The sequence below is a fragment of the Triticum urartu genome, chromosome 6A (assembly GCF_056163025.1).
Source record: "Triticum urartu cultivar PI428250 chromosome 6A, HENAU_Tu73, whole genome shotgun sequence".
NCBI lineage: Eukaryota > Viridiplantae > Streptophyta > Magnoliopsida > Poales > Poaceae > Triticum > Triticum urartu.
This window is the reverse complement of record NC_141878.1, coordinates 461,054,251-461,126,339: the sequence shown is the minus strand read 5'-3', so window position 1 is coordinate 461,126,339 and position 72,089 is coordinate 461,054,251.

Below are 72,089 nucleotides of genomic sequence, written 5' to 3'. Positions count from 1 at the left end.
TGCCCATCTTCTGCTATATGGGGTCTTTCGTTGAGAAAAAAATCATAAGCAAGCTTTCGAGACGAGACTCCGCCGGCACGAGGCGGAACCTTGGCGGAACCAATCTAGGGCTCCGGCGGAGCTGTTCTGCCGGGGAAACTTCCCTCCGGGAGGGGTAAATCATCACCATCGTCATCACCAACGCTCCTCTCATCGGGAGGGGGCCAATCTCCATCAACATCTTCACCAGCACCATCTCCTCTCAAACCCTAGTTCATCTCTTGTATCCAATTCTTGCCTCTAAGTCTGGGATTGGTACCTGTAGGTTGCTAGTAGTGTTGATTACTCCTTGTAGTTGATGGTAGTTGGTTTATTTGGTGGAAGATCATATGTTCAGATCCTATATGCATATTAATACCCCTCTGATTATGAACTTGAATATGCTTTGTGAGTACTTACGTTTGTTCCTGAGCACATGGGAGAAGTCTTGCTATTAGTAGTCATTTGAATTTGGTATTCGTTTGATACTTTGATGAGATGTATGTTGTCTCTCCTCTAGTGGTGTTATGTGAACGTCGACTACATGACACTTCACCATTATTTGGGCCTAGAGGAAGGCATTGGGAAGTAATAAGTAGATGATGGGTTGCTAGAGTGGCAGAAGCTTAAACCCTAGTTTATGCGTTGCTTCGTAAGGGCCTGATTTGGATCCATATGTTTCATGCTATGGTTAGGTTTACCTTAATACTTTTGTTGTAGTTGCGGATGCTTGCAATAGAGGTTAATCATAAGTGGGATGCTTTTCCAAGTAAGGACAGTACCCAAGCACTGGTCCACCCACATACCAAATTATGAAAGTACTGAACACGAATCATATGAATGTGATGAAAACTAGCTTGACGATAATTCCCATGTGTCCTCGGGAGCGCTTTTCTCTATATAAGAGTTTTTCCAGGCTTGTCCTTTGCTACAGAAAGGATTGGGCCACCTTGCTGCACTTTATTTACTTTTGCTACTTGTTGCTCGTTACAAATTATCTTATCATAAAACTATCTATTACCTATAATTTCAGTGCTTGCAGAGAATACCTTGCTGAAAACCGCTTATCATTTCCTTCTGCTCCTCGTTGGGTTCGACACTCTTACTTATCGAAAGGACTACGATAGATCCCCTATACTTGTGGGTCATCAGGCGCAACAATGTTATCAAAAAATAAACAAAGGCTGAGCATTTTGTTATATATATATTTAAATAATAAGTGATTTATTATTACATTGGTCCCTAAATCTTACCAAGCTTTTGTACACAATCACGAGGATTTTTGTTGCCAAAAAAATCCAGGATTTTATTGTTAAGAAATTATTTTTATAAGTTAATAGGATGTGGGATATTGTTTTCTTACATATGTAAGTATCTGTTAAATATATGATGACAATAACAATAATATATAATAACATATAAAATAATTTAAATATATATAATATAGTTAGAAGGGAAACATAAGTTGGACCAGGCGTTCCTATTCTTATATAGAAAAATAGAACATACCTCTATGTTTTCTTGAAAAAAAATACATAAATTTGGCTGCCGATGTTTCAGGAAAAATAAAACCTCGGATTGGAGGTTCATAGGCCGGTCGATACATGACGGCCCTCAAGAAAATACAAACAGGCCTATGGACCTCCCATCCGAGGTTGTGGGCTGCGCATGTTAAAAAAGAAAGCCTAGACGGGGCAGCCCAAAACCCAGCTAATACTTGCTGCCCCAGTGATAATAAATGATACCTGCCAGCTCCTCGGCTTCGTTGTGAATTTATCTCCTATAGTAACTACGTTGAAGCACCTAAAAAATGTAACTATGTTGACAAACCCGTGGGCCCCAACGTCAGTATAGCATTAGGAGGAAGTATTTTTTCGATGAGGCACTTGCTTGCGTACGGCCATAGACCTGGTGGGTCCCGACTGCCCGCCTCTCCACGCACAGTCCTCTCCAGATTCCTCTCGTTTTTTAGCATGTTCACAACGGTAGACAACGGCGTCGCGATGAGCGCACAAAGGCGCAGGAGATGATCCGACCACCTGAGGAAGTGCCTTATTAGTAACGAAACAACTGAACTAGCCTAGTGGCCGAGTGACACTACCCGACAGCTGTTCCGCCCGGGTTCGATTCCGCCTGTGCAGAGAAAATATCTCCAAAATTTTTGCCTCTGCCTTTATTGACATGTGGGTCCCAATTGTCATCTACGCACACCACGTCCAACACTTGCCAAAACTACGTCCCTCGTTTTCTTTGTTTTTCGCACACTCGACATTGTGTGGGCATCTTGAAAATATCATATCTTTTTGACTGTGCATCATATGAAGATGTGCTATGCATGAATGTTGATCAGCATGATGTTAACTGGCTGGTAGTTCCAGTTTCAACGATGAATAAAACTTCCAGCATGATGTTAATACTGTTTGAAAAGGCCATGTTAATATAAATGCTCTGTCTCTGAAAGTTGCAGTTTCTCATCTGAAATTGAACTTGGAGTTTCTTATCTGAAACTGAAACTTGCAGTTTCTGCTCTAAGAATCACATTGTCTGCACTTTTATACTCCTATGAAACTACATTTTTTAAGTGCTAAAAATAGATCTCTAGAATTCATAAAATACTTCATATGCTCAATACTTCAAATCTGAAATTCAAAAGACATTCATATCTGAAAGTACTCTCAAAATACACAACACAAAACACAATTCACAACCTGCAAATACTAACAACCCTAAGCTCCTCCTGACAATTCACAACCTGCCCGACTATTGGTCTTGGGGGGGGGCAATCCCTCCTATTCCTCGGCGGCAGACAGCCGCCCTGTGAGACGCTGTGAACGGCGAGGGAGAGGATGGCGGGGAAGCATCGTCGGGCCAACTGTTTTTATCCTCTTGTAGTTGGGTTCGGTCGACGAAGACTCCACCAGCTCGCTCTGGCACGACACCCTTACAAACGGCACCCTGTAGATGCTAGATCCTTCAATCTTTGGCGGATGCTCCATCTGGGATCAATACTCCCACCACCGCTCCCTCACGATCGGATTCAGTGAATCTGTTCGCTCCATGGCCCAGAGGAGCACCTCTATGTACACCCGCGCGACTCCCTCCGGGAGTATTGCCGCCTTTCGCTCTGTTATAGATATTTGGCCATGGATGTCGCCGTTGCTGCTAGTTGGTCCTTGTTGTCAAACCAAGACTGTATCTCCAACATCCTAGCTAGCTTCACAGGGTCATGGTCTGCGATCCTCACGTATCGGTTGTACTCCTCCAAAGATCTACTTCTCCACAACACCTTCACTCGCCGGCGGTTGTTTTTGAATGGAAGAGGAGAGGAGCAGCGTTGGTTTTGGTTTAGAATGGGAGAGGAGTGATACTGGTTTTGGATTGGAACAGGAGCGGAGGGGCGGTGGTTTTGAAATGAAGAGGAGAGGAGCGGCGCTCGATTTAGATTGGAATAGGAGAGGAGAGGCCGTGGTTTAAGAAGAGAAGAGCGGAAGAGCGGCGCTGGTCTTGGATGTATTTTTTTTTGTTTTGCGTATTTTGGGTCAAAGTTTGACCACGTACTATATTTGACAAGCAAAATGTGAATGCATGTCACCAAAAATTGTATCGTTTGGTTCGTATCTGAATGTACTTTCAAATCATATTATTTTTGCAATGTATAACATATATTTTATTTGCGAAAATCACGGTCAATTATGACCCAGAATGAAAGGGAGACTAGTTAATGTGGGGTCGCTTTCTTAATTGAAGGGTAAATTGATTTTGATTTTGATCCAGTCACAGCGCGTCGGCCCTCTCGTCCAATCCTAAATCGCCGCCGCACGCTCCTCTCCCTCTTCTCCATTGCAAAACCACCTCCTCTCCTCTCCATCATCTCCATTCCAAAACCATCGTCTCGCCTCTCCCTCTTCTCCATTGCAAAACCACCTCCTCTCTCCTTGGACGAGGATCCCTCGACATAGCACAATCTGCCATTGAGACACTGACACATTGGTCCCACCAAGTGCGGGGCCCACCTATTAGCGACCGAATGGTAGGGGAACCTCTCCTCTCCATCATCTCCATTCCAAAACCACCGTCTCGCCTCTCCCTCTTCTCCATTTCAAAACCACCCCTCTCCTCTCCATCATCTCCATTCCAAAACCACCGTATCGCCTCTCCCTCTTCTCTATTGCAAGACCACCGTCTCTCCTCCCATCTTCCAATGCTAGCACCGGACCACTTAGAAGGACATCTATGGAGGGGATGCAGCAACGAATCAGGCAGATCGCTGATGGCGACCAAGCAAAGTTAGCCAGGTTGAAGGAGATCCTTACATGGTTTGACAATGAGTGGAAGATTTCGAGGATGGCTAGGGCCATGTGGCAATGTATGCGAAAGAGCGAGACGACGGCGATGAGGGCGGCGATGTACTCCTCAGAGGCAGTCATTCCGCAGTCCTTCGAGTTCATCGAGTATCTCCTCTGGGCGATGGAGCAGATAGATTCGCCCGAGGAGAAAGTCAGGCAGAGGTGGTGGGCGTACGAGTCGAAGGTCGAGCACCCAGAGGATAACGAATCGATCGAGTACGATGTGCCGTTCGTGAGGGTGCAGAGCCAGCCGTGGCCACAGGATTATTCGTTCTCCCACCACAAGAGGAGGCCGGATGGCGCGACGTCGCTTCCCCGCCATTCTCCATGGTTCCCTCGACGCTCGCCTCGTTTCAATGGCATCGGTAGGGTTTAAGGTAAGCTTCGCACTAACCTAATCTTCCATCTGCTCATACTTACAATCAGTGTGACAACTAATAAAAATCATGCTTACAATCAGTGTCCGAGTACTACGCCAATCACCCTAAAATAGCTCTGGACCTTTGGGTCAAAGTTGTGACACTGTGTACAAATAAAGAAAAATAGATTGGTGCTTCTTTCAGAAAAGAGTACACCCCTAGAAAACTACCAATATAAGCTACTAGTATTTTTTTAAGTCTAAGCTACTAGTATTTGGTTAGAGGATTTGCTGCCGAGAAAGATCCGTCCACAGTGAGCGCCACACATCCCACTGATGGTGGTGGATGCCAATGCTTAGATGGAGCAGGGTTGACGTCGGTAATTTTTACTTGGCACCTCGCACTCTGCATATATGACGGTTCCATCCATACATTTGTGCAGTTCCACCAAAATGCAGCTGAATAACCCTGTTTGCACAGATAATGAAAAGGCGTGATTATATTATAGTGGCACTAGTTGATGAAACATACATTAATAAACAGAAGAAAATATTACATCATACTGGAAATTGACTCAAGTCTCCCCGATACACCTTCTACCAGTGATGAAAATCAGTGTACAACGGTAGTACAAGGAGAGGCCTTCAGACATTCAAATCTCTATTTTTGTGTAGATCAACTAAAATTAAGCACCCCAGTTTGCAGAAACGCTTAAACATTAACAATGGGACTAGTTGATGAAACATACATTAACAAAGAGAAGCACTTTCTTTACCTACATTGGAAATGAAATGATAGAGAGGACACTCGCTCTATATTAACTATATCATTACTTCATTTTATCAGTGACACTAGGGTCGAGCAGGTGGCAAACGAGGTGTACCATGCATCGCAAGGATGAAGGCCGAGGGTGCTTAGACTGGGATGCTGAAGCTGGCTCTTTTAGTCCCTATGTTCCCCCTGATGTTTCTGTGGTAGCATTTGGGTTGTAATCCAAACTTGGTCGAGCTGGTGCTGCGTCCCCCTACCTGCCTAGCTTATGTGGAGAACTTGTCTCCTACTAGTACTTAGTCCGTTCTAGTAGTAGTTGCATAATTTCCCGTTTACACTGAGATGTTGTCGGATACTGGTTCTCTATGGTTGGGTTTCTTTAATGAAATCGGAGGGAACCCCCTCTTTCGATATATAAAAAAATAGTGGCACTAGCGGTGCCAAAACAATAGTGCCACTAGATTAAGGTGCAAAATAATAACATTATTGCTTTATCACGGCAGTGCCAAAACAGTAGCACAAGACCAGGACCAAAATGCAGGATCTTGGCAAATGGTCAGACCAAAAAGGAACATACCTCGTGATGGGAACCATATCTGCAGTCAACGCCATCGTAGAAGGGATGACACCAGTCACCAACATGGATGATTCAATACATGGGACCTTTTGGTGCAGTTCACCTAAAATGAAGCAATGTCCATGAGTTAGCAGCTTCTTCTTCTTCTTTTTTTAAGAAAAGGGCTCCAGCCTCGGTTCCATTTCCATCAGAAAACTAAACCCACAGAGCTTCTTCTTCATTAGTTGCAATAAAATTGAGCAACATCAAGGTTGTTCGTGAAGCTCTTGGAGAGTAGGCGGACCAGACAGTTGCATCTCTAACAAAAAGAAGCAACTTATCTTAATGGGAAATTTAGCAGGACATGAAAAAAAGTGCCATTGATTCATATTACTGGAGGCATTACATTGAAAACAACATTGGTTTAACGCGTCCTTACTTTGAAAAGTGTGACTACTACATTTTACCAGTGGCATTACATAAGAGCGGTGCGGGGCAACAAACATCAGAAGAGGATATCTGGGTTGGTCCCATTTTTGTTCAGTATATAGCCACATTATACTGTGTGGCGCTAGCAAATCTAGTGTTGGACTTACTCTGTTCACTTGTCCCCCAGTCCCCACTTTCTTTCCTTTTTCAACCAATAGATCCGGTTTATATTGAGTTTGTACTGCATTCCCTTTATTTCCCAATTAGACCTAGAGACCAGTTGGATAGCCAGTCTCTACTACTTTCGCCCCCATTATTTCCTCTTTCGACCAAGTCCTAGATTCAGGTAACAAATCTGAAGGAAATATGCCCTAGAGGCAATAATAGTGTTATTATTTTATTTCCTTATATCATGATAAATGTTTATTATTCATGCTAGAATTGTATTATCCGGAAACATAATACTTGTGTGAATACATAGACAAACCAAACGTCACTAGTATGCCTCTACTTGACTAGCTCATTAATCAAAGATGGTTATGTTTCCTAACCATAGACATGTGTTGTCATTTGATTAACGGGATCACATTATTAGGAGAATGATGTGATTGACATGACCCATTCTATTAGCTTAGCACCCGATCGTTTAGTATGTTGCTATTGCTTTCTTCATGACTTATACATGTTCCTATGACTATGAGATTATGCAACTCCCGTTTGCCGGAGGAACACTTTGTGTGCTACCAAACGTCACAACATAACTGGGTGATTATAAAGGAGCTCTACAGGTGTCTCCAAAGGTACATGTTGGGTTGGCGTATTTCGAGATTAGGATTTGTCACTCCGATTGTCGGAGAGGTATCTCTGGGCCCTCTCGGTAATGCACATCACATAAGCCTTGCAAGCATTTCAACTAATGAGTTAGTTGCGAGATGATGTATTACGAAATGAGTAAAGAGACTTGCCGGTAACGAGATTGAACTAGGTATTGAGATACCGACGATGGAATCTCGGGCAAGTAAAATACCGATGACAAAGGGAACAACGTATGTTGTTATGCGGTCTGACCGATTAAGATCTTCGTAGAATATGTAGGAGCCAACATGAGCATCCAGGTTCCACTATTGGTTATTGACCGAAGACGTGTCTCGGTCATGTCTACATTGTTCTCGAACCCGTAGGGTCCGCACGCTTAAGGTTTCGATGACAGTAATATTATGAGTTTATGAGTTTTGATGTACCGAAGCTAGTTCGGAGTCCCGGATGGGATCACGGACATAACGAGGAGTCTCGAAATGGTCGAGACATAAAGATTGATATATTAGACGGCTATATTCGGACACGGGAAGTGTTCCGGGTGATTTCGGAGAAAACCGAAGAGCCGGAGAGTTACCGGAACCCTACCGGGAGAAGTAATGGGCCATATGGGCCTTAGTGGAGAGAGAGATGGGCAGCCAGGGTGGGCCGCGCGCCTCCTCCCCCCCTAGTCCGAATTGGACTAGGAGAGGGGGGCGCCGCCCCCCCTTTCCTTCTCCCTCCCCACTTCCTTCCTACTCCTACTAGGAGGAGGACTCCTCCTGGCGCGCCAATAGGGGCCGGCTGGCCTCCTCCCCTTGCTCCTTTATATACGGGGGCAGGGGGCACCCCTAGACACAAGTTGATCCACGTGATCATATTCTTAGCCGTGTGCGGTGCCCCCTTCCACCATAATTCTCGATAATATTGTAGCGGTGCTTAGGCGAAGCCCTGCGACAGTAGTACATCAAGATCGTCACCACGCCGTCGTGCTAACGGAACTCTACCCCGACACTTTGCTGGATCGGAGTCCGGGGATCGTCATCGAGCTGAACGTGTGCTAAAACTCGGAGGTGCCGTAGTTTCGGTGCTTGATCGGTCGGGCCGTGAAGACGTACGACTACATCAACCGCGTTGTGCTAACGCTTCCGCTGTCGGTCTACAAGGGTACGTAGATCACGCTCTCCCTTCTCATTGCTATGCATCACCATGATCTTGCGTGTGCGTAGGAAAATTTTGAAATTACTACGTAACCCAACAGTGGCATCCGAGCCTAGGTTTTATGTGTTGATGTTATATGCACGAGTAGAACACAAGTGGGTTGTGGGCGATATAAGTTATACTGCTTACCAGCATGTCATACTTTGGTTCGGCGGTATTGTTGGACGAACCGGCCCAGACCGACATTACGCGTACGCTTACGCGAGACCGGTTCTCCCGACGTGCTTTGCACAAAGGTGGCTAGCGGGTGACAGTTTCTCCAACTTTAGTTGAACCGAGTGTGGCTACGCCCGGTCCTTGCGAAGGTTAAAACATCGCCAACTTGACAAACTATCGTTGTGGTTTTGATGCGTAGGTAAGATTGGTTCTTGCTTAAGCCCGTAGCAGCCACGTAAAACTTGCAACAACAAAGTAGAGGGCGTCTAACTTGTTTTTGCAGGGCATGTTGTGATGTGATATGGTCAAGACATGATGCTAAATTTTATTGTATGAAATGATCATGTTTTGTAACCAAGTTATCGGCAACTGGCAGGAGCCATATGGTTGTCGCTTTATTGTATGCAATGCAATTGCGATGTAATGCTTTACTTTATCACTAAGCGGTAGCGATAGTCGTGGAAGCATAAGATTGGCGAGACGACAACGATGCTACGATGGTGATCAAGGTGTCGCGCCGGTGACGATGGTGATCACGACGGTGCTTCGAAGATGGAGATCACAAGCACAAGATGATGATGGCCATATCATATCACTTATAATGATTGCATGTGATGTTTATCTTTTATACATCTTATCTTGCTTTGATTGACGGTAGCATTTTAAGATGATCTCTCACTAATTATCAAGAAGTGTTCTCCCTGAGTATGCACCGTTGCGAAAGTTCTTCGTGCTGAGACACCACGTGATGATCAGGTGTGATAGGCTCTACGTTCAAATACAACGGGTGCAAAACAGTTGCACACGCAGAATACTCAGGTTATACTTGACGAGCCAAGCATATACAGATATGGCCTCGGAACACGGAGACCGAAAGGTCGAGCGTGAATCATATAGTAGATATGATCAACATAGCGATGTTCACCAATGAAACTACTCCATCTCACGTGATGATCGGACATGGTTTAGTTGATTTGGATCACGTAATCACTTAGAGGATTAGAGGGATGTCTATCTAAGTGGGAGTTCTTTAGTAATATGATTAATTGAACCTAAATTTATCATGAACTTAGTACCTGATAGTATCTTGCTTGTTTATGTTTGATTGTAGATAGATGGCCCGTGCTATTGTTCCGTTGAATTTTAATGAGTTCCTTGAGAAAGCAAAGTTGAAAGATGATGGTAGAAATTACACGGACTGGGTCCGTAACTTGAGGATTATCCTCATTGCTGCACAGAAGAATTATGTCCTGGAAGCACCGCTGGGTGCCAGGCCTGCTGCTGGAGCAACACCAGATGTTATGAACATCTGGCAGAGCAAAGCTGATGACTACTCGATAGTTCAGTGTGCCATGCTTTACGGCTTAGAATCGGGACTTCAACGACGTTTTGAACGTCATGGAGCATATGAGATGTTCCAAGAGTTGAAGTTAATATTTCAAGCCAATGCCCGGATTGAGAGATATGAAGTCTCCAATAAGTTCTATAGCTGCAAGATGGAGGAGAACAGTTCTGTCAGTGAGCATATACTCAAAATGTCTGGGTATAATAATCACTTGATTAAATTGGGAGTTAATCTTCTAGATGATTGCGTCATTGACAGAATTCTCCAATCACTGCCACCAAGCTACAAGAGCTTCGTGATGAACTATAATATGCAAGGGATAAATAAGACTATTCCCGAGCTCTTCGCAATGCTGAAAGCTGCGGAGGTAGAAATCAAGAAGGAGCATCAAGTGTTGATGGTCAATAAGACCACTAGTTTCAAGAAAAAGGGCAAAGGGAAGAAGAAGGCGAACTTCAAAAAGAACAGCAAGCAAGTTGCTACTCAAGAGAAGAAACCCAAGCCTGGACCTAAGCCTGAAACTGAGTGCTTCTACTGCAAGCAGACTGGTCACTGGAAGCGGAACTGCCCCAAGTATTTGGCGGATAAGAAGGATGGCAAGGTGAACAAACGTATATGTGATATACATGTTATTGATGTGTACCTTACTAATGCTCGCAGTAGCACCTGGGTATTTGATACTGGTTCTGTTGCTAACATTTGCAACTCGAAACAGGGACTACAGATTAAGCGAAGATTGGCTAAGGACGAGGTGACGATGCGCGTGGGAAATGGTTCCAAAGTCGATGTGATCGCGGTCGGCACGCTACCTCTACATCTACCTTCGGGATTAGTATTAGACCTAAATAATTGTTATTTGGTGTCAGCGTTAAGCATGAACATTATATCTGGATCTTGTTTGATGCGAGACAGTTATTCATTTAAATCCGAGAATAATGGTTGTTCTATTTATATGAGTAATATCTTTTATGGTCATGCACCCTTAAAGAGTGGTCTATTCTTATTAAATCTCGATAGTAGTGACACACATATTCATAATGTTGAAACCAAAAGATGCAGAGTTGATAATGATAGTGCAACTTATTTGTGGCACTGCCGTTTGGGTCATATCGGGGTAAAGCGCATGAAGAAACTCCATACTGATGGGCTTTTGGAACCACTTGATAATGAATCACTTGGTACTTGCGAACCGTGCCTTATGGGTAAGATGACAAAAACACCGTTCTCCGGTAGTATGGAGAGAGCAACAGATTTGTTGGAAATCATACATACAGATGTATGTGGTCCGATGAATGTTGAGGCTCGTGGTGGATATCGTTATTTTCTCACCTTCACAGATGACTTAAGCAGATATGGGTATATCTACTTAATGAAACATAAGTCTGAAACATTTGAAAAGTTCAAAGAATTTTAGAGTGAAGTTGAAAATCATCGTAACAAGAAAATAAAATTCCTGTGATCTGATCGTGGAGGAGAATATTTGAGTTACGAGTTTGGTGTACATTTGAAACAATGCAGAATAGTTTCGCAAATCACGCCACCCGGAACACCACAGTGTAATGGTGTGTCCAAACATCGTAATCGTACTTTACTAGATATGGTGCGATCTATGATGTCTCTTACTGATTTACCGCTATCGTTTTGGGGTTATGCTCTAGAGACGGCCGCATTCACGTTAAATAGGGCACCATCAAAATCCGTTGATACGATGCCTTATGAACTATGGTTTGGCAAGAAACCAAAGTTGTCGTTTCTGAAAGTTTGGGGTTGCGATGCTTATGTGAAAAAGCTTCAACCTAATAAGCTCGAACCCAAATCAGAGAAATGTGTCTTCATAGGATATCCAAAGGAAACTATTGGATACACCTTCTATCACAGATCCGAAGGCAAAACTTTTGTTGCTAAATTCGGAAACTTTCTAGAGAAGGAGTTTCTCTCGAAAGAAGTGAGTGGGAGGAAAGTAGAACTTGATGAGGTAACTGTACCTGCTCCATTATTGGAAAGTAGTACATAACAGAAACCAGTTTCTGTGACACCTACACCAATTAGTGAGGAAGCTAATGATGATGATCATGAAGCTTCAGAACAAGATACTACTGAACCTCGTAGATCAACCAGAGTAAGATCCGCACCAGAGTGGTACGGTAATCCTGTTCTGGAAGTCATGCTACTAGATCATGATGAACCTACGAACTATGGAGAAGCGATGGTGAGCCCAGATTCCGCAAAATGGCTTGAAGCCATGAAATCTGAGATGGGATCCATGTATGAGAACAAAGTATGGACTTTGGTTGACTTGCCCAATGATCGGCAAGCAATTGAGAATAAATGGATCTTTAAGAAGAAGACTGACGCTGACGGTAATATTACTGTCTACAAAGCTCGACTTGTCGCAAAAGGTTTTCGACAAGTTCAAGGGATTGACTACGACGAGACCTTCTCACCCGTAGCGATGCTTAAGTCTGTCCGAATCATGTTAGCAATTGCCGCATTTTATGATTATGAAATTTGGCAGATGGATGTCAAAACTGCATTCCTGAATGGATTTCTGCAAGAAGAGTTGTATATGACGCAACCGGAAGGTTTTGTCGATCCAAATGGAGCTAACAAAGTGTGCAAGCTCCAGCGATCCATTTATGGACTGGTGCAAGCCTCTCGGAGTTGGAATAAACGCTTTGATAGTGTGATCAAAGCTTTTGGTTTTGTACAGACTTTTGGAGAAGCTTGTATTTACAAGAAAGTGAGTGGGAGCTCTGTAGCATTTCTGATATTATATGTAGATGACATATTACTAATCGGAAATGATATAGAATTTCTGGATAGCATAAAGGGATACTTGAATAAGAGTTTTTCAATGAAAGACCTCGGTGAAGCTGCTTACATATTGGGCATTAAGATCTATAGAGACAGATCAAGACGCTTAATTGGACTTTCACAAAGCACATACCTTGACAAAGTTTTGAAAAAGTTCAAAATGGATCAAGCAAAGAAAGGATTCTTGCCTGTGTTACAAGGTATGAAATTGAGTAAGACTCAATGCCCGACCAATGCAGAAGATCGAGAGAAAATGAAAGATGTTCCCTATGCTTCAGCCATAGGCTCTATCATGTATGCAATGCTGTGTACCAGACCTGATGTGTGTCTTGCTATAAGTCTAGCAGACATGTACCAAAGTAATCCAGGAGTGGATCACTGGACAGCGGTCAAGAACATCCTGAAATACCTGAAAAGGACTAAGGATATGTTTCTCATATATGGAGGTGACAAAGAGCTCATCGTAAATGGTTACGTTGATGCAAGCTTTGACACTGATCCGGACGATTCTAAATCGCAAACCGGATACGTGTTTACATTAAACGGTGGAGCTGTCAGTTGGTGCAGTTCTAAACAAAGCGTTGTGGCGGGATCTACATGTGAAGCGGAGTACATAGCTGCTTCGGAAGCAGCAAACGAAGGAGTCTGGATGAAGGAGTTCATATCCGATCTAGGAGTCATACCTAGTGCATCGGGTCCAATGAAAATCTTTTGTGACAATACTGGCGCAATTGCCTTGGCAAAGGAATCCAGATTTCACAAGAGAACCAAGCACATCAAGAGACGCTTCAATTCCATCCGGGATCTAGTCTAGGTGGGAGACATAGAGATTTGCAAGATACATACGGATCTGAATGTAGCAGACCCGTTGACTAAGCCTCTTCCACGAGCAAAACATGATCATCACCAAAGCTCCATGGGTGTTAGAATCATTACTATGTAATCTAGATTATTGACTCTAGTGCAAGTGGGAGACTGAAGGAAATATGCCCTAGAGGCAATAATAATGTTATTATTTTATTTCCTTATATCATGATAAATGTTTATTATTCATGCTAGAATTGTATTATCCGGAAACATAATACTTGTGTGAATACATAGACAAACCAAACGTCACTAGTATGCCTCTACTTGACTAGCTCATTAATCAAAGATGGTTATGTTTCCTAACCATAGACATGTGTTGTCATTTGATTAACGAGATCACATTATTAGGAGAATGATGTGATTGACATGACCCATTCCATTAGCTTAGCACCCGATCGTTTAGTATGTTGCTATTGCTTTCTTCATGACTTATACATGTTCCTATGACTATGAGATTATGCAACTCCCGTTTGCCGGAGGAACACTTTGTGTGCTACCAAATGTCACAACGTAACTGGGTGATTATAAAGGAGCTCTACAGGTGTCTCCAAAGGTACATGTTGGGTTGGCGTATTTCGAGATTAGGATTTGTCACTCCGATTGTCGGAGAGGTATCTGTGGGCCCTCTCGGTAATGCACATCACATAAGCCTTGCAAGCATTTCAACTAATGAGTTAGTTGCGAGATGATGTATTACGAAACGAGTAAAGAGACTTGCCGATAACGAGATTGAACTAGGTATTGAGATACCGACGATGGAATCTCGGGCAAGTAAAATACTGATGACAAAGGGAACAACGTATGTTGTTATGCGGTCTGACCGATAAAGATCTTCGTAGAATATGTAGGAGCCAACATGAGCATCCAGGTTCCGCTATTGGTTATTGACCGGAGACGTGTCTCGGTCATGTCTACATTGTTCTCGAACCCGTAGGGTCCGCACGCTTAAGGTTTCGATGATAGTTATATTATGAGTTTATGATTTTTGATGTACCGAAGTTAGTTCGGAGTCCCGGATGTGATCACGGACATAACAAGGAGTCTCGAAATGGTCGAGACATAAAGATTGATATATTAGACGGCTATATTCGGACATGGGAAGTGTTCGGGGTGATTTCGGAGAAAACCGGAGAGCCGGAGGGTTACCAGAACCCTACCGGGAGAAGTAATGGGCCATATGGGCCTTAGTGGAGAGAGAGAGGTGCAGCCAGGGTGGGCCGCGCGCCTCCTCCCCCCCTAGTCCGAATTGGACTAGGAGAGGGTGGCGGCGCCCCCCTTTCCTTCTCCCTCTCCACTTCCTTCCCCATCCTAGTAGGAGTCCTACTCCTACTAGGAGGAGGACTCCTCCTGGCGCGCCAATAGGGGCCGGCCGGCCTCCTCCCCTTGATCCTTCATATACGGGGGCAGGGGGCACCCCTAGACACAAGTTGATCCACGTGATCATATTCTTAGCCATGTGCGGTGCCCCCTTCCACCATAATTCTCGATAATATTGTAGCGGTGCTTAGGCGAAGCCCTGCGACGGTAGTACATCAAGATCGTCACCACGCCGTCGTGCTGACGGAACTCTACCCCGACACTTTGCTGGATCGGAGTCCGGGGATCGTCATCGAGCTGAACGTGTGCTAAAACTCGGAGGTGCCGTAGTTTCGGTGCTTGATCGGTCGGGCCATGAAGACGTACGACTACATCAACCGCGTTGTGCTAACGCTTCCGCTGTCGGTCTACAAGGGTACGTAGATCACACTCTCCCTTCTCGTTGCTATGCATCACCATGATCTTGCATGTGCGTAGGAAAATTTTGAAATTACTGCGTAACCCAACAAAATCTTCCCCCACCCCCACCCCCTTTCTTCCTTATTTGAACCAAGTACTACTAGATTCGAGTGCATGAACTAGTTTTACCTCTTAACAGTAAAACATTAGGTGGTTTTCGAATAGCCGATCGATCCTATCTACACGAGGGGGGCTGAGAAATAGTAAAAGATACAAATGCAGCGACGTTGGGAGCTCGGGAAGTAGAGCAAGGCCGGTTTCGAAGGAAGTTATACCTGAGGGTCGCCGGGATGTCGCTAGGTGGGCGGCGGGAGGCCGGATCTGCCCACACTACGGCAGCGAGGAAGAAGGGGTGGGAGGCCCTCCCTCGCCAGCGATGCTTGGGAGAGAACGGCAAGGCACGCTGATCGGGATGCGCCGGCAGTGGGTAAGAGCCGTCGCCGAGGATGACCGTGTGAACATTGCACCTTCTCACCTTCCACGATGGAGACGATCCGGCTGGATCTGTGACCAGCGGTGAGTAGAGAGAGAGTGTGTGTGTGGCCACCGCTGTCGTGTTTAGATCTGGAGAGGAAGAGACAATGTGAAGAGAGCAACACTAGCAAGCAAGCGTGGAGGCTCCTGCCTATATAGTGGAGTACTAGTTTTCTTTTGTCTACCGGCCAGAGCCGGCTTGACCTCGGCAATGACTGTCGAGAAGTCTTCATGCACGTGCCCCGAAGGCGCAGTTGTCGTCATTTTGATCTGAAGCATCATATTATAACATATAACACGAAAAAATGCCACATGATAAGAAATCATAACCTCACTGCCCAAAGGAGACTTGATGAATCCCAACGGACAAACTAGACGAGGATCAAAGCTCAAATTAAAGATAAACTCGTAGAAAAGGGGTCCGTCGATAGATGTCCTAATTAACATAGCCGGCTTGACCTAGATGGCAGCCGAGTAGTCTTCGTGCATGTGCTCCCAATGACTAGCCCAACTCAGTTGTCGCCGTTTAACCCTCGCAATGATCCGAAGCACATGACACCTAATTTTGCAAGATGATGAGAAACCTTTTTCTAGATTTCTCACCAGAACTACAACCCTGTACAACACAGCCTGCACGATATGTAGATGATAGACAATCTAGGCATGTCTGCTGGAGTCTGGTCACATGCATGGACGAACTGATCTTTCGTGTCTTACATGGATCGTCTAGGTACCAACATATGTACTTCTATTAACTCACCCGACTTGCGGGGCCGGGGAGTGTGCCTATGGTCGGTTCTCAATTGCAGTCCCACATGTGTGTGCAAACGCAATATGACGCGCGTTCCTTTCGGAGAGCGGCGTGCCAGACCAACTGACCGTCTGGGGTGCGACGCGAACGCGAGGGGTGTGCTGTATACTCTGTACACGTGTACCGCCGTTTTCTGGAGGCTTTGCTCCATGGAGCAATCCATGGATACAAAATTAGTATACTGTACTATTTAAAAGTTGAGGGCGAGGCTTTTCCCGCGCGGTAGGCGGGGCAGTTCCGCCTAGTCGGTTCGACAGAGACGCGAGAAGATGAGGGAGTAGGCTACTGCAAACGTAGGGCTATGTGATTTGACAGTGAGTTACTGCTGGACAGCTGGGGCCCGGTGATTTGACTTGCCATTATCATTTTAACTGCGGTGCTACGACCGGATTGAGTCTCCCGATTCCTGACCACCTCCATACAGGTGCCTCTCCCGCTGCTCCACCTTGTAGAGGCTGGCTCTTGCTTGAGAGCCACTCCTCCACTTTTTCCTTGCCTCTTTCCCCCACATATGCAAAAATGCCATGTAAAGCGGGCTTATAGCCCACTATTGTATTTGATCCTACAGGTGCTAAGCCTGCCACATAGGCATACAGTCTGATGTGGCAAGTTAATTAAGAAGAGAGAGACTAGTTGGGTGACCCCAGGAAGAAACGGTGATAAGCGCGTGTACCTAGATGAAGCAAACTTAGCAACAAAAAACTAAGCACCTATGCATTGGGGACTTGATTTGCTAAGCCATTTAATGCCCATAGCACCTCATCTAAACACCATTTCATTGGAAGAGGTCACTCCTTGGCAAATGCAATAAATACTACAAAGAAAGAGATAGATTGAAGTAAACAAAAAAAACTCTTATAGCCAACCTTATAGCTAACCTTGTTGTATGAGTGACTAAGTGATAACTATGTATGACATGCGAACATCAGATAACCTAATGCACCGTGTCATATCTCCAAGGGTGCGACCGCGCGAGCGAGGTGATGGTCGTGGTAGGCGCGACCATGATACGGGCTGCTGGCAGCCCTTAGATCTGAGATCAAACGGTCGCATGCTAAGTTGCTGAAAATTTGCAGAATAACCCTCCATGATAGGATATTCGCCCATAGGTCTAGAATCACGCCATGCAACCATTCGATCTCAGATCCAAGGGCTCTCGGAAGCCTGAACCATGGGAGAATGGAAACCTTCGTATCACCTGTAATTTTCCAGATGCTTGACATGACATCAAAAGCCATTTAATTGGGCGTCGAGTAGACATGACATCTAATTGGGCCCCCATAATACTGTGCATGAATCCATTTATCCACCAGGCAAGCCACTACCCTGCCATTTGCACGCGCCCCCACTCGACATTTTTACAATCGATAAACCGCTCCTAGTCATCCCGTCTTTTCACATTACGGCAGTTCCATTAATCCTAACCCTCCTCCCAAATCCATAGCATCCCGAATCTCCATGATCGGCGGTGAGTACATGGTTAGAACCATCACCGGCGATGAGTTCGACGTCATCTACACCCGTTCTTCTGCAACGGTGAAAGAATGCCTTGCTCGCTTCAAACGCATGTTCGAAAACTCAAATGATGAGTGGGTCATTGGGCTCGATGTTGAGTACACCACAGTCTTGGGAAGCGAGAAGAAACTAAAGGAGGCAGAGAAGAAGAAGCCCGCCGTGATCCAGGTTTGCGTGCATGACTTATGCTTGGTCTACCACATATGCCATGCCGACGTTGAGTGCGAGGAATTTAAGAAGTTCCTCAAGGGCGGCCGAGTCAAATTCATTACTATAGACTTTAGGAATGACAAGGAAATCCTGGGTCGGATAGGCCTCATTGTAGGCGACCCCTTCGACCTCCAGAAGGAAGGACTGGTGCCCTCCCTTGATCAGCCTTCAATGCTGACCCTGGCAGGAGCCATGGTTCATCCTTCATACGGTGAACTGAAGAAACCTCCGCACATGTTTCATCATGCATGCCAGTGGACTGTACTAGATATAGACCACATCCACTACGCTGCAATGGATGGCTACCTTTGTTTCAATATCTACAAGGGTTGGATGAAGAGCAAGAGCCAAGTGTGCGGTTTAAGCAAAGAAGTGTCATCCAAGAGGAAGAGGGACAAGGACGAAGTCGAGGATGTGGACGAGGACTCTGAGTAAGGTGGCAGTGTCGTTGCTCATGGTGGTTCTAATGCAGTGTCTACCGGATTAGTTGCTTAGTTTAATTTCTGGTGTGCATAGTTTTATTTGAGGGGTGTGTTGTGCTGAGCCCCCATAAGAACTATGTTATATTTTTCTCGTTATATTTCGTATATTTCATCTTTTAGTTGGTATAGTACTACCACTCGTTCCTTGACATTATATACGTACAATATATATGGCCAACATCATATAGCCAGCAGTTTAGTTGTCAAAGAATTCCAGGGCGCTTAGTTTTGTCAAAGAATTCCAGGGTGCTTAGTTTTATTTGAGGGGTGTGTTGTGCTGGACACCATTAACTTATCATTGTGAGAATCGGCTTATTTTTGTCATGTAACATGGTCAAGGGGTTTGACGTGAAAATAACAATGTCTAATGGCATTTCTGAGCAAACATCTAACTTAACGATGGCATTTTTTAGATATCTAATTGCATTTTTGAGCAGGTATCTCATGGATCAATGGCATTTTTTGAGTAGTTGTAACTTATAATGGAAAACTGAGTAGTGATACACAACTAGTGGCATAAATAATAAGAACCCAAGAATTAAATAGGTATGCTAATTTCTTTATTTCTTTATACCTTTGTGTGCGAAACAATATACGATGCCTCCCCCAGATTTTCTTTACAGAGGCAACATAGAACTATATGAGGGCCCTGTTAAATTTTGGAATTATTCCGGGTTTGTTTGGCCTTTTTATACATTAATTGAGTTTCTGGCCATTTAATGTGCATAATTCAAATTTGAACTACAACCACATGCTCCCGTGCACCAAAGTTGACTGAAAAATCACATGTGTGTCCTCGTGTGAATTTCTAGGTCCCATGCAAGAAATGGGAATGAAATTCAAACATCTGGACATCGTGGTTCGGCCGAGAACTTTGAGAAGCTTGGTTTTAAAATTCTTGTAAATCCAAAACACGCCTGAAAATCATGAAACTTGGCATGGTGTCATGTCATGGTACTACCATGCTGTGGTAAAAAAAATTGCAGAATAGGAACAAGTTTTGGTATAAGTTTCTTGCAAACTGGAGCTTCTCTCAAGAAGGCTCGTGGTTCTGAGAGGGAACGTGTCACCTTTGTGTGCATAATTCTAATTTTAAATACAAGCACATGCTCCAGTGCACCAAAGCTAGTTGAAAAATCACATGTGTGTCCTCGGGTAAATTTCTAGGTCCCATGCCAGAAAAGGGAATGAAATTCAAACATCTGGGCGTCATGGCTCGACTGGAAACATTGAGAAACTTGGTTTTTTAATTCCTGTAAATCCGAAACACGCATGAAAATCATGAAACTTGGCTTGGTGTCATGACATGGCACCAACATGCTGTGGTAATTTTGCTGTCTGATTTGCGAAGGCGCACACATTAACAATCAACAAAGTCATTTTGGAACAAGTGCTGTCACGTTACAATCGGAAACACAACTATTATTGAAAACCGTGGGCGTTCTACTTACCATTTACGTGTCGCCACACGTCCCCTTTTTTTATTAGCTAGGAGGCGACATGCAGGGTAGCTATTTGAGTACGGGAAGCGTGTGATCAGACCCCTGCGCGTGCTTATTGGGAGGAGAGCCCTTTGACCTCCATCTGCCGTCCACCTCTCTCCCAAGGTCTCCATTAATGGTGCCCGAGCCTCTGTTTAATGGCGTGGCAATGTCTCACTCGACTGAGATTTAAGAGAGAAAAAAGAAAATCTGAAAAGAAAATTTTGCACGGATCTTGATGTAAGATTCGACGGACCTATATAGCATCTACTGCGACTTATAGCAAGACTGATGAATATATATAAGGACGAAGAGAGTGGATAATAATTGTCTTACATAATTAGGAAGATAATTAAAAAAAGCTACATGCGGCTACACCCGAAATACACAAGGGAAAAAGAAGAAGGAAGACGCATACAACAATCTGGCTCACGGATCTCTACTTTCTTTATGCGTTGCAGGTCGCGGAGACTAGTTCTCGCGGCAGGCGATGATCTCTTTCATCAGTTTCATGTCCTTAATACGCTGCTTGGCAGCATCCATGGATTCCTCCACCAGCCTGTTATGCTTGATGCGGAGCATGGCATTCTCGTCCATAAGTTTCTTCATGATGACGCCCGTCCTCTGCAACAAGACATTGGTCTCCTCCTCCTGCTTCGCCCTTTCGACGATCTTCACCCTCAGCAGGTCGTGCTTGGCCCGAAGCTTCGCATTGCCCTCCCCTAGTTGCCGGATGAGGTCGATAGCCTCGTCCTGCATCCTCGCCCAGCCGGAGATCTGATCCATCTGGCTATGGACTATCGCATGCATGCGCCCATAAGATTCCTCGCCTGCCCGTGAGAAATTTTCCCAGGCCGCCGCGGCGCGGTGGGACCTCCCTGCTGCTTCGGCGGCGCGGTGGGACAACTCTGCTGCTTCCGCGGCGTGGCCGGACCAGTCTGCTACATCGATGGCGCGGCGGGACCTCCGTGCTGCTTCGGCGGTGCGGCGGGACCTCTGTGCTGCTACTGCTGCGCGGCTGGATATGTCGTCTGCTTTCGCGGCGAGGTGGGACATCTCTCGTGCTTCCTCTTCCATGCTCACCTCTCCCTGGTGGAAGTCTTCGACCCGAAACTCACGCTGGCTATGGCTTGATTGACTTGATTGTTTTTTGTGGATGAACAGTTGAGGAGGAATGTGCAGTCATCTTAGCATAGTAGTATTAATAACCGAGTACTACTAATACGCTCCTAAGTGGGAAACCATTTAGGTTGTGATCGGTGTGAACAGGTTTGCAATTAAATATAGTGTGGTAGTAGTAGTAATTCGGAATGTGACGAGACGCGCTCAAAATTTATTGACTGTTCTAGTTTCGAAGTGCGGCACTATTCTCCGATGGCGTAACGTCGGCACGTTTTCTCAGCCTTGGTGTAGCATATTCCATGGTACTAGTTCTTTTTCTACCGCTGTGTATGTGCAAAAACTGGCACCGTCGGATACATATCTTACGCTTGGCGTTCGACAGGAATAGCCTCATGGCGAGCTATAGACTAGTCTTTTTTTAGACGCATTACACCTATCTCTCGGGACTTCTCGCACGCACCATCACTGCTCCCTAGGTCGATGCCACCCACATACAGTTGTACTCTGATAAGAGGTGCACGCACGCACTCGTCCTCTCTCACACACGCATCTGTAGCTATGAATTGTAGTGTTCTCAACCATCCGATTGGCTCTATTATAGGTTTCACGTTTCTCCTTGGCCTTGAGATTGAGAAGTTTAAAACGCGAAGGCTAAGATGGAGGCGTGAGGTTTTGGTTAATGTGCGGGCTGCACACGGCACCAACACGACACGAGCTTCGTCTTCCTAGTGCGCATGCAGTCGGGTGAGTTGTCCAAGTATAGACACAACTAGGCCCTTGTTGGTATCCGCGCCTCGACTTTGGCTGGTCATAGTGGAGAGTAGCATAGACTAGTTACTAGTCTATGTTACTAGTACCTTCATAGTGGGTAGTGTCATATAATATATGCATAATTTGGCTCTCTATATGTACCACCTTTTTTTCTTTAATTACATCTTGTTAGTTTTGCTCCATGGCGCAATCCATCGATACTACTACTATACAAATGTATACATTTTTTAAAAGGATAGAGGGCGGGGCAGTATAGCTTGGTCCTTTTCACGAGAGACGAGGGCCTTTGTGATTTGATGGCTCATTACTGCTGGAAGGCGGGGCCTTGTGTGACGCACCGAGACCGATGTGTCAGGTGTCCTCCAGTTATTCGATGTTGTTGTGTTGTCATTGCTTGCGTGTCATGCATTGCATATCATATCGTCATGTCATAATCTTTTGCATCTCAACTAAATAATTTGTGTGGATCTTCGATCCATTTAAATCGAGGGAAGAGTGACTTCTCTTTATAACATATCCTCCCGATATTAGTGGAGCTATTATAAAATATTCCATTTATTTGGAATTCACCATAACACACGTGCAAAATATTTTCCCATGTCTATTCCTCTTCGAGTTGACCTTCAAACCTTGCCAATATTTCTCATCTCTTCTATCGAGGCTCCTCCTAAATTCTTAACATTTTTGGGCACACCTAAAGTTTAGACTCCATTCAAACTTCTTCGGTGCAAGTTTAATAATCTTGGATTTAACTGCCCCTATTTCGTTGGAACCATTTTTGTTGGGTTGGAAGTATTCTATAAAGCCTTACAAATATGTCCCACCATTTTTTATTCTTGATCATGGCCTCTTCTTCTAATTCTTTTAGCTCTCTTTTTTTTTCTCTTCTCTGTTAAAGAGAGAGAGAGAGCAGAGAGCCCTACTGGGCCTCCCTAGGCCACTCTCGCGCCAGCCCACCTAGGCCTCCCGCAGCGAGGCAAGCAGACCTCCCGCGCCGGCCCATAGGCCCAGCCGATCCCCACCAGTTCTAACCCTAGCCTCGACCGACCTCTCCCCTCGATCCCCTTCTTCTCCCACCAGCGCCGCCTACCCCCATCTTCCTCTCGCTCTACTCCCTCACCCTCTCCTCGTTTCCCTCCTCCGATAACGCACGCACCAGAGGGAGGGATCCCGATCCCAGCGAGCCACACAACGCCTCCTTGCCCCGTGTCGGCCAGCGTGCCGCCCGGCGGGCCCTTCCCTGACGTCGTGCCCGTTCCCCACCTCTGCCTCCGGCCGCCGCGAGTGAGCAGCTCCGCCGGAGCCATGGCCTTCATCATCGCGTCGCCTTGCCTTTCCTCCATCAACCTCGCGCCCGTCTCCTCGGCCGGACGACCACCTCACCAACGACCTTCACCACCGCCCCGACCTCTCCAGCGCCGCCGCGCCCCTCTGCTACCCCGTCCTCGTCGCGCTATGCTTCGCCACTAGAGCCCTTCTCCCGTGCGCCGTCGCCGTCCAAGATCAGCAGGTCACCGTAGCGCCAACCTGCCTCCCTGTAACATCCCAAAATTCTAAATTTTGGAATGTTATAATAAATAGATAGATTTGACTGATTGTTTGATTGATTGTCTGAAAGTGAGTGAATTCGAAACTTTTGAAAGTTAAATGAGAGGGAATAAAAGGACTTTCCCAAACTTTCATATTTGCTTTCTGATCTCCATGAATTCAAATTCTTTTCAACACAAAACCCTAGAGAGAAGATAACATGACGTCTTCCATTTAAAATGAAAAGGGTGTTTGAAAAATATTTGAATACCATTGGGAAATATTTTCTAATTCAGAAACTTTATGCAAGTCAATGATTTTCACGAGAGAAGATAAAATGACTTCTTCAAATTATATGAAATATGAGTTGGGAGTTTCAAAGAATTAAATTCAAAGTTCTTTTGAATTTATTTTCAATTTGGAATGTTATACATTAGATCATCATGCATATCTTATTTTCTTGCATTTTGGTCGATCCTAGAAATTTCACGCAACTCAAGGACCTTTGGAGAGAGTTGGAGATTTCGTTATTTTCATATTTGAGAGTTTTCTCGAATTTGAAAAGAGGATCATTTGATTTATTTATTTCATCTTCAATTATTTTTCCGATATCAAAATATGAGAGAGGGAATAATATGACTTTCCCAAAATTTAGGAAAAATGAAGATTTAATAAATAGATCAAATTTTTGGTTTGCCGGAGTTTATTTGCTTTTTATTGGATAGGGAAAAATGCGCGTTTTCAAAAATTGCATTTTAGGTCCGGAGAAAAGTTCATTTTGTTCGACTCATTTTTAGGAGTCGGAGAAAATTTACTTTAGGTTTTTTCAGAGCCCGTTTAGTTCTCTTTTTGTTTTTTTTCTGCGCGCGAAACCAGTTTATAAAAAAAAAGAGGAACTCCCGCCAGGCCAGCCGGGCCAAAGGCCCAGCCAGCCGGCCCCTCCCCTCGCGCGCGCTGCGCCAGGCGCAGGCAGGCGCCAGCCGCCGCCGCCTCTAGGCCGAATCCTTTTAGGATTCTAGGCCGGCTCTTTCCTTTGTTCCGTTTTCCTTTTTTTTATTCTACGACTCTTTTTCCTATTTCTAGTCTATTTCTTGTCCCCTACCCCAAGTCTCCTCTCCCCTCCCCAATATAAATACCCCAACACCCCCCCTCTAAACACATCAAATCAAAGCCGCAGCAAGCAGCAGCGCGCAGCCCCACCCCGCGCCCCTCACCCGCGCCGCCCTAGTGCCGCCGCCGCCGCCCTGCGTCACCGCCGCCGCCGCCCTACGCCACGCCACCGTTCGCCCCGCCTCGCCGGAGGTAGCCCCGCGTCTCTCTTTTTCTTCCCCGCGGTTCGGTTCTTTTAAAAGAAACCGTTCCGGTTTTCTTTTCCGGTTTTTCTCTCCGATTCTTCGTTTCGGTTTTTTTCCGAAACCCTAGATCGGTTTTCCGTTTTCTTTTTCGGTTTCTTTTCCGAAAACCCTAGATCGGTTTTCGTTCTTCTTTCGGACCGTTCGTCTCAACGAACGTGATCACCGATTATTCCCGGTTAACGACGCCCGTTCATTTAACCGTTCGTCTTTTCTTTTCGTCGGATTTATTCCGTGATCACGATCTCAGATCCGATCTTCGTTCTAGTTTATCTTCTTGCTCGTTTATCGGAATCAGGTGATTCAAGCGCCTGGAGTTTCGTTTCGAAACCGCCGTTCCGTCTAATCAACTTAAACAAGTTTTTGCCCTGGTAGAATTTGACCTAGTTTCAACTTGCTAGAACCGAGTTGTTTTCTTCCGCTGTTTGTTTTCCGTTTCTTTGTTCGGTTCGTTCTTTCTTTGCAACTGGAGTTCTTAAGTTGAACCTTCTGGTTCGTTCTCTTGTTCGAGTTTTACTTGTGCATTAGATGAGTACTTATTGTGTGGTTACTATTGTTTGCCTACGATAGATTGACCGGAGTGTGACGAGTAGAGCTATCAAGAGATTTTGAGTGCGAATCATCTTCATCAACATTGCAGGCAAGTTCACACTTTGATCATACCTTTTCTACAACCCAGTTTTATTGCATTAGATCAATCCTCTCACACTCCATGATTAGGATCTAATTAGATTGTGGGATGGGAAGTAGATGAGGTAGTACCTATCACCTGTATTATTATGAAACCTTTGGGAGTTACCTCTACGTTTGCTTATTATGCCATGCTATGCTAGTAGACGTGGATTGGGTGAGTGATATCCATGACAGATGTGAGTTGATAATTTTTAATGGTTTATCTAAGGTGGCAACTTAAACACACATCTGGGTGGATTGAGGCACCTGATGTCTATCAGGACTTGCCTTTTTTTTTCGGACCGCCACGCAGGCTCAAAGGGATCATAAGATCTTTCAGACTAGAAACTTCCGTGTGCAGCCACATGCTACTATGGGTTCTGGCATAGTTGACTAAGTCGTGCGAACTCTTACGGGGTGGACTAGCAGATGTAGGGGATGTAGGTGTACCGGTCTACCCCACATGTAAGGTGCTAGCGCTTCTGAAAGACTATGTCTCGGTCATCTGTTTCTCAAACACCATGTAGTGCGAGAAAACAAATGGAGGCGATCGAGTCATGTGGGGAAAAGTGCGCAAACCTCTGCAGAGTGTACAAACTAATCATGATTAGCCGTGTCCCCGGTTATGGACAACTTGAGTATCTAGTACCTGAATATCATGTGAATCTCATCATGTTACTTCTAATTAATGTTGTTGGGTCTTAATCACTTCTAATTGGGATTGAGAATGCTGTCAACCATTCTCAATGTTTAACAACCACCATGTTAGTTAAATAAATTTATTCCTTTGCAGTAGGGAAAAATTGGCTTTTCGCAAAAAACCTTATAACCATAGAGCTTTTCCACCAGCCAAATATGCATGTAGTGATAGCCATTGTTCATCATTCTCTATGGTGTGAATTTGCCAGTACATTCAATGTACTGACCCGTTTCGGGCTGCAACGTCTCATGTTGCAGGTTTCTTACGACGAGTAAGTGATACGTTAGGGTTACGATTTCTACACTCAACTTTGCCGTTCGTGTTGATGGGAATCCACAACCTTGTTGCTTCCGCTATATTGGATTGAGGTAATAGTATTTATGTTACTTTATACATGTGATTTACCTCTGTTATAAATCCTTCGAGTACTGTGTGTGTCAGCATACCGATCCAGGGATGACACATAAGCACAGAGACTTGATCCATTCGGGTCGGGTCGCTACAAGATGGTATCAGAGCACATGTTGACTGTAGGACGTGACCCTAGAAACTGGCAAGCCCATAGCAAAGATTTTTCTCTACAACTTTCCCTTTCAAAAAAAGATCTTTTACCTCTCTTGTCTTCTAAGCTTATTCAAAAATTCTTTTTAGTGAGACCATATCCCTTTTCCCCTTTTGACCACACAAAGATTCCACTGATAAGACCACTCCAAGAAGTACAAGATATCGGACAACTAAGACCACTTCGGAATGAAGAGTATTTTTCCATGCCTCTGAATAATGGAAACTACAATGGTTGAAGGCCGAAGACAAGTAGAATTTGAAGGCTCTGAAGAATCCCCAGATTTGTATGACCTAGGACTGCTACCCTTATGGAACTTGACAGATTATGGAAGTTGTCAATACCCGAGATCAAGGTGTATCGGAGAAAGACTGAAACAAGGAGTATGAGAACTCGATGTTTTGTCAAGGAAACCCCAATGTAGGAGATATCAACTATGGAGAGATAGCTCATGGAAATGACAAAAGGAAGAAACATGGCTATCCATGAGGTTATCGCCGGCTTATGCTATTGTCACCGTGCTGAGTTAAGCATGCCTATGCATGGAAGGATTGGATGGTAGAAGACTGATGGATCACCTATCAGCAAGATGAAGTTTTAAACTTAGCTGGTGTATCACCAAGATCTGGAGTAGTACATTAAGAAGTTTAAGGTGGAGCTCCATGAAGACGTATTAGACTAGGAAGTATTTCATGAAGAACTCAGGAACCAAAAGCTGAATGTAGCCAAGCTGGAGGAGCTACAACCTAGAGATACCGGAGAATTGTCAGGAACTGAAGGACAGTATGACCATGGTTCATGTGAAGGATGTTGAAACCAGAAGTTTGAAATGCAACTCCAGAATATTAAAGGACGTCACGAGAGACTCGCGTCATAAGAGTTGATCTGGCAAAAGAACTTGAGAAGGACAAGCATGATCGGAAGAAGCCATTGGAAGCATGAACAAGGCTTGAAGAGTTTGGAGATGTTGAAGATTTATTGACCTTTAGAAGACCAAACCCCTGTATTATACCTACGTTAGATGCGACGTTTGTGAGCTGTCATTTGTTTGATGTTTTTCGACAGCCACAACAAAAATCGGTCTTTTCAAAACTTTTGTTTGTATTGTGTGTCCCTCTCCCTCTCTCTTATCTCACCCCAAAACCCATGGACCCAATAGAGGATGAATGGAGATGAGCTTGTATTTTCGGGACCAATGAGTCAATTGAAGACAGACCGATGGATTCAGAACATGGAGGATCACATGGAGAATAACCCTATAGTCGAAAAGGATATGACTCAGCATGCTCTTCAATGCTTTGAAAGAGGTGCTGCTACTTGGTGGAGGATGTACCAAACCATCAATGGATGGCAAGGAGTAACCACTTGGAAAGAATTTAAGTTGACTTTGCTAAAGTCTCAGTTTGTGTCCCAGAAGTTGAAGCCTTTTGGAAAGGATATGAAGAAACCTTGTGCATGCAAGATTTGTGGAGAAATAGGACACACCCATAAAGAACACAAGGATGAATGCCCTAATTGCGAAGGAAGTCACCCAGTTGAAGAATGCCCAACTAGGCAGATCACTTGTTTCTTGTGTGAAGGGACTACCCACTATCCTGCTCAGTGTCACATTTACCCCATGGTACAAAGAACCATCCAGCAGAAGGAAGAAGCAACGAGAGGAGCCCTTATGGAAAGTTTAGAAGAACCTGTGATGAAGGAAGATGTGGAGGACACACCCAAAGAAGAGCCAATTAAACCCTGCACCAAGTCATGCTATTCATGTGGAGAAGGACACATCTCCCAGAATTGTATGAATGGAGATCTAGTAGAATTCCTGGCTGAGGAAGTAGAGTATGACCCACAGGAAATAGAAGCCCTGATTGGAATGGAAAAGTCTAGAAAGAGAAGTAGATTGGATTCCAGGAAGGATCTGAGTCATGTCACCTGTTATGGGTGCAAGGAGTCAGGGCACTACCTCAACAAATGCCCAAAAAGGAAACCTCGATACTTGTCAGAAGTAATATGTTTTCGTTGTAACGAAGCAGGGCACTTTGCCAGAGATTGTCCGAAGGAGAAGGAGACTTGTGATAAATAGTTGAGTTTATAACAGAAGAAATATAGTAGTAGTAGTGAGAACATTTTCCCTTCATATTGAGGTGTTGAGTTGAGGCATGTAATGGAAAAACAGGAGATTGTAATAATTTGAGAATCAATAAAGTTAGCAGTGTTGGTACTGATTTGGATTTTATGAGTTACTATATGAGGAAAGATGTTGACCATTTTTGAGGATATGAGAAATATGGTCTATAAAATATTGGAGCATTTTAAGGGTGGTAGTACCCCGTAGGAACCGTTGACCCCTGGAAATGATAAGGATACTCCCCTGAGTGGATTTCGGACAAAAGGAATACGAGTTTAGTCCCGATATGTGTGATACCCCAAGAGTGTGTGGGATGAAGATGGAGACCGTCAGTTGTTTGGACCAAATGTGCTCAAGGAGTTAGAAGAGAATGTTAAGTTGATTCGAGATAGACTGAAGGTAGCTCAGTCCAGGCAGAAGAGTTATGCAGACTCAAAAAAAAACTCAAGGAGGTAGTCTATGAAATTGGAGACAAAGCATGTCTTCGCGTGTCCCCTATGCGAGGAGTTAAACGTATTGGAGTTAAGGGACAGTTAGCCCCGAGATTTGTAGGACCATACCAAGTTTTGGATCGTATGGGAGAAGTGGCCTACAAGTTGGAGTTACCCGAAGGACTGTCAGGAGTTCAAGATGTGTTTCATGTTTCCCAGTTGAAGAAGTGCCATGCAGAGATGGCCAATATTCCCCTGTAAGGACGCTTGACCGTGGAAAGGATAATGATGTTCCACGAAGTGAATATGGAATTCATTTTATCTCGATATGAGGGATATTCCACGAGGATGAAGAGATGAATTACTATGGGATATGAAGGAGATATGATGTCAGAAATAAGGATCAATGGAAAACTCCATGATGAGTCTGAGTAATCATGTCCTAGTTTGGTGCCAATAGAAGGAAGGAAGACAATACAATTGGATGGATTTAAGAATACTAGGAAGTTGGAAGTTGGACTAATGATAAGTTTCCCAATGATAAGTTCAAGGACTACAAGTGATGAGATGGGCCATACCCCACAGGCCCCAAGACCTTCCAAGAAGCAAGCACACTCTTGCTGAAGGAAAAACCCTGGAAGAGGATATGCCCTTATCGATAGACGATCTTATAGGAGTAACGCAAAACCTGAGAGTTGTGAAGGAACGATAGATGGTTGTTTGGCTTGCAGAATCTATGGATTTATCTGAACTTGGTTTGTCGACAAGAGAAATTCTGCAATGCTTGTGAGGAATGACCAAGTGTTAGTATGCGAGATTCGCTAAACTGTGTACATGGTAATGATTTGGGTGTGGGATGGATTGATCACCATACCGACTTACTCTTATTATTCGCCTTGCTATATGGAATGGTAAATCTGAGTGACTTACCTATAGTAGAGAGACGACGATCAAAACTCTGTTCAAACCTTAGAATGGTATAAGTATGTTTTTCTCCCTTGTACACGGCAGTTGTTGCCAACTGTAGGATATACGGTGAGGATCAACCCAGACCCATTTCCTGCAGGAGAAACCATAAATTGTTGACCACCATGAGATATCGATAGTTGTTTAGTTTTGGCGCCCGACCCATCAGCTAAGAAGACCCAATCTTAGAATAACCTTACTAAGAGGAAATGACAAAAGAATTGAGAAAAAGGTTATGCCACTACCAAAAGAGCTCAGGGAAGGAATTTTCTCGAGGACCTGAGAAGACCGGCCCCGTCAAGAATAAGGATGGAGTATATGAGTATTGATGGGACCGTAACTATGTTTCTAAGGGTGGTAGCACCCCAGACCCCTGTGATGATCGATGGATTTTTAGGAGACCCCAAACCCTAACCTTTTCTTTCTAGCCTCTCCGAATCTCGAGGACGAGATTCATTTAAGGGTGGTAGGTTTGCAACATCCCAAAATTCTAAATTTTGGAATGTTATAATAAATAGATAGATTTGACTGATTGTTTGATTGATTGTCTGAAAGTGAGTGAATTCGAAACTTTTGAAAGTTAAATGAGACGGAATAAAAGGACTTTCCCAAACTTTCATATTTGCTTTCTGATCTCCATGAATTCAAATTCTTTTCAACACAAAACCCTAGAGAGAAGATGACATGACTTCTTCCATTTAAAATGAAAAGGGTGTTTGAAAAATATTTGAATACCATTGGGAAATATTTTCCAATTCAGAAACTTTATGCAACTCAATGATTTTCACGAGAGAAGATAAAATGACTTCTTCAAATTATATGAAATATGAGTTGGGAGTTTCAAAGAATTAAATTCAAAGTTCTTTTGAATTTATTTTCAATTTGGAATGTTATACATTAGATCATCATGCATATCTTATTTTCTTGCATTTTGGTCGATCCTAGAAATTTCACGCAACTCAAGGACCTTCGGAGAGGGTTGGAGATTTCGTTATTTTCATATTTGAGAGTTTTCTCGAATTTGAAAAGAGGATCATTTGATTTATTTATTTCATCTTCAATTATTTTTCCGATATCAAAATATGAGAGAGGGAATAATATGACTTTCCCAAAATTTAGGAAAAATGAAGATTTAATAAATAGATCAAATTTTTGGTTTGCCGGAGTTTATTTGCTTTTTATTGGATAGGGAAAAATGCGCGTTTTCAAAAATTGCATTTTAGGTCCGGAGAAAAGTTCATTTTGTTCGACTCATTTTTAGGAGTCGGAGAAAATTTACTTTAGGTTTTTTCGGAGCCCGTTTAGTTCTCTTTTTGTTTTTTTTCTGCACGCAAAACCAGTTTATAAAAAAAAAGAGGAACTCCCGCCAGGCCAGCCGGGCCAAAGGCCCAGCCAGCCGGCCCCTCCCCTCGCGCGCGCCGCGCCAGGCGCAGGCAGGCGCCAGCCGCTGCCACCTCTAGGCCGAATCCTTTTAGGATTCTAGGCCGGCTCTTTCCTTTGTTCCGTTTTCCTTTTTTTTCTTCTAGGACTCTTTTTCCTATTTCTAGTCTATTTCTTGTCCCCTACCCCAAGTCTCCTCTCCCCTCCCCAATATAAATACCCCAACACCCCCCCTCTAAACACATCAAATCAAAGCCGCAGCAAGCAGTAGCGCGCAGCCCCACCCCGCGCCCCTCACCCGCGCCGCTCTAGTGCCGCCGCCGCCGCCCTGCGTCACCGCCGCCGCCGCCTTAGCCGCCGCCGCCGCCTTAGCCGCCGCTGCCGCTTTAGCCGCCGCCGCCGCCCTACGCCACGCCACCGTTCGCCCCGCCTCGCCGGAGGTAGCCCCGCGCCTCTCTTTTTCTTCCCCGCGGTTCGGTTCTTTTAAAAGAAACCGTTCCGGTTTTCTTTTCCGGTTTTTCTCTCCGATTCTTCGTTTCGGTTTTTTTTCGAAACCCTAGATCGGTTTTCCGTTTTCTTTTTCGGTTTCTTTTCCGAAAACCCTAGATCGGTTTTCGTTCTTCTTTCAGACCGTTCGTCTCAACAAACGTGATCACCGATTATTCCCGGTTAACGACGCCCGTTCGTTTAACCGTTCGTCTTTTCTTTTCGTCGGATTTATTCCGCGATCGCGATCTCAGATCCGATCTTCGTTCTAGTTTATCTTCTTGCTCATTTATCGGAATCAGGTGATTCAAGCGCCTGGAGTTTCGTTTCGAAACCGCCATTCCGTCTAATCAACTTAAACAAGTTTTTGCCCTGGTAGAATTTGACCTAGTTTCAACTTGCTAGAACCGAGTTGTTTTCTTCCGCCGTTTGTTTTCCGTTTCTTTGTTCGGTTCGTTCTTTCTTTGCAACCGGAGTTCTTAAGTTGAACCTTCTGGTTTGTTCTCTCGTTCGAGTTTTACTTGTGCATTAGATGAGTACTTATTGTGTGGTTACTATTGTTTGCCTACGATAGATTGACCGGAGTGTGACGAGTAGAGCTATCAAGAGATTTTGAGTGCGAATCATCTTCATCAACATTGCAGGCAAGTTCACACTTTGATCATACCTTTTCTACAACCCAGTTTTATTGCATTAGATCAATCCTCTCACACTGCATGATTAGGATCTAATTAAATTGTGGGATGGGAAGTAGATGAGGTAGTACCTATCACCTGTATTATTATGAAACCTTTGGGAGTTACCTCTACGTTTGCTTATTATGCCATGCTATGCTAGTAGACGTGGATTGGGTGAGTGATATCCATGACAGATGTGAGTTGATAATTTTTAATGGTTTATCTAAGGTGGCAACTTAAACACACATCTGGGTGGATTGAGGCACCTGATGTCTATCAGGACTTGCCTGTTTTTTTTTCCGGACCGCCACGCAGGCTCAAAGGGATCATAAGATCTTTCAGACTAGAAACTTCCGTGTGCAGCCACATGCTACTATGGGCTCTGGCATAGTTGACTAAGTCGTGCGAACTCTTACGGGGTGGACTAGAAGATGTAGGGGATGTAGGTGTACCGGTCTACCCCACATGTAAGGTGCTAGCGCTTCTGAAAGACTATGTCTCGGTCATCTGTTTCTCAAACACCATGTAGTGCGAGAAAACAAACGGAGGCGATCGAGTCATGTGAGGAAAAGTGCGCAAACCTCTGCAGAGTGTACAAACTAATCATGATTAGCCGTGTCCCCGGTTATGGACAACTTGAGTATCTAGTACCTGAATATCATGTGAATCTCATCATGTTACTTCTAATTAATGTTGTTGGGTTTTAATCACTTTTAATTGGGATTGAGAATGCTGTCAACCATTCTCAATGTTTAACAACCACCATGTTAGTTAAATAAATTTATTCCTTTGCAGTAGGGAAAAATTGGCTTTTCGCAAAAAACCTTATAACCATAGAGCTTTTCCACCAGCCAAATGTGCATGTAGTGATAGCCATTGTTCATCATTCTCTATGGTGTGAATTTGCCAGTACATTCAATGTACTGACCCGTTTCGGGCTGCAACGTCTCATGTTGCAGGTTTCTTACGACGAGTAAGTGATACGTTAGGGTTACGATTTCTACACTCAACTTTGCCGTTCGTGTTGATGGGAATCCACAACCTTGTTGCTTCTGCTATATTGGATTGAGGTAATAGTATTTACGTTACTTTATACATGTGATTTACCTCTGTTATAAATCCTTCGAGTACTGTGTGTATCAGCATACCGATCCAGGGATGACACATAAGCATAGAGACTTGATCCATTCGGGTCGGGTCGCTACACTCCCCCTCCGCGTTCTGCGCATCCTGGACCTACCCTGCAAGCTCTCGCCGTCGCGCCGAGTCCCTGCTGCCGCCGCTGCTTCGTTTCTGCACAAGGACGAGCCTCTGCTTTTGCCTCCCGCCGAGTTCGGGTGGCCCCTGTTCAAGCCGCCAAGACCACTTCGTGGTTTTCATCAAGTTCGGCCACCGCTGAACCTAGGGCTTTTTGCCTTGCTTGGATACGCAAGACCTTTCGGTATATTGCAAGTTGCATGCCACAATGACTTTGGATTCGACACAAATGTGCCAAGTTCCACTACCGTCGCTCGGTTTCGACAAGACAAGGTGTATCGCGATGCCTGAAGACCCTGGATGCACCAAGTTCCTCTTCGGTCATGTACAACTACCATCCCGTGCAGGACGCCAAGTACCTCTCCGAAGAACGAACATGTACCACTACGTATGGAGGCATCGGATCCGTCAAGTCCAACAACGAATGTGTACAACTATCGGCGACCCCGAACGACTATGAAACGTGAACCTCTACTTCCCCTCCAAAACGTGTCCCACTACCGTCGCCGAGATCGCAAGAACCTCTACCGTCGACCCTAGAGCATGCGAGAACGACTACTTCCACTACCGCCGTCGCGAGAACGCCTACTTCCCTCTACGAACGAGAACCGTCCCCTTTGCATGCTCCGAAGGTATAACCCCGAGACGACGCCCGTGGACCGAATGCATGTGTTGTATGAGATGCATGTTTGGTTGTTGTATTCGCCCGTGAACCTTAGTTGTTCCTCCTTGTTGCCATGCCGTCGACACGTGGGAACCCGGTAACCGGGAGCACCCCACCGTTCTTCGCATGACACTCTCCCGTCACACGTGTTCTTTTCCACCGGCACCTCAATCGAGTTACCGGAACCGGAATGTTGCCGTGGCACCATTTCCGTTGTCGTTGCCGTGGCACCCCTTTCGTTTCCGCCACGATGACTAATGCCTCATATCTTATCATGTCAACTTTTTCATAAAATTGCATAAACTTGCACATGTCATTTGCATCATGATAATAACATTTAAATATTTAAAAATTGTTGTTGCACCAAATTGATAAGTGCATATGGGGATTTACCGGAATTATTGTTTGTTGTTCCGGCCTCATTTAAACTTGCCTAGTTAGTTTTTTTTCATATGCTTCACCTCTTGCCATGTTAACCAACATTTAGATTTGTTGAGTACCTAACCGAGAGAGAACTAAATAATTGTTGTAGTGTTCCGTCAATATGCATCCCGATGCATATTGGGCTCCATTTAACTTGTAGTTTTGTTTGTGCATTTTGCCATGCCATGCTTCATTAAACCGGACATACATCATAATTGTTTGTGCATCATGCCATGCTTATGTGGTGGTTGTTTACTATGTTGTGTGCTTCTTTCCGGTGTTGCTTCTTCGGGTTGGTTCCGGTAATGTCGCGTTTGTGAGGACCCGTTCGTCCAGGTCCGTTTATCTTCTTCATGGACTCGTTCTTCTTCCTTGCGGGATTTCAGGCAAGATGATCATACCCTCGAAATCACTTCTATCTTTGCTTTGCTAGATGCTCGCTCTTTTGCTATGCCTATGCTGCGATACCTACCACTTGCTTATCATGCCTCCTATATTGTTGAACCAAGCCTCTAGCCCACCTTGTCCTAGCAAACCGTTGATTGGCTATGTTACCGCTTTGCTCAGCCCCTCTTATAGCGTTGTTAGTTGCAGGTGAAGATTGAAGTTTGTTCCTTGTGGGAACATGGAGATGTTGTTCCTTGTTGGAACATGTTTACTTGTTGGGATATCACAATATCTCTTATTTAATTAATGCATCTATATACTTGGTAAAGGGTGGAAGGCTCGGTCTTATTCCTGGTGTTTTGTTCCACTCTTGCCGCCCTAGTTTCCGTCATATCGGTGTTATGTTCCCGGATTTTGCGTTCCTTACGCGGTTGGGTGATAATGGGAACCCCTTGACAGTTCGCCTTGAATAAAACTCCTCCAGCATGGCCCAACCTTGGTTTTACCATTTGCCACCTAAGCCTTTTTCCCTTGGGTTCTGCAGACTCAAGGGTCATCTTTATTTAAACCCCCGGGCCAGTGCTCCTCTGAGTGTTGGTCCAAACTAGAGCACCGTGCAGGGCCATCCCTTGGCAACTTGGGTTTTGTCGGCTCCGGTACGCTTAGCTTATCCGGTGTGCCCTGAGAACGAGATATGTGCAGCTCCTATCGGGATTTGTCGGCACAGCGGGTGGTCTTGCTGGTCTTGTTTTACCACTGTCGAAATGTCTTGTAACTGGGATTCCGAGTCTGATCGGGTCTTCCCGCTAGAAGGAATATCCTTCGTTGACCGTGAGAGCTTGTTATGGGCTAAGTTGGGACACCCCTGCAGGGATTTGAACTTTCGAAAGCCGTGCCCGCGGTTATGGGCAGATGGGAATTTGTTAATGTCCGGTTGTAGAAAACCTGAACTTGACCCTAATTAAAATACATCAACCGCGTGTGTAACCGTGATGGTCTCTTTCCGGCGGAGTCCGGGAAGTGAACACGGTGTTGGAGTTATGCTTGACGTAGGTTGTTCTAGGATCACTTCTTGATCATAGTTTCACGATCGTGCTTTGCCTTCTCTTCTCGCTCTCATTTGCGAATGTTAGCCACCATATATGCTAGTCGCTTGCTGCAGCTCCACCTCATACCTTTACCTTACCTATAAGCTTAAATAGTCTTGATCGCGAGGGTGCGAGATTGCTGAGTCCCCGTGGCTCACAGATACTTCCAAAACCAGCTTGCAGGTGCCGATGTTACCGAGCAGGTGACGCAACCAAGCTCAAGGAGGAGCTCGATGAAGATCTTGTCTGTTGTGTTGCTTCGTTCTAGTTGATCAGTAGTGGAGCCCAGTTGGGGTCAATCGGGGACCTTGTCGCATTTGGGGTTCTTCTTTTATTTTGGTTCCGTAGTCGGACCTTGATTGTATCTGGATGATGTAATGTTTTGTTCATGTAATTGTGTGAAGTGGCGATTGTAAGCCAACTATGTATCTCTTTCCCTTTTGTATTACATGGGTTGTTTGCGAAGATTACCTCACTTGCGACATTGCTTTCAATGCGGTTATGCCTCTAAGTCGTGCTTCGACACGTGGGAGATATAGCCGCATCGAGGGCGTTACAAGTTGGTATCAGAGCCTTCCCCGACCTTAGGAGCCCCCACTACTTGATCGAATTAGCTGACGAGTTGAGTCTAGAAAAATGTTTTGTGTCATTTAGGAATTATATATCGGAGAGTTTAGGAATTCTTTTTACTCCTCAGTCCCTTCATCGCTCTGGTAAGGCATCCTGACATAGAGTTTTGACTCTTATCTTCTCAAATTTCACTAAAAGTTTTTTAGGATCACGCGGGTATCTTGGAATCGTTCCGATCAATTTGTGACGAGAACATTGTTCTTGGTGCCTCCTGTCATTTAGGGGTTGTGGCAGTGTACCGGGGAGTTGAGCTCCGAGGTGTTGTCGTCACAATTTTATCGTTGCAGTTCTGGAATACCTGAGTTTAGTTTTTGCCGACATCGAAAATCTCTTTTATGCAGTTGTTGGTGAGATAACCTCGACGCCACCCAGTACTGGGGCAGGAGTTCGGGAGTATTGCCATAACTCGTATAATGGATGCTTTTTGAAGGTTGAGGTAGATGATTTCTGAAGGTTTCTTGGTTATGTGTTGAAGGATGGATACAGCTGGATGTAGGATTTGCTAGTTTTTGGGTGAGATATTATGCTTCCCCTGTATCCGCAACACCTGATTGCATAACCAGAAAATTTCGGGCGTTTATAAGTGGGAATTCAAGTAGCTCTTAGGAAATCTTTCCGACAGATGTATGATATGAAATTGGGATTCGACGTCTAGTGGTCCGCCTATTCACGGTTGGTTTTACAGTGGTCTCGTTGTGTCTTAAAGAGTCCTTGGCTATGCCGACTCGGGGACGCTTCGTATGTCATGTGCACTGCGTTGTACATGATGGTGCTGTACAATCGAGCCCGTGTAGGCCCCACCATGAAAACTTCGGACGAAATTTCTATCATATGTTTGTTCCGGCTTATTCTGCAAGCCAATCCTTTGTTTTGTTTTGAGTTGTGGTATTTGAGTTGCTTCAATGTCAAATGGTGATTCCATGCCTTTTCCTAAGCGGTGAGATGTGAGTACTAATCCTTCTCGATAATCGGGACTGTCTCGTCAATCCTTTTCAACCGGTGTGCTTCTCTTCAAGCGGGTCCGTCCATTTTCTACATCCGCAAGATTCAATCTAAGCTCTCAACGTTGTTTGTTCCATCCATTCCCTAGTTGTCTTTGTTTTTCCCACCCTCCCACCCTTGTTTTTCTATAAGGACTAAGATTTCTTAATCAACTATCCATCTTATTCATGTGGAGCCTCTTCTTTCTTTTCAATCAATTTTCTTATCCGGTGATTCTCATGAAGATTCTAACGGAGCCTCAAGTTCATCATTGTTCGTTCCCTTTCTTCTCCAGTGGATTCATGTCAAGCTTTGTTGATCACATCCTTTTCCTCGTTTCAAATGTGTTCTTATGCCGGTGCACCTCTTAATATTCCCCGCTTGCTATTCTACTGTTCCGGAGTGCTCAAGATATCTCAAAAGGCTCGTCTTGTCATTCAAGATCCGTTCAACCTATTTCGGGGTTGTTATCTCATTCAAGCCATTTAATTCAACCGGCGCTATCTCTCTTTTCAAGCAATCGTTCTACGGTGTTTCTTTTGAGTGGGCCTAACCCACAGGTCTTCTCCCAGGATCTTACCTGACTCTTCTTATTTTCCCGGAGCTATCCTCAAATTTTATTTCCGAAGTTTGACGTAAGAATGAATTATCATAAGTCTTATGTTTTCTCCAAGATCTGTCGAATTCTTTTCATCGTTGGCTCAACCTATTCATTTTGATTCTTCCGGAGTGCATAAATGAGTCATGATGGTATTTCTCATCGTCATTCTCAGATTTTGAAGACCGAAGAAGAGTTTCTCTTAAATCTTGCTCCATTCTTTTCAAGATTCGTGGTTCTAGCTTGATGTCTTCCTCTCATAATTGTTTTCTTTGTGACTATTCTTTTCACCCATCCGGTGCAAATTCAGGAGTCTTTTCAGTTTGATTCTCCGGAGGCCATCATCTCATTATTATTCATTCCAGCTTTCAGCTCTCGTTCTCCAAATCTTACCGGTGCATCATTCAAGTGATCTCTAATCAGTTCGCGAACCCTCCGTTCTCATGTGTCAAATTCCCTCAAGTATCTTCATTCGTTCTTTAATTCCTTCTTCCCGGTGTTTCTTTACCTTTTCTTCAATCGTTCTCAATTCTTACGGTTGTTCGTTCAAGATCTCTTTCCTTGGTTATCATATCAATTTGTTCGTTGTTTCATTTTAACGTTGGTTCATTGAATACCATCCCAAGTTTGTGCTATATCTATCTTAATCCTTTCTACGAGAATAAGTAGTATGCCAAATCCGTTGCTTGTCACCAATTAAATTGGTGAAGGTTAAGCATAATGTAATTCTTATTCTTGTTTCATCCAAGCGATCTAATTTCTTCTTTCCGGAGTGGTTCATCATATCACATTCTCGGTTCGAGATGCTTTATCTTTTCTTTCCTGGAGTTCCAAGCTCTAATTATCACGGAGATCCATCTAAATCATTACAAGGTTTCACCTTGTGTTTCCAACTTCTCTTTATTTTCGTTATTCTTTTTGTTTACCGGAGTTCTTCATGGAGGCTCTACATGATGGTTCATCAAGGACTTAATTCCTTCTCGAAGTGTTCATCAAGATTCTTTTCAGAGGAGCTCAAGTATTCTTATTCTTGCATTCCGAAGCGCAATTCTTTCATATCTCATCTTTTGAGATGGTCTTATGTCATTCTTGACAATTTCCCTTTGTGTTTCATGATTCGCAAGTTGTTAAGAATGAGATATTTAAACCCACCAATTTCTTCATTAGAGTTATCTTGGGTTATATTTCACTTAAATCTTTCCCTAAGGATTGTTGCTAATTATGGTGCTTATAAGTGATCCAAGTTCTTCATTTATCCTATCGGTGAGATAAGTTTCTTGTCTCCTTGTTCTTATCAATCCAATCTTATTTTTGCTACTGGCAGAATTTCACCTCAAGATTTCGAGATGTTTTCCATAAGCCCACAACAAAGAGTACTCTTTTCGTTGTTGGTTTTCCAACAAATCTGTTCGGCCCTTCTCCTAAAGATGCTTTTCAAGCTCATTTGATGTAAAGATGTTCTTTTCTCCTTCGTTCTTTTGATTACATTCTTACATTTGTTCTGGAGGCATTGTGATGTCGCTATCTTCGATCCATCATCTTGTTTTGTCAAGATCATGTTCAATTCCGTCCATTTGCAGTTGGAGTGCTATCCAAATTATATCATTCTTTTTCCTTCTTTATCTTGTTTTAACCGGAGTGTGGTGGCTATCATTCCTCTTCTAACCGGAGTCTCATCCAAGTGCTTTCATTTTGCCAAGTTCATATTATTGTCTTCCATTTCCAACCGGAGTGTTGTCGTTATTGATCCCTATTGTTCCTCGTACATCTCATATTTAACCGGAGTGTTGTGCCCTTTTGCTCAAGTTCTTTTTGCCTTATCAAGCCTTGCAACTATTTTCAACCGGAGTGCTGTCTGAGATCTTTCTTACCCCTTGTTCCATTCATTCAATAGTTCTGGAGGCAGTGTGTTGTGATTTCATCAAGTATCTTCTAATCTTATCAAGTTCTTATTCAATTCTTTTTGTTTTCAATCGGAGTGCTGCCCGAAGTTGTTCTCCCTTGTTCCTCTTTTCTAACGGAGTGTTTTCAGCTTCGTCATCTCCATTGTATTCTTTTCTCGAAATGGCTTAACTTTTCAAGATTCTTTGGTTTCACTCGTTCGTCAAAGAAGCAACTTAGTTTTACCTCTTCTCTTTCTCTTCCGTTTTTCCCTCCGGTGCCATTCTAGATCTCGAGACGAGATCCTCTCGTAGTGGTGGAGTGTTGTGACGCCCCGAGACCGATGTGCCAGGTGTCCTCCAGTTATTCGATGTTGTTGTGTTGTCATTGCTTGTGTGTCATGCATTGCATATCATATCATCATGTCATAATCTTTTGCATCTCAACTAAATAATTTGTGTGGATCTTCGATCCATTTAAATCGAGGGAAGAGTGACTTCTCTTTATAACATATCCTCCCGATATTAGTGGAGCTATTATAAAATATTCCATTTATTTGGAATTCACCATAACACACGTGCAAAATATTTTCCCATGTCTATTCCTCTTCGAGTTGACCTTCAAACCTTGCCAATATTTCTCATCTCTTCTATCGAGGCTCCTCCTAAATTCTTAACATTTTTGGGCACACCTAAAGTTTAGACTCCATTCAAACTTCTTCGGTGCAAGTTTAATAATCTTGGATTTAACTGCCCCTATTTCGTTGGAACCATTTTTGTTGGGTTGGAAGTATTCTATAAAGCCTTACAAATATGTCCCACCATTTTTTATTCTTGATCATGGCCTCTTCTTCTAATTTTTTAACTCTCTTTTTTTCTCTTCTCTGTTAAAGAGAGAGAGAGCAGAGAGCCCAACTGGGCCTCCCTAGACCACTCTCGCGCCAGCCCACCTAGGCCTCCCGCAGCGAGGCAAGCAGACCTCCCACGCCGGCCCATAGGCCCAGCCGACCCCCACCAGTTCTAACCCTAGCCTCGACCAACCTCTCCCCTCGATCCCCTTCTTCTCCCACCAGCGCCGCCTACCCCCATCTTCCTCTCGCTCTACTCCCTCACCCTCTCCTCGTTTCCCTCCTCCGATAACGCACGGACCAGAGGGAGGGATCCCGATCCCAGCGAGCCACGCAACGCCTCCTTGACCCGTGTCGGCCAGCGTGCCGCCCGGCGGGCCCTTCCCTGACGCCGTGCCCGTTCCCCACCTCTGCCTCCGGCCGCCGCCAGTGAGAAGCTCCGCCGGAGCCATGGCCTTCATCGTCGCGCCGCCTTGCCTTTCCTCCATCAACCTCGCGCCCGTCTCCACGGTCGGACGGCCACCTCACGAACGACCTTCACCACCACCCCGACCTCTCCAGCGCCGCCGCGCCCCTCTGCTACCCCATCCTCGTAGCGCTATGCTTCGCCACTAGAGCCCTTCTCCCGTGCGCCGTCGCCGTCCAAGATCAGCAGGTCACCGTAGCGCCAACCTGCCTCCCCCTCCCCGTTCTGCACGTCCTGGACCTACCCTGCAAGCTCTCGCCGTCGCGCAGAGTCCCTGCTTCCGCCGCTGCTTCGTTTCTGCACAAGGACGAGCCTCTGCTTTTGCCTCCCACCGAGTTCGGGTGGCCCCTGTTCAAGCCGCCAAGACCACTTCGTGGTTTTCATCAAGTTCGGCCACCGCTGAACCTAGGGCTTTTTGCCTTGCTTGGATACGCAAGACCTTTCGGTATATTGCAAGTTGCATGCCACAATGACTTTGGATTCGACACAAATGTGCCAAGTTCCACTACCATCGCTCGGTTTCGACAAGACAAGGTGTATCGCGACGCCTGAAGACCCTGGATGCACCAAGTTCCTCTTCGGACATGTACAACTACCATCCCGTGCAGGACGCCAAGTACCTCTCCGAAAAACGAACATGTACGACTACGTCTGGAGGCATCGGATCTGTCAAGTCCAACAACGAATGTGTACAACTATCGGCGACCCCGAACGACTACGAAACGTGAACCTCTACTTCCCCTCCAAAACGTGTCCCACTACCGTCGCCGAGATCGCGAGAACCTCTATCGTCGACCCTAGAGCATGCGAGAACGACTACTTCCACTACCGCCGTCTTGAGAACGCCTACTTCCCTCTACGAACGAGAACCGTCCCCTTTGCACGCTCCGAAGGTATAACCCCGAGACGACGCCCATGGACCGAATGCATGTGTTGTATGAGATGCATGTTTGGTGGTTGTATTCGCCCGTGAAGCTTAGTTGTTCCTCCTCGTTGCCATGCCGTCGACACGTGGGAACCCGATAACAGGGAGCACCACACCGTTCTTCGCATGACACGCTCCCGTCACACGTGTTCTTTTCCACTGGCACCTCAATCGAGTTACCGGAACCGGAATGTTGCCGTGGCACCATTTCCGTTGTCGTTGCCGTGGCACCCCTTTCGTTTCTGCCACGATGACTAATGCCTCATATCTTATCATGTCAACTTTTTCATAAAATTGCATAAACTTGCACATGTCATTCGCATCATGATAATAACATTTAAATGTTTAAAAATTGTTGTTGCACCAAATTGATAAGTGCATATGGGGATTTACCGGAATTATTGTTTGTTGTTCCGGCCTCATTTAAACTTGCCTAGTTAGTTTGTTTTCATATGCTTCACCTCTTGCCATGTTAACCAACATTTAAATTTGTTGAGTACCTAACCGATAGATAACTAAATAATTGTTGTGGTGTTCCGTCAATATGCATCCCGATGCATATTGGGCTCCATTTAACTTGTAGTTTTGTTTGTGCATTTTGTCATGCCATGCTTCATTAAACCGGACATACATCATAATTGTTTGTGCATCATGCCATGCTTATGTGGTGGTTGTTTACTATGTTGTGTGCTTCTTTCCGGTGTTGCTTCTTCGGGTTGATTCCGGTAACGTCGCGTTTGTGAGGACCCATTCGTCCACGTCCGTTTGTCTTCTTCATGGACTCGTTCTTCTTCCTTGCGGGATTTCAGGCAAGATGATCATACCCTCGAAATCACTTCTATCTTTGCTTTGCTAGATGCTCGCTCTTTTTCTATGCCTATGCTGCGATACCTACCACTTGCTTATCATGCCTCCTATATTGTTGAACCAAGCCTCTAACCCACCTTGTCCTAGCAAACCGTTGATTGGCTATGTTACAGATTTGCTCAGCCCCTCTTATAGCGTTGTTAGTTGCAGGTGAAGATTGAAGTTTGTTCCTTGTGGGAACATGGAGATGTTGTTCCTTGTTGGAACATGTTTACTTGTTGGGATATCACAATATCTCTTATTTAATTAATGCATCTATAGACTTGGTAAAGGGTGGAAGGCTCGGTCTTATGCCTGGTGTTTTGTTCCATTCTTGCCGCCCTAGTTTCCGTCATATCGGTGTTATGTTCCCGGATTTTGCGTTCCTTACGCGGTTGGGTGATAATGGGAACCCCTTGACAGTTCGCCTTGAATAAAACTCCTCCAGCATGGCCCAACCTTGGTTTTACCATTTGCCACCTAAGCCTTTTTCCCTTGGGTTCTGCAGACTCAAGGGTCATCTTTATTTAACCCCCCGGGCCAGTGCTCCTCTGAGTGTTGGTCCAAACTAGAGCACCGTGCAGGGCCATCCCTTGGCAACTTGGGTTACGTCGGCTCCTGTACGCTTAGCTTATCCGGTGTGCCCTGAGAACGAGATATGTGTAGCTCCTATCGGGATTTGTCGGCACAGCGGGTGGTCTTGCTGGTCTTGTTTTACCATTGTCGACATGTCTTGTAACCCGGATTCCGAGTCTGATTGGGTCTTCCCGCTAGAAGGAATATCCTTCGTTGACCGTGAGAGCTTGTTATGGGCTAAGTTGGGACACCCCTGTAGGGATTTGAACTTTCGAAAGACGTGCCCGTGGTTATGGGCAGATGGGAATTTGTTAATGTCCGATTGTAGAAAACCTGAACTTCACCCTAATTAAAATACATCAACCGCGTGTGTAACCGTGATGGTCTCTTTCCGGCGGAGTCTGGGAAGTGAACACGGTGTTGGAGTTATGCTTGACGTAGGTTGTTCTAGGATCACTTCTTGATCATAGTTTCACGATCGTGCTTTTCCTTCTCTTCTCGCTCTCATTTGCGAATGTTAGCCACCATATATGCTAGTCGCTTGCTGCAGCTCCACCTCATACCTTTACCTTACCTATAAGCTTAAATAGTCTTGATCGCGAGGGTGCGAGATTGCTGAGTCCCCGTGGCTCACAGATACTTCCAAAACCAGCTTGCAGGTGCCGATGTTACCGAGCAGGTGACGCAACCAAGCTCAAGGAGGAGCTCGATGAAGATCTTGTCCGTTGTGTTGCTTCGTTCTAGTTGATCAGTAGTGGAGCCCAGTTGGGGTCGATCGGGGACCTTGTCGCATTTGGGGTTCTTCTTTTATTTTGGTTCCGTAGTCGGACCTTGATTCTATCTGGATGATGTAATGTTTTATTCATGTAATTGTGTGAAGTGGCGATTGTAAGCCAACTATGTATCTCTTTCCCTTTTGTATTACATGGGTTGTTTGCGAAGATTACCTCACTTACGACATTGCTTTCAATGCGGTTATGCCTCTAAGTCGTGCTTCGACACGTGGGAGATATAGCCGCATCGAGGGCGTTACACCTTGTGATTTGACTGCTCGTATAAATGTGCCGACGACCTAAGGAGGAGCAAAGAACCATGCGGTATAGTCAAGTTTTCCGCTGGAGTACGACGGAAGCACGAAACACGGCAGCCCAGTGCCATATCCTCTACTCTATACTCTTATTATATATTACTAGCAAGAGGCATTGTTCTATTGGCGATAAAGAATGATCTAATTTGCTAGTCATGTCATTTTTAGCATTGTTCTATTCATGCCTCGCAGAGAAGGTGACACGTGCAGCCAAACACCCGAAGCAAAATAAGAAACGCATGAGCAAAAGAAGGAGGAGGATTATCGCCCCCCAAAAGAAGGAAGACGCACACACAAGTCTGGGGCGCTGCTCTCACTACATGAAGGGTTGCTGGCCGCAGAGTCGTAACTGTTTCTTCATATCCTTGCGTGTCTCCTCCGCCATCTTCATCATTGTGTCCATGACGCGAGATTTCTCGACGCGAGCCTTCATCATCTGTTCCATGGCTGCATTACGTACCTTGACAGCAGCCGGGTGCTCGATGCGGAGCTTCGCCAACTCCTCCTTCTGTTCAATGACGAGGGCCTGCAACATCTTCATCTAGGAACTACTATTCTCATGCAGCTTCTTCCAGCCGGCATTCTCCTCCTTCAGTAGGTCGAGCTCATGGAAGAGCTTCACCTTGTCCTCCTAAAGTTGCAGGATTTCGCTGATCTCCTTCTTCTCCGAGGCAATGCTCTTCTTCAGCAGCATCACCAAGCCGTCGGTCAACTCCCCCTACTCATTGAGATCGGCGGGCATGTCGTCGAGGCTCTCCTTCAGCAGCTCCACCAAGCCGTGGATGAACTCCTTCTGCTTATTGAGCTGATCGGGCATGCCATCGAGGGATAACGACTCCAGCGCCGCTAGCTCGGCATGTTCGCCTCCGCGTCTGGGGCACTCTTGGGTGCCATCGCCTCCCCGTGAGAGATCTTTCGAGGTCTCTGCCTAGCGGCGAGCCCTCTTTTTTCCGCAGCCTTGGTTGTCGCTCCCTTGTTACGAGTAGTTCTCGACCTAGAGCTCTGCACACCGGCCATGGCAAGGATGGACGAAGAAGGAGGACTTATGAGGAGGAAGGTAGAGTAATTTTCGGTTAGGTAGTTCACCTTTTTATAACCTAAGTATGAGCACTAGTACTAAAACCTGCATAGTGGGAACACGTTCAGGTTTGGTACGTACTGGTAGGTGTGAGCAGGCTTGCACTTAATTGTAGCACTAGTACTTTCGAATGTGATGGGAAAAAGGTAAAGATTAATTGATGATTTTTGGTTTCCAGGCCCGAAAAGGCTCCCGATGAGTTTAGTGGAACATAAATTACAAGTAGACTACACTACTCAGATGCGTAAATATTATGTTACTGTCAAAAATTGGCACAAAATACGAAGGAGACCAATGGAAGTACTACTAGCAACCCATGATTTAACTACTTGCATGCGCGCAGTGGACTAGTAATGTCTTTCTTCCGCCCTGTAACACCCCCAGTGTCTTGCTACAGTAACCCTCTGTGATTAAGCTAATCATTTTACTAAACAGTGCTTGATCACGTTTGATTCAAATATCCTTTGAAATTCCACTTTCAAATCATATTCTATTTGCAAGTGAAATATGGAGTTGCACAAAAGTTGCTGCAAAATAGTTCATCTTTCAGCCAAAATTCCATAACAAATTGATTGTTAAGGAACACAACATCACCTCCAAGCCAAGATGGACTATAGCAATTAAAACAGTGCCATTTCAGCATTTTAAAATGCTATTTTATTTGTGCAAAATCCAAATGGTTTCAGTTGCCCCTCAAACTTTTTTGGCAGTGCCAAATACTACAAAGAACTTATGTGGCCTAGTCCCACATTTTTTTCAAAGTCTTTTGGTAGCCCAAACCTTTCCCTAGTTGTCTCTGTTTTAAATAAAAAGAAAAAATAGAAAATAAAAAGGAAAGGCACTATTGGGCACTTTTAGCCCAAATGAATGTGTGAGGCCAAGCCCACCAGGCGCCCCTGTCTCCTCCTACCTCTGTTCACAGAGGCGCGCTGGACGCACGCGCGGTGTCCATGCCACAGGGGGTGCCACGGGTCGCCCATCCACCGGTGCCCCGAGGGGATAAGAACGACGTCGAGCCCCCTGGATCGAACCCTATCTCCTTCTTCCCCTTCCATTCGCTCCCCCGCTCGAACCCAAAGCCTCCCGATGCCTCGCTGCCGCGTTGCCCTCATCGCCATGGCCGATGGCCTCCCCCCGGCCAACCAAGGCGCCCAGGAGGACCGTCGCCGTCGTCCTCTTCGACTACGGGGGCGCGTTCGAGCTCGGAGCACCACATTGACTGGGCCAAGATGCCTTCGACCTCAGGACCCGACTCCGTTCATCGCCACCGCGTCGCTCCTCCGGTGCACCTCGACTCCCTGCGGCTCCTCGACCACACCACAAGCTCCGGGGTGAGCTTCCCACCCGATTCCCACCTTTTTCCCTATCGATCTGTTGCCTTAAGCTGCCGCCCGGGACCTCTCATGGACGGAACCTCTTCTCCCTTGCGCGCCCAGCCCCGCGCCTCGGATGCGCCTCGCGCGTGCGCGTGCGCTCGCAGGCCCCTGCTACCCAGGGTCGCTCCCTACCCCTACCTCCCCCGCACGTCGAAGCCGCCCCACGACCGCGCCCCAGCCTCGGGCTCCGCCATGCTGGGCCGCGTCGGCGACGCCCCTTGACGTTGCGGCCCGCTGTCGCACAGCCACGCACAGGCCACCCCGGCCCCGTCCCCAGTCCAGCCGCCCCTACCTCGCACCCGGCCAATCCCGCGCTGCTGCTCCCCCCGCACCGACCTGCGCTCGTTGCCGTGCCCCCGCTCTCGTGCTGTTGCTTGCCGATGGGCGGCCGCTGCTGCCGCCAGTGCTGCTGCCGCTCGTGCGCGTCCGGCCGCAGCGGTTCCACCTGGCCGCGCCCTTGCCTGCCACCGCTCGCGACTTGCCGCGCCTATTCCCCGCTCGCCGTGCTATGCTGCCGGCGCCACTCGTTGCCCCTCATCGAGGCCCTCCGGTGCGGGCATCCCAGTAGAGGCCGCCGCTGGCTTGGCCTCTGTCCATGGGGGCCGGCCAGTTTAACTACGGGGCTAAACCACCCCCCTAAACTAACCCCCCACTACTACTGACCCGTGGGCCCAAGGCCATTAACTTAGATTACATTTTAAACTAATTTAAGTACCCCCTTTCAATGACAGGTAGACCCTACCTCTAGTTATCTCTATAAAAAGAAAATACTAAATCTGTGAGAATTATACCAGGGCCCCACTATCCAGGTTTGACCAGTCAACAGTTGACTAGACAACTGTGACTAGACTGATTGACTGGGTCAACCAAGCCCCTGGCCACACATGTCATTGGTTGTGGCTAGCCCATGCTGAGTATAAAATGTATATTCTGTTTTTAATTCTATTTAATAATAAATCTGGGAACTTTAGAAAAATGCTAAAATCTTTAGAAATTCGTAGTAAATAAACCGTAACTCGGATGAAAATGTTTTCTACATGAAAGTTTCTCAGAACGACGAGACAAATCCGAATACGCGGTCCATTTACCTGTCAGATGCCTCTAACTATCTGAACATGGAACATTTCCCCCTCCGGTCATTTGTCTGACACAGGTCCGGAACCGGGAATACCTTCCCGGTTGAATTCCCCCTTCACCTGTATCGTGCAGCACTACATTAGAACACTCCTAGTGCTGCGTATTGCCATGTTATGCTTTGTGATGCTATGTTTGCTCTATATTTATTGTTTGTCCCCCCTCTTCTCTCCGGTAGACCCCGAGACCGATGCCGCCCCTGTGATCGACTACGTTGTCGACGACACTTCTTCTTTTTCAGCAGAGCTTCTAGGCAAGCAAACCCCCCCCTTGAGCATTCCGATATCGCCCATTTCTTTCCCTCTCATGCTTGCATTAGAACTGCTACTGCTTTCTGTATGATCCTACTCTGATGCATAGCCTGTTTTTGTTACCTGCTTTCATACCTTATCTGCTTATCCTAAACTGCTTAGTATAGGTTGGTTAGAGATCCATCAGTGACCCCCACCTTGTCCTAGTTTCCCTGCTTTATTTTCGATAACAAGATCAACGTGATCGATGTCCAGGCCCCGACACCGCACATCACTTTCCCCTTTTGTTGCTCGACTCTGCAGAGTTACCATCGAGTGCCGAGGGTGGAACCTCATACATCACTCCTGATGAGATCTCTATAGTGTAGCCATCCGGTCGTGGTCATCGAGGGTGATTTCCTCCTTAACCACTTCTGTTACGGCTCTATCGTGCAACCCCTCAAGTGTGAACCTTGAGGGTGGATCCTCTTATGTTCACCTTGATGATAACATCTAGTGGAATTGACCGGGGGTGATTCCTCGGGTTTTCCCCTTGGTGTTAGACACACAGTTACTATAGTTACTATGGTTACTATGACTTTGCACTGAGCCATGTTACTAAAGACGGGTCGGCCCTGAGGGGTACCCGCGCGAGCTTAATAGCGAGTGATGCGGAGTCGGGTTGACCTGGAAGGTGCCCGTGAGATACTTACGAGGCGTGGCCGGGCGTTCTTAGCTCTTGCTGCAAGTACTTGAGACGAGGCGATGGGGTCACATCGATCGTGAGTGTCTGCTCGTTACCGCGTGCTCCTAATCCACTACGATTTGGATATTTGATCCGAGGGGCCTCTGGCCTGATAGCACTAACCATCACGTGGGCATAGTATGGGCGTTCTGCGTCGTATGCATCAGCGAAGCTTAATAGACGTCAGCGACTGAGCGGCGCGTGCCGGGTTGGACTAGTAAGTACCTGCCTTTTTGAAGGAGGTAGCTAGGTCTGCTCACCGGCCGCGTACGCAACATGCAGGAGTTCCTGGGGAGATGGCACATGACCCCTGGGGCATAGGCTTAGTCCGGCGTGCTGACCTCTCTATTAAGCCTAGGTCGGGTTGCGGCGTATTGTTTGGCCGAGGCCGGGCATGACCTAGGAAAGTGTGTCCGGCCGGAGTTAATCGAGCATGGTGGGTAAATTGGTGCACCCCTGCAGGGAAGAAAACATCTATCGATAGCCTGTCCTACGGTAATGGACACTTGGAGTTGTATCTCGATCGATACAACTAGAACTTGATACTTGAGATGAGAAATGGATATGAGACATGGTTATGATGAATGGATAGTATGGCTCTGGGATTGCTTTCTCGCAGGGAGTCGAGAAAGGATATCTGGCCGAGGTTGATAACACTATTGCTACTTTACTTTATGCGACTCTACTCCCTCCTGTTGCTACAAGATGGTGGTTTCCAGAAGATGCTAGTCATCAATAGGACTAAGCCTTTCCTCTATTCTGGCATTCTACAGTTTAGTCCACAGATACAGCCCATTTCCTTTGATACAGATGCATACTTAGTTTAGATCTGATGTACGTCTTGCGAGTACTTTGGATGAGTACTCACGGCTGCTTTGCTACCTCTTTTCCCCCATACCCGATTGTTGCGACCAGATGACAGATCTCAGGAGCCAGATGACACCACTGATGACTACTGCTACCCCGAGGGTGCCTACTACTACGTGACGGCCGCTGACGACTTGGAGTAGTTAGGAGGCTCCCAGGCAGGAGGCCTTGGCTTTTCGATCGTTGTTGCTTTTGTGCTAGCCTTCTTAAGGCAAACTTGTTTAACTTATGTTTGTACTCAGATATTGTTGCTTCCGCTGACTCTTGTGTATTCGAGCTTATGTATTCGAGCCCTCGAGGCCCCTGGCTTGTAATATAAAGCTTGCATTATTTTAATTTGTGTCTAGAGTTGTGTTGTGATATCTTCTCGCGAGTCCTTGATCTTGATCGTACACATTTGCGTGTATGATTAGTGTATGATTGAATCGAGGGCGTCACAAGTTGGTATCAGAGCCGACTGCCTGTAGGTAGCCCCCTTTCCAACTCCTTGGCCGAAGTCGAGTATAGTCACTACAAAAACTTTTACTAACATGGTTGTGTGTCTTACGGGCCCACGTCGCCATTGGGTGGTATTAGGATCTTTTACTCCTCGTTTATACTTTGGGGCTCTGATCTCTCGTCTATCCGGGTTAAACATTTTACTAACTCTGACATTTGGTTCTCGTACCCACTTCCTCCCGGAGAGCCCAGATATTATCGATGATCGCTCGCTTTACCAGAAGATTCTGAAGATACTCTCTGATGTTTTCTCGAGACCCTTGTGCCCTTCGCCGTTGTGACCCCTACCACCAATAAATCCTTCTGGATAACATCCTACATTTGTTGTTCATATTTTCAATCTCAGTTGTTCTTGCTATCACAAGATACCCTGAAATTCTCTCTTTTGTTCTGAGAATCCTTTGAGCTTACTGCCTTGCACTTCCTAGTCACCTGAATACCCCTACAGATAACTTTGTGCACCTATCAAGTATCCGCTCAACCTCAGTTGATTCATGTACTTCACAAAAGTCTTCGTAATACCATTCGTTCTTGTGAAAAGCCTCAACAGCCTATTGTTCTTGAATTTCTTGCTTGCTTGCATTATGGTTAATATCATAAGTCTAGTAATCTTATTGTCATCCTTTATCATTATCATTTTGAGTCCATTGATACAATATGTTGCGAATGCTCGCAATCCTCAATCAAATCCTAGAATTCATCCTTCCGTCTCAGACGTCATTTTAACATGTGCTGGATCTCGACCAATCAAATCGCCATCGATTGTACCCTAAGGCTATTTTACCTATCCATCCCTAATCAGAGCATTGCTTCTGATCCCTTGTCTTGGAATTCATAATTCCTTTGCAATTGAGCTTTGAGTTACTCAATTGTTTCTATAATCTGATCTCCTTGCATTATTTCTTCCTCTGGTTGAGTACTGATGCTCACATCAGATCCCGTGTGGACCACCAGACCCCTTTTTCGGATTTTATCAGACAACGTCCTTCATATTCAATAAGCTTGTGTGCCTTTCCTCGGATACATAATACTTTTGGTAAATTCTATGCTCTGCTTTCTCAAGCATGCTCTACTACCGAGCTTGTGTTATTTATTCTTGAAATTTATGATATATGATCCTAAGATGCCCCGATGGGTTGAACATATGCCTTCCCTAACCTGTGTGAACTCGAAAGTTATGCGGGTTATACTCTACTGGCTTTTTGTCAGATGAAATTTCAATACTACAACTTCTTCAAGAGCGAGAAGTAGAATGAAAGGTTATGCATTGTAGAAGTGGGAGTCGACCCTGAACCTTGTGTTCATGCCCACAGACACAGTGTGGAACTTATCATGATAGCTTCTTGCAAGGATATTTAATCATTTGAATATTCTTCCGGTATCGTAAATTGGATCCCTTGCAGTTATGGTCCCGACCATATTTCCTCCTTGATCCCATTTACTGGGTAAGTTAAACTTACTTATCCTCTGCAAATCATTTCCCCTGTCCAACCTCTACTCCGATTTACCTTCTGGCATTACACCTAGTACTTGATACTGGGAAGCTTTATACCCCATCACATCATTCCTAGCCTGATCGGCTATATTTATATCATGTCAACTTTTTAACTAGGCTACCTGGTCCTTATGCCCGGAGCAACTTCCAATAATGAGCTAAGCTTACGTCGATCTTCCTCATCTTATCATTTCGCCTTGACCAACAAGCTTAATTTCAAGTTTGTGTCATACCCATGGTTCCAATAACCTTTCGCTTCATCATTCCTTTGACTGGATGTCATCTCTGATCGATTACATCTTCATGAAATCTCTCGACAAATGTGTCGTGAGCATCATCAACATTCTGAGCTTTTCCAGGATATCAATCGAATTCATGATGAGAAATACCATCCTTGCCTCTCGATGGTTTGTGTCAGCACCAACAACATTCTTGTCTTCCCCCAACACAAACTTGTTCATATAATTGTGGAAATATATCACGGCCGGTTTTCCAATAAAACATTTATTGAAAAGCCGACCCTTGTATTGACCAGTATAGAAGAATCCTTCTTACCGGTAGACAAATCCTTGATATAGAAATCCAGAAGTACTAAATTTTATACACGGTTGAGCTGAGGCTGCTCAACAATTTATTACAAGTACGCCGATATTACACATAAAGGCGGATATGACACAAAGGTATGGTGGCATAACTACTGACTCGTATTAAAAGTGGTGGTGGATATGTCACAATGAAGTGGGTGACATGACTCCTAAATCTTACAGCTCATCAAGCGTCGGAGTGAGGCTCGATGATTTTATTTGGGTAGTGGAAGCGTATATAATACAAGTGATCAACTCTAGGATCGCACGTGACTGACTGGGACTCCTCTAGGCGTCTGACTCGCTATCGAACTCTTCATCCATAAGATCGCCTTCGTCAACATCTGGCCAAATCAACAAGCCAAGTGAGTACTTTGAATGTACTCGCAAGACAGTTTGGACATAAGATATAACAAATGCAAACATGATGCAGATGAGCAGATTAGTAATGCACATTCAGATAATAAATTTGAACTGCACGATAAATAAAAGGAAGTCAGGCGGTAGTCCTCCTGAAATCCCAATAAAATAACTGAAGACCGATCGGGTGTCTGAAAACGATGCCTCGAAAGGTAAAAATAAATTAACATGCCGCAGTCGGGTGTCGGGGCGACACCACATAAAGTGCTTATATTGAATAGTAAATAACAGTGCGTGCCATAGTCGGACGTCTAAGCGACATCTCGAAAAGGGCTTATAATGAAAGTAAATAACAAGGGTGCCACAGTCGGACATCTGAGCGACATCACATAAAGGGCTTATATCGAAAGTAAACAACAAGAATGCCACAGTAGGACGTCTGAGCGACATCACATAAAGGGCTTATATCGAAAATAAACAACAAGAATGCCACAGTCGGACGTCTGAGCCACATCACATAAAGGGCTTATATCGAAAGTAAATAACAAGAATGCCGCAGTCAGACATCTGAGCGACATCACATAAAGGGCTTATATCAAAAGTAAATAACAAGAATGCCACAGTCGGACGTCTAAGCGACATCACATAAATGGCTTATAGTTCATCATTCGAATTCAAGTAGTTCATGAATTTAAACCATCACAAGGAAAATACTCAGCGCATAATAATAAACTGGTTAGTCCGTTCACAGGAATAACATTCAGCCGAGTTTACCACTCTCAGTTTCATGCTTATTCTCCGGAGGCTGTCACTGAGACGGATACTGAGACAGACATGGAGACTGACACTGATATGTTGATCAAAGTCCTTGACCATGGACACGGTTACTCGGATGGTTATGACTCTGCAGAGTTTGCACTGTTATTCCACAGCCAACGGATTTCAGTAGTCACGAAGGACTAGTTCCGTTTACGGTATTTTAGAAGAAACACATCTGACCAGTACACACCCATTCCACATTCTGCTGCCAGGGGTCACCCTAGGCAACGTTCAAGAAAAACTTTGAGACGGGGAGGCTACAACCTCGAATAGTATGGGATCAAATTTATATTCATGCTCTCTAAGGGGTGCCCCCCTCTAGGTCCCAACCGGAAACACCCATGCCCCCTGACCGGATGACGAGCTTTAATCCAGGGCCATGGAACCCTCATCACGGCCCCTCTATTTGGTGTGTACAAGGAGAGAGGTCTGCAACTTACTAAACCGCATTCTTTGCAGAAAGAATGTGGTAGCACGGACGGGGACGAACGGGAACAAAACTTGTTCCATGTTAACACTAGAGTTACGCGGTTGATAGAACACTGGCATGCTTCAACAATACCAGCTTCCAACCTATCATGCCACCACATGATCAGGTTATCTCACCACCATATGAATACATCAAACTTCGAAGCTCACCTATAGCTTGCCTTGCATGCAATATAACATTCAAAATATGCTCATATAACCATGCCATGAGAAAAATTACTCGAGAAAACATGCAAAACACTCATCATATCAAAGGTTCAAACATGCTTGCCTGGTTCGGAGTAGTCGGAGTCTAGCTCGGCGAAGTTCGCGGTTCCGTCACCTCCTCCGGTATCTACGGTATAAAGAAATCGCATACTAACGTAAATACCGTGTGTGCATAAAAATTGTTCCAAATTTTTTTCAAATAAATATGATAAAAACTATAAAGAAAGATAAAGATGAAAGAAAAAATGTGTTGGTCGACGGCGAGCACCACGTCGACGGCGGTTCTACTCCAGCGGACGGTGGTTCGGGCGATGGTGGATCTCGCCGGGGAGGGCTGCAGATGTCAAATTGAGGCTCGGGTTAGAGTGGGTGTACTAGGAGGCGACAAGCATGGTCTGGGAGGCGGGGTGGTTTCACCAGAGGGAATCGTGCTGGAGCCTGAAGCGGATCGAGGCGGCCGGAGTCGGGGAAGAAGACCTCCTCGAGGTCCTCCTAGTAGCTAGGCAGGGCTCTGGTGAGGTGGAGGTGTGGTGCAGCGTCGAAGGCGAGCTCGAGGGCTCCTTTTATAGCAGATCTGAGGTGGTTGCCGTGAACGGGATAACTCCAGTGGCGATTACGGCGAGGCAGTGGCCGAACGGGGGTTTTAGGCGATTGGGAATCAACGTGTTGGTCTACTGGTTCCATCCAGAGGCTAAACTGGGCAAGACTTGGGCGACACTCCAAGCCCTCGATGGAATGACTCACGGGCACGTCAGCGGCAGAGAGCGCGCTCTGCGCTTCTCTGGCCACGGCGACGGTGCTGCAGCATGCACAGGAAAGGAGACAGCCACGCGGAGGCCTCTGGTGGTGTGGGCGGTGCCGGACGGTGCCGTTCTGCAGGGCTGGCCCCTGTTAGGTGCCACGGGTGGCTCTGCCACCCCGGAAGACGTCGACGTTGGCAGGACACGTCGCCACCGACGCTTGTGCTCGTCCAAACGACCGTGCGGCACTATGGATAAGGAGGGGGAACAGGGAGTAAGGCGCCACTTCAGTTACTGGCGAGATCGACGCCGTGCTCTGAAAAAAACGACGTTGTCGACTGAACCCAACACTGAAACTCTGAATTCTTCTGAATTTGAACAACAACAATGCATGCCAACTGTTTGATGAAATGATTTTTGCATGTGGAAAATTTTTCTGGAGCTGATCTTTGGTGAGGTGGTCTCTTGACACATCTAGGGGCTGCCTGAATTATCTCATATTTTTAGGAAGAGAAAACAAATGAATTTTACCAAAAATGGCAAATCTGGTCCAAACTTGCAGTGGGCAAATTTTGAAAAATTTGAACTGTGGACCAGTGGATCTTGATGGATCTTGGTTGAGGGTGCTAAGGACTAGTCAGAGGAGTTTAATTGGTCTCAAAACTCAAAGGGAAAATGGCAGTTCCTTTGTAAACCACCAAATCCAAATAAATGACAGAAAATGATTTTGAGGGCAAAATAAATAGAAATTAAATTTAAAAGAGGTTGAGACTTGCTGGAATAGGATGCTTGGCTTGACTCAAAGTGGGGAGATAGTTTTGGAAGAAGATTTCCTTCAAAGGCCATGGCAAGAGGACATTTTTTTGAAAGAGGAAGAATAAAACCAAAAGTTTTAATGGAATTCTTTTTAATGAAAAGTATTACAAAAACCTTCCAATGTTATTTGGGTTGAGCTAACACAAGATGAAAAATCCTTCAAGACCAAAAATCAAGGTTGAGAAGAACACCAAAAATATTTGCCATAAAAATTTGAGAAGGAGAGGTTTTAAGAAAAATTTAAATAACCCCCTTCCAATTTAGAGAACAAAATATTTGATAAAACCAAATCAAAATTTTTGGAGTGTTACAAAATACATCCTTTTTGGCATGTCGATGGATTGTGGCCGAGCCCGTCGGCCACACCCTCATCTTTTCCCAGCTAAAATTGTATGACTTATTTTCTAAGTTGTTTCCGATGGATCCTTGGTGTATCCAAAGTCTGACCTTTGCTTGAAACCATGTCAATGCTATCTCGAAGCATGTCTGTGGTAATCCGATCTCCAATAAAAACATTTGAAGCATGATACTAAATTTTCTTTATCAATTATCCAAACACCGTTGTATTTGTAATGTCATGAAATTTCTTTCCCCTTACCTAAATGGTTTTATACTTCTATCCTGTCATGGGTTCAGTTGCCCATCAATTTTTTTGTGGCAGTGCCAAATACTACAAAGAACTTATGTGGCCTAGTCCCACATTTTTTTCAAAGTCTTTTGGTAGCCCAAACCTTTCCCTAGTTATCTCTGTTTTAAATAAAAAGAAAAAAACAGAAAATAAAAAGGAAAGGCACTACTGGGCACTTGTAGCCCAAATGAATAGTGTGAGGCCAAGCCCACCACGCGCCCCTGTCTCCTCCTACCTCTGTTCACAGAGGCGCAATGGACGCACGCGCGGCATCCATGCCGCAAGGGAGTCACGGGTCGGCCATCCACCGGTGCCCCGAGGGGATAAGGACGACGCCGAGCCCCCTGGATCGAACCCTATCTCCTTCTTCCCCTTCCATTCGCTCCCCCGCTCGAACCCAAAGCCTCCCGATGCCTCGCCGCCACGTTTCCCTCATCGCCGTGGCCGATGGCCTTCCCACGGCCAGCCAAGGCACCCAGGAGGACCACCGCCGTCGTCCTCTTCGACTACGGGGGCTCATTCGAGCTCGGAGCACCACATCGACTGGATCGAGATGCCTTCGACCTCAGGACCCGACTCCGTTCATCGCCACTTTGTCGCTCCTCCGGTGCACCTCGACTCCCTGCGGCTTCCTCGACCACACCACGAGCTCCGGGGTGAGCTTCTCCCCCGATTCCCACTTTTTCCCTTTCGATCTGTTGCCTTAAGCTGCCGCCCGTGACCTCTCGTGGCCGGACCCTCTTCTCCCTTCCGCGCCCAGCCCCGCGCCTCGGCTGCGCCTGACGCGTGCGCGTGCGCTCGCGAGCCCCTGCTGCCCAGGGCCGCGCCCTGCCCCTGCCTCCCCCGCATGTCCAAGCCGCCCCATGACCGCGCCTCAGCCTCGGGCTCTGCCGTGCCGGGCCGTGTCGGCACCGCCCCTTGCCATTGCGGCCCGCTGTCGCACAGCCATGCACAGGCCACTCCGGCCCCGTCCCCAGTCGTAGCCGCCCCTGCCTCGCACCCGACCAATCCCGCGCCGCTGCTCCCCCCCACGCCGACCTACGCTCGTCGCTGCGCCCCCCGCTCTCGTGTTGTTGCTTGCCGATGGGCGCCGGCAGCTGCCGCCAGTGCTGCTGCCGCTCACGCGCGTCCTGCCGCAGCGGTTCCACCTGGCCGCGCCCTTGCCTGTCGCCGCTCGTGACTTGCTGCGCCCTATTCCCCACTCGCCCCTGCTCGCCGTGCTATGCTACCAGCGCCGCTCGTCGCCCCTCGTCGAGGCCCCACCGGCGCGGGCGTCCCAGCGAGGCCGCCGCTGGCTTGGCCTCTCTCCACGGGGGCCGGCCCAGTTTAACTACGGGGCTAAACCACCCCCCTAAACTAACCCCCTAATGTCTACTACACAACCTTCTTCTTGTAGACGTTGTTGGGCCTCCAAGTGCAGAGGTTTGTAGGACAGTAGCAAATTTCCCTCAAGTGGATGACCTAAGGATTATCAATCCATAGGAGGCGTAGGATGAAGATGGTCTCTCTCAAGCAACCCTGCAACCAAATAACAAAGAGTCTCTTGTGTCCCCAACACAGCCAATACAATGGTAAATTGTATAGGTGCACTAGTTCGGCGAAGAGATGGTGATACAAGTGGTATATGGATAGTAGATAAAGGTATTTGTAATCTGAAATTACAAAAACAGCAAGGTAGCAAGTGATAAAAGTGAGCGTAAACGGTATTGCAATATTTTGAAACAAGGCCTAGGGTTCATACTTTCGCTAGTGTAAGTCGTCTCAACAATACTAACATAATTGGATCATAAAACTATCCCTCAACATGCAACAAAGAGTCACTCCAAAGTCACTAATAGCGGAGAACGAACGAAGAGATTATGGTAGGGTACGAAACCACCTCAAAGTTATTCTTTCCAATCAACCCGTTGGGCTATTCCTATAAGTGTCACAAACAGCCCTAGAGTTTGTACTAGAATAACACCTTAAGGTACAAATCAACCATAACCCTAATGTCACCTAGATACTCCAATGTCACCTCAAGTATCCGTGGGCATGATTATACGATATGCATCACACAATCTCAATTCATCTATTCAACCAACACAAAGGACCTCAAAGAGTGCCCCAAAGATCTACCGGAGAATCATGACGAAAACGTGTACCAAACCCTATGCATAGGTTCATGAACCCGCAAGTTGGTCACCTTAACATACATCAAGTGGCACGCAGTATCCCATTGTCACCATAGATATCCACGGCAAGACATACATCAAGTGTGCTCAAATCTTTAAAGACTCAATCCGATAAGATTACTTCAAAGGGGAAACTCGATCCATTACAAGAGAGAAGAGGGGGGAAGAAACCTCATAGGATCCAAATATAATAGTAAAGCTCACGATACATCAAGATCGTATCATCTCAAGAACACGAGAGAGAGAGAGAGATCAAACACATAGCTACTGGTACATACCCTTAGCCCCGAGGGAGAACTACTCCCTCCTCGTCATGGAGAGCACCGGGATGGTGAAGATGGCCACCGGAGAGGGATTGCCCCCTCCGGCAGGGTGCCGGAACGGGTCTAGATTGGTTTTCGGTGGCTACAGAGGCTTCTGGCGGCGGAACTCCCGATCTATGTTGCGTTCTGGAAGTTTTAGGTCACGTAGGTATATATGGGTGCAGGAGGTACGTCAGGGGAGCCATGAGGGTCCCACGAGACAGGGGGGCGCGCCCCCACCCTCGTGAGAGCCTTGTTCCTTCCTTGACATGGGGTCCAAGTCCATCAGGTGTGTTTCCTTCCAAAAATAACTTCTCTAGTTGATTTTGTTCCATTTCGACTCCGTCTGATATTCCTTTTCTTCGAAACACCGAAATAGGCATAAAACAGCAAATCTGGGCTGGGCCTCCGGTTAATAGGTTAGTCCCAAAAGTAATATAAAAGTGGATATTAAAGCCCAATATTACCCAAAATAGTAGATAATATAGCATGGAGCAATCAAAAATGGTAGATACGTTGGAGACGTATCAAGCATCCCCCAAACTTAATTCCTGCTCGTCCTCGAGTAGGTAAATGATAAAAAGATAATTTTTGATGTGGAATGCTAGTTGGCATAATTTCAATGTAATTATTCTTAGTTGTGGTATGAATATTCAGATCCGAAAGACTCAAGACAAAAGTTTATATTGACATAAAAATAATAATACTTCAAGCATACTAACAAAGCAATCATGTCTTCTCAAAATAACATGGCCAAAGAGAGCTATCCCTACAAAATCACATAGTCTGGCTATGCTCCATCTTCACCACACAAAATATTTAAATCATGCACAACCCCGATGACAAGCCAAGCAATTGTTTCATACATTTGATGTTCTCAAACATTTTCAATCTTCACGCAATACATGAGCGTGAGCCATGGACATAGCATTATAGGTGGAATAGAATGGTGGTTGTGGAGAAGACAAAAGGAGAAGATAGTCTCACATCAACTAGGCGTATCAACGGGCTATGGAGATGCCCATCAATATATATCAATGTGAGTGAGTAGGGATTGCCATGCAACGGATGCACTAGAGCTATAAGTATATGAAAGCTCAACAAAAGAAACTAGTGGGTGTGCATCCAACTCGCTTGCTCACGAAGACCTAGGGCATTTTGAGGAAGCCCATCATTGGAATATACAAGACAAGTTCTATAATGAAAGATTCCCACTAGTATATGAAAGTGACAACATAGGAGACTCTCTATCATGAAGATCATGGTGCTACTTTGAAGCACAAGTGTGGTAAAAGGGCAGTAGCACTGTCCCTTCTCTCTTTTTCTCTCATTTTTTTATTTTTATAATTTTTTGGGCCTTCTCTTTTTTTATTTGGGATTCTTTGGCCTATTTTATTTATTTATTTTCATCCGGAGTCTCATCCCGGCTTATGGGGGAATCATAGTCTCCATCATTCTTTCCTCACTGGGACAATGCTCTAATAATGATGATCATCACACTTTTATTTTCTTACAACTCAAGAATTACAACTCGATACTTAGAACAAGTTATGACTATATATGAATGCCTCCGGCGGTGTACCGGGATGTGCAATGACTCATGAGTGACATGTATGAAAGAATTATCAATGGTGGCTTTGCCACAAATACGATGTCAACTATATGATCATGCTAAGCAATATGACAATGATGAAGCGTGTCGTAATAAATGGAACGGTGGAAATTTGCATGGCTATATATCTCGGAATGGCTATGGAAATGCCATAATAGGTAGGTATGGTGGCTGTTTTGAGGAAGGTGTATGGTGGGTGTATGGTATCGGCGAAAGTTGCACGGTACTAGATAGGCTAGCAATGGTGGAAGGGTGAGAGTGCGTATAATCCATGGACTCAACATTAGTCATAAAGAACTCATATACTTGTTGCAAAAATCTACAAGTTATCAAAGCAAAGTATTACGCGCATGCTCCTAGGGGGTTAGATTGGTAGGAAAAGACCATCGCTCGTCCCCGACCGCCACTCATAAGGAAGACAATCAATAAATAAATCATGCTCCGACTTCATCACATAACGGTTCACCATATGTGCATGCTACGGGAATCACAAACTTCAACACAAGTATCTCTCAAATTCACAACTACTCAACTATCATGACTCTAATATCACCATCTCCATATCTCAAAACAATTATCACGTATCAAACTTCTCATAGTATTCAATACCCTCATAAGAGAATTTTTTTATTCTTGAATTCCTAGCATATTAGGATTTTAAGCAAATTACCATGATATTTAAGACTCTCAATATAATATAAGTGAAGCATGATAGTTCATCTATTTCTTCAAAATAAAACTACCACCATGCTCTAAAAGATATAAGTGAAGCACTAGAGCAAGTGACAAGCTACTCCGAAAGATATAAGTGAAGATCAATGAGTGGTCGAATAATTATGCAACTATGTGAAGACTCTCTAACATTTAATAATTTTAGATCTTGTTATTCTATTCAAACAGCAAGCAAATAAAAATAAAATGACATTCTAAGAATGGAAAACATCATGTGAAGAAGCAAAAACTTAGGATCAACCAAAACTAACCGACAATTGTTGAAGAAGAAAGGTGGGATGCCAACTGGGGCATCCCCAAGCTTAGATGCTTGAGACTTCTTGAAATATTATCTTGGGGTGCCTTGGTCATCTCCAAGCTTGAGCTTTTGTGTCTCCTTAATTCATCTCATATCACGGTCTCCCTAAATCTCAAAAGCTTCATCCACACAAAACTCAACAAGGACTCGTGAGATAAGTTAGTATAAACCATTGCAAAAACCTTATCATACTCTACTGTAGCAAATCACTAAAATTATTATTCAACATCGCATACTAAATGCCTCTGCATATTTAATAGTCCTATCCTCAAATAGAATCATTAAAGAAGCAATCATATGCAAACATAACAGCAATCTGCCTAAACAGGATAGTCTGTAAAGAATGCTGCAACATCCATACTTCCCTAGCTCCAAAAATTATGAAAGAAAATTACCACTGTATTAAATTTATCAGAGCTTAATATGCAAAAGGTTTCAACATTTTATCACATTCTAACTTTTCTAGGGAATTATTGTAACAGCGGTAAACTTTCTGTTTTCAAACAGCAACATGTATACTTGTAATATAGGCATAGTAAAGGCTATCAATGCCACTTTTATTGAAATAAAAGATGCAAAACATTGTTCTAAATAAAATAAAGCAAATCCTAACAAAATAAATTGACGCTCCAAGCAAAACACATATCATGTGGTAAATAAAAATATAGCTCCAAGTAAAGTTACCGATGAACGAAGACGAAAGAGGGGATGCCTTCCGGGGCATCCCCAAGCTTAGGCTCTTGGTTGTCCTTGAATATTACCTTGGGGTGCTTTGGGAATCCCCAAGATTAGGCTCTTACCACTCCTTGTTCCATAGTCCATCGAATCCTTACCCAAAACTTGAAAACTTCACAACACAAAACTCGTAAGCTCCGTTAGTATAAGAAAATAAATCACCACTTCAAGGTACTGTAATGAACTCATTCTTTATTTATATTGGTGTTAAACCTACTTTATTCCAACTTCTCTATGGTTTATAATCTACTTTACTAGCCATAGATTCATCAAAATAAGTAAACAACACATGAAAAACAGAATCTGTCAAAAACAGAACAGTCTGTAGTAATCAGAATCAAACGTATACTTCTGGAACTCATAAAATTCTCAAATAAAGTTATGGACATGAGGAATTTATCTATTAATCATCTGAAAAAAGAATTAACTAAATAGAACTCTCCAAATAAAAATGGCAGCAATTCTCATGAGCGCTAAAGTTTCTGTTTTTGACAGCATGATCAACAAGACTTTCCCTAAGTCTTCCCAAAGGTTCTACTTGGCACAAACACTAATTAAAAGCATAAAACAACATCTAAACAGACGCTAGATGAATTATTTATTACTAAACAGGAGCAAAAATCAAGGAATAAAAATAAAATTGGGTTGCCTCCCAACAAGCGCTATCGTTTAACGCCCCTAGCTAGGCATGATGATTTCAACGATGCTCACATGAAGGATAAGAATTGTAACATAAAGAGAGCATCATGAAGAATATAACTAGCACATTTAAGCCTAACCCACTTCCTATGCATAGGGTTTTTGTGAGCAAAAAACTTATGGGAACAATAATCAACTTGCATAGGAAGGTAAAACAAGCATAACTTCAACATTTTAAGCACATAGAGAGGAAACTTGATATTATTGCAATTCCTAAGAGCATATGTTCCTCCCTCATAATAATTTTCAGTAGCATCATGAATGAATTCAACAATATAACCAGCACCTAAAGCATCCCTTTCATGATCTACAAGCATAGAAAATTTATTACTCTCCGCATAGGCAAAATTCTTCTCATTCGGAATAGTGGAAGTATCGTAAGAGACTTGGATACTATAAATTGCTTCCACATTAAAAGAGTAATGTTCAGAGAAGGGGGAATCATAATCATGACAAGTTTTATAAATATAATCATCACTACTTTTTATAGCATAAGTTTCATCACAATAATCATCATAAGTAGCAACTTTGTTCTCATCATAATCACTTTGCATATCAAAACATGGATGGCTAAAAATATCATCATTATTAAACATAGCATCCCCAAGCTTGGGACAAACACTAATTGCAGAAAATATATTCTCAAATATGTCAGCCTCATCAAACATAGCTTCCCCAAGCTTGGGCCTTTTCATATCATAAGCATAATCACTCTCATCATTAATAGCATGGATAGCACCAATAGTATAGCAATTATTATATTCTTCCAAGCAAGTGCCAAAAAGATTTTCAAGATCATAAGAAGTATCATTATCTTCCCAATCATAATCATCACAACAAGCAATAGGCATAACGAGATCATCTTAAAGTGTATCATCTTCATTTTCATGAGGCACAACAATAATAGGAGCAACTTTATTTGGGAGAGATACCTTTTTACCTCTCTTACTTTTTCTTTTATTCCTCTTCACCACATCATGTGTGGGTTCAATCCTCTTTTTGGAGCTCCTTATTAATGAGATTGGTTGAGTAGAAGGCTCCTCCTGGTTACCTGATTCATCATAAGAAATAATAGGATGATATTGGGAAGTCTCTTCCCTTTCGTTAGTATTCTCTTCATCTCCTATTTGTTTTCTTTTCTTTATGTAATTTCAATATAAGGATTTTCAATGCAATTCATCGTACAATACATATAAATATTCTCTAGATCAAAACCAAGAAGTTTTTAATGGGCAAATTTTGGAAGATCATTAGTTAAACGTTTCATTTCTTCATAACCCATAAGCAAACTAAGTTCATTATAATGTGCAAGGGAAATCAAGTCATCACAATTTTTGGACATGATTAGATCGTGAAACAATTTGCACCGGATAGCTAAATGACCACTTTCATTGCAAAGTCCACAAGTACATCCAAGATAATTCAAATTTTCAGCACATTCATCTAGCTCTTCTTGCAACAATTTGGTTTCTAAGTACTTATGCTTCTTGCAATATCTGTCTTCCCTATTTGGTGTGTGCTTACAAACCCAATGCACTCCACAAAAATTGACATGTTTATAGGAGACATTTTCAGCATAACTAGTGCAATCATCATTAGCATAATGGATATTCAAAGAATTCATACTAACGACATTGTAATCATGCTCATCATTCAAAGATTTAGTGCCAAACATTTTATAGATTTCTTCTTCTAGCACTTGAGCACAATTATCCTTTCCATCATACTCACGAAAGATATTAAAAAGGTGAAGCGTATGAGACAAACTCAATTCCATTTTTTTATAGTTTTCTTTTATAGACTAAACTAGTGATAAAACAAGAAACTAAAAGACTCGATTGCAAGATCTAAAGATATACCTTCAAGCACTCACCTCCCCGGCAACGGCGCCAGAAAAGAGCTTGATGTCTACTACACAACCTTCTTCTTGTAGACGTTGTTGGGCCTCCAAGTGCAGAGGTTTGTAGGACAGTAGCAAATTTCCCTCAAGTGGATGACCTAAGGTTTATCAATCTGTAGTAGCCGTAGGATGAAGATGGTCTCCCTCAAGCAACCCTGCAACCAAATAACAAAGAGTCTCTTGTGTCCCCAACACACCCAATACAATGATAAATTGTATAGGTGCACTAGTTCGGCGAAGAGATGGTGATACAAGTGGTATATGGATAGTAGATAAAGGTATTTGTAATCTGAAATTATAAAAACAGCAAGGTAGCAAGTGATAAAAGTGAGCGTAAACGGTATTGCAATGTGTTGAAACAAGGCCTAGGGTTCATACTTTTGCTAGTGTAAGTCCTCTCAACAATTCTAACATAATTGGATCATAAAACTATCCCTCAACATGCAACAAAGAGTCACTCCAAAGTCACTAATAGTGGAGAACGAACGAAGAGATTATGGTAGGGTACGAAACCACCTCAAAGTTATTCTTTCCAATCAATCCGTTGGGCTATTCCTATAAGTGTCACAAACAGCCCTAGAGTTCGTACTAGAATAACACCTTAAGATACAAATCAACCAAAACCCTAATGTCACCTAGATACTCCAATGTCACCTCAAGTATCCGTGGGCATGATTATACGATATGCATCACACAATCTCAATTCATCTATTCAACCAACACAAAGGACCTCAAAGAGTGCCCCAAAGACCTACCGGAGAATCATGACAAAAACGTGTGCCAACCCCTATGCATAGGTTCATGAAACCGCAAGTTGGTCACCTTAACATACATCAAGTGGCACACGGTATTCCATTGTCACCACAGATATCCACGGCAAGACATATATCAAGTGTTCTCAAATCTTTAAAGACTCAATCCGATAAGATTACTTCAAAGGGGAAACTCGATCCATTACAAGAGAGAAGAGGGGGGAAGAAACATCATAGGATCCAAATATAATAGCAAAGCTCGCGATACATCAAGATCGTATCATCTCAAGAACACGAGAGAGAGAGAGAGAGAGATCAAACACATAGCTACTGGTACATACCCTTAGCACCGAGGGAGAACTACTCCATCCTCGTCATGGAGAGGACCGGGATGATGAAGATGTCCATCGGAGAGAGATTGCCCCCTCTGGCAGGGTGCCGGAACGGGTCTAGATTGGTTTTCGGTGGCTACGAAGGCTTCTGGCGGCGGAACTCCCGATCTATGTTGCGTTCTGGAAGTTTTAGGTCATGTAGGTATATATGGGTGCAGGAGGTACGTCAGGGGAGCCACGAGGGTCCCACGAGACAGGGGGGCGCGCCCTAGGGGGGGCGCCCCCACCCTCGTGAGAGCCTCGTTCCTTCCTTGACGTGGGGTCCAAGTCCATCAGGTGTGTTTCCTTCCAAAAATAACTTCTCCAGTTGATTTCGTTCCGTTTTGACTCCGTCTGATATTCCTTTTCTTCGAAACACTGAAATAGGCATAAAACAGCAAATCTGGGATGGGCCTTCGGTTAATAGGTTAGTCCCAAAAGTAATATAAAACTGGATATTAAAGCCCAATATTGCCCAAAACAGTAGATAATATAGCATGGAGCAATCAAAAATTATAGATACGTTGGAGACGTATCACCCCCCACTACTACTGACCCATGGGCCCAAGGCCATTAACTTAGATTACATTTTAAACTAATTTAAGTACCCCCCTTTCAATGACAGGTAGACCCTACCTCTAGTTATCTATTTAAAAAGAAAATACTAAATCTATGAGAATGACACCTGGGCCCCACTACCTAGGTTTGACCAGTCAACAGTTGACTAGACAACTGTGACTGGACTGATTGACTAGGTCAACCAAGCCCCTGGCCCCACATGTCATTGGCTGTGGCTAGCCCGTGCTGAGTATAAAATGTATATTCTGTTTTTAATTCTATTTAATAATAAATCTAGGAACTTCAGAAAAATGCTAAAATCTTTAGAAATTCGTAGTAAATAAACCGTAACTCGGATGAAAATGTTTTCTACATGAAAGTTGCTCAGAATGACGAGACAAATCTGAGTACGCGTTCTGTTTACCTGTCATATGCCTCTAACTATCTAAACATGGAACATTTCCCCCTCCGGTCATTTTTGTGACACAGGTTCTGGAACCGGGAATACCTTCCCGGTTGAATTCCCCCTTCACCTGTATCATGCAGCACTACATTAGAACACTCCTAGCGCTGCGTATTGCCATGTTATGCTTTGTGATGCTATGTTTGCTTTATATTTATTGTTTCTCCCCCCTCTTCTCTCCAGTATACCCCGAGACCGATGCCGCCCCGGTGATCGACTACGTCGTCGACGACACTTCTTCTTTTTCATCAGAGCTTCCAGGCAAGCAAACCCCCCCTTAAGCATTCTGATATCGCCCATTTCTTTCCCTCCCATGCTTGCATTAGAACTGGTACTACTTTCTGTATGATCCTACTCTGATGCATAGCCTGTTTTTGTTACCTACTTTCATACCTTACCTGCTTATCCTAAACTGCTTAGTATAGGTTGGTTAGAGATCCATCACTGACCCCCACCTTGTCCCAGTTGCCCCGCTTTATGTTCGATGACTCGATCAACGTGATCGACATCCAGGCCCCGACACCACACATCACTTTCCCCTTTTGTTGCTCGAATCTGCAGAGTTACCATCGAGTGCCGAGGGTGGAACCTCACACATCACTCATGATGAGATCTCTATAGTGTAGCTATCCGGTCATGGTCATCGAGGGTGATTTCCTCCTTAACCACTCTCGTTACGGCTCTGTCGTGCAACCCCTCAAGTGTGAACCTCGAGGGTGGATCCTCTTACGTTCACCTTGATGATAACATCGAGTGGAATTCACCGGGGGTGATTCCTCGGGTTTTCCCCTTGGTGTTAGACACACAGTTACTATAGTTACTATGGTTACTATGACTTTGCACTGAGCCATGTTACTAAAGACGGGTCGGCCCTGAGGGGTACCCGCGCGAGCTTAATAGCAAGTGATGCGGAGTCGGGTTGACCTGGAAGGTGCCCGCGAGATACTTATGAGGCGTCGCCGGGCGTTTTTAGCCCTTGCCGCAAGTACTCGAGACGAGGCGACGGGGTCACATCAAACGTGAGTCTCTGGTCGTTACCGCGTGCTCCTAATCCACTACGATTTGGATATTTGATCCAAGGGGCCTCTGTCTTGATAGCACTAACCATCACGTGGGCATAGTATGGGCGTTCTGCGTCGTATGCATCAGCCGAAGCTTAATAGACGACAGCGACTGAGCGGCACGCGCCAGGTTGGACTGGTAAGCACCTGCCTTTTTGAAGGAGGTAGCTAGGTCTGCTCACCGGCCGCGTACGCAACGTGTAGGAGTTCCCGGGGAGATGGCCCATGACCCCTGGGGGCATAGGCTTAGTCGGCGTGCTGACCTCTCTATTAAGCCTAGGTTGGGTTGCGGCGTAATGTTTGGCCGAGGCCGGGTGTCGGTGTCAAAACCGGAGGATCTCGGGTAGGGGGTCCCGAACTGTGCGTTTAAGGCTGATGGTAACAGGAGGCAGGGGACACGATGTTTTACCCAGGTTGTATGTTGTCCTACGGACTAAAACCCTCTGGTTTATATAGACACCGGAAAGGGCTAGGGTTACACATGGTCTGTTACAAAGGAGGAGATATACATATCCGTATTGCCTAGCTTTCCTTCCACGCCAAGTAGAGTCCCATCCGGACACGAGACGAAGTCTTCAATCTTGTATCATCATAGTCTAACAGTCCAGCCAAAGGATATAGTCTGGCTGTCCGGGGACCCCCGAATCCAGGACTCCCTAAGTAGCCCCTGAACCAGGCTTCAATGACGATGAGTCCGGCGCGCAGTATTGTCTTCAGCATTGCAAGGTGGGTTCCTCCTCCGAATACACCACAGAAGAATTTGAATACAAGGATAGTGTCCGACCCTGCAAAATAAGTTCCACATACCACCGTAGAGAGAATAATATTTCCACAAATCTAATTTGCTGACTTGTTTTGGCAACATGACAGTATGCCATGGCCCGGTGATTATTCGAACCGTTTCCTTTAACTAGCACCGCACATAACGCGAGGCAGTTTTTTGACACATCTTGTCAAAGCAGAGATCGTGTCCCCCTTATTACGGGATTCTCATCAATACGGGCATGGGTAACCCAACCGCTCCATCGATTATGGCGCTTGGGGGATAAGCGAGTTTTACCAGGCTAGTGGGGGCACATAGTTTCGGCCGCCCTTATAAAGGGACAAGGTTTAATCTTTTTCTACCCACGCCTTCTTCCTCCTTGCTCATCCACTCTTGCGCACTCGAGCTCCAACGCCCAAGCCCACATCCTTCCCCTCAACCTTCTCCAATCATGTCCGGAGCGGGAGGCAAATGGATGGCTTCCTCCGTTACGGAGGGACGTATCAAGAAGTTGCGCGGAGCCGGATACTTGGCGTGAATATCGCGCATCGGCTGCCCACTGCGGTGCAGATCGTCCCTACCCCAGAACCTCACGAGAGGGTAGTTTTCCTCCACCACTTCCTCCGCGGACTGGGGTTTCCCATCCATCCATTCGTCCATGGTCTCATGTTCTACTACGGGCTGGACTTCCATGATCTAGCCCCGAACTTCGTCCTCAACATTTCGGCGTTCATCATCGTGTGTGAGGCTTTCCTCCACATCCGGCCCCACGGCCTGTAGTTAAAGACCTTCAATACCAAGCCGAAGGTGGTGGGCGTCCAATAAGCAGAATGAGGCGGAGCCATGGTGGGCAAGATGCCCAACGTTATATGGCTCAAAGGCTCCTTCGTGGAGACCATAAAGGGGTGGCAATCAGCGTGGTTCTACATCACCGAGCCGCGCGACGCCAAATGGGTGGCCGCCCCTAAGTTTCGATCCGGAGTCCCCACGTGGCTCACTTCCTGGAAAGAGAAGGGCCTGTCCTGGGGCCCATCGGTGGAGCTGGACGGACTCCAGAAATGTATCCGGAATATGGCAGGCAAGAAGCTTAAGCTTGTCAACATAGTCAAGGTCATGCTCATCCGCCGGATCCTCCCGTGCCAACAACGAGACTTCAACTTGTGGGAGTTCGACCCGGCCAGCACCAGACTCTAAGAGAGCTCTTCGACACGATGCACAAGGACGTCTGGAAGGTGCTGTTCAAGGGCGCCGAGGTCCCTCCCACCCTCACTGAGGACTGCGGGCTAAGCGCGAAGCACCGAGCGCATTCGGTGAGTTCTATACATCTGGTAGGATATTTTATTTCCCCTAGCTTAATCATGTGCGGGGTCTGATCTCCATGCCTTTGACAGGACTAGGTGGAGACGTCGGGGCAGATTAACTATCCGACCCCTCTGCACGAAGATACTGCGGACGCTCTCCTATGGAGATGCTGACTCCGGCCCCTTATAAGGTGCCGGAGAAGACCAAGAAGGCCAAGGGAACCCGAAAGAGTTCCCGACGCCAGGTGTTATCGGACTCATCGTCCGATAACTCTGTGATACACTCCTCCCCTGAAGACGAGGAGGAAGAAGAAGATGCTCCCCCTTCAGTTGGGGGAGACAAGAAAAGGAAAGCCGCCCCAACCGGGGGGCCGAAGGGTCCAAGAAGGGAAGGACCCTCCTTCCGGACTACTCCACCACCGCCGCCGAAGGCGAAGATGAGTGGCTGCTCA